The sequence below is a fragment of the Lactuca serriola genome, chromosome 5, assembly GCF_051521515.1.
Source record: "Lactuca serriola cultivar US96UC23 chromosome 5, Lser_US96UC23_V15, whole genome shotgun sequence".
NCBI classification, from domain to species: domain Eukaryota; kingdom Viridiplantae; phylum Streptophyta; class Magnoliopsida; order Asterales; family Asteraceae; genus Lactuca; species Lactuca serriola.
This window is the reverse complement of record NC_136412.1, coordinates 352592258-352664346: the sequence shown is the minus strand read 5'-3', so window position 1 is coordinate 352664346 and position 72089 is coordinate 352592258. Positions and strand designations below refer to the sequence as shown.

General features: G+C 36.0%; 3 protein-coding genes across 3 annotated transcripts; 1 reads left to right on the top strand and 2 right to left on the bottom strand.

The window, feature by feature from the left end:
- Positions 1-34039: 34039 nt before the first annotated feature.
- Positions 34040-35853, bottom strand: LOC145055599 (3-ketoacyl-CoA synthase 11-like). The gene is made up of 2 exons (XM_079003950.1): positions 35183-35853; positions 34040-34895 (listed from the first exon to the last, which is right to left on the bottom strand). Exons 1-2 carry the CDS (start codon positions 35783-35785, stop codon positions 34092-34094), a joined length of 1407 nt encoding a protein of 468 aa, XP_078860076.1. The 5' UTR covers positions 35786-35853; the 3' UTR covers positions 34040-34091.
- A 5116-nt stretch (positions 35854-40969) lies between these two features.
- Positions 40970-45559, top strand: LOC145055598 (Guanylate-binding family protein). Its single transcript, XM_079003949.1, has 17 exons — positions 40970-41460; positions 41812-41914; positions 42089-42158; positions 42247-42285; positions 42552-42669; positions 42755-42812; positions 42925-42989; positions 43109-43115; positions 43211-43271; positions 43349-43408; positions 43548-43567; positions 43676-43741; positions 43826-43993; positions 44069-44326; positions 44444-44656; positions 44744-45015; positions 45138-45559. The coding sequence occupies exons 1-17, from the start codon at positions 41369-41371 to the stop codon at positions 45277-45279; spliced, it is 1812 nt and encodes a 603-aa protein (XP_078860075.1). The 5' UTR covers positions 40970-41368; the 3' UTR covers positions 45280-45559.
- A 6737-nt stretch (positions 45560-52296) lies between these two features.
- On the bottom strand, positions 52297-54471 carry LOC145055597 (tryptophan synthase alpha chain-like). Its single transcript, XM_079003948.1, has 9 exons — positions 54217-54471; positions 53841-53987; positions 53676-53741; positions 53365-53473; positions 53197-53273; positions 53016-53093; positions 52828-52905; positions 52667-52726; positions 52297-52579 (listed from the first exon to the last, which is right to left on the bottom strand). Exons 1-9 carry the CDS (start codon positions 54412-54414, stop codon positions 52445-52447), a joined length of 948 nt encoding a protein of 315 aa, XP_078860074.1. The 5' UTR covers positions 54415-54471; the 3' UTR covers positions 52297-52444.
- Positions 54472-72089: the final 17618 nt, after the last annotated feature.

The following is a 72089-nucleotide window of genomic DNA, read 5'->3' as shown; positions in this document are numbered from 1 at the left end:
AAAAAAAACCTGGAAAAAATCACACAGGTGTTACACCTTAAGAGGAAACCCACAAAAAGTCCTCACTCGATTCTATTTCTATAATAGTATATATAAAATAATTATAATTCGTTAGTCGAATCGAGAGTAAGCCTCATTCATGAAGTTTTGCGATAAGAGAGGTATAAGGAAAGGACCTATAAAATGACCGTTGAATGAGTATCATTTTCACTTCTTTTTGTTGGTGGATTGTCATTAGCTAAAAGGGTTCTAATAGGACGTAAATATCGTTAAAAGTATAACATAAAGTACTATAGCACAAAAAAATTTCACTCTAGTTACTTAGGAAAAATGAAAAGTTGTATGTTAATCCATGAAAACACACATCATTTCTTTGTAAGTCGTTGGTGGAGTGTGTGTGGTTAATCAACACACCAATTTGGGACTACAAAGTGAAAATAATGAGAAAAATCGCGTTTATGATTGTTGATGAAGCATGTGAATCTAAGAACATAAATCCATCACTTGATTAATTAGTGACTACTAACTATTATTTTGAAGTGTGGTTACCTACCTGATTAGTTAGTGAAGACTAACTATTATTCTGATCTCTAGCTTGCTTCCCAATCCATCACTTGTCTAAACCTATTAATCATAGTGATCAATTACCCGATCACTAATGTAACGCCCGTGTTTCTTGGCTAGGCATTAATGTTGATATAATAGTCTAGGTTAACCTTTGTAACTCATTTTGAAATAATAAGAATGTATTATTTGAGTATTATGTGTTTTATGCTTAATTGTGTAGCTTAAATGAATTAAGAATAAAAATAAGCGATAAAGTAAAATATTAGATAAACCTGATATCTATGAAGGATGTGGTAGTGGTCATGACGAGGTTTCCGAATATATAAAGAATGCTGAAATCCGAGTTATAACGAAGAAGTTATGACCTGTCGAAGTTTCTTGACAGAACCGGTACGACACAGCGTGACGTAAATAGTGAATTTACGATAGAGCGATATTTATCCTTAGTGATCTAAACGAAAGTCGTAAAATACATTAAACTAAGAGCGTCCATAAAAAGACCGTCTAAATCTGACTTCGTATGAGGAAGTTATGATTTTTCTAAGTTTCGACTTGGCAGTATGCAACCTGAAACTCGAATTTTAGATCGAGTGATTGTTAGCCGAAACAATGTAAACGAGAATCGAATATATCGTTGATAGTAGTCCAACAGTGAAAAGATAGATGAAAACGGACGTCAGATGAAGAAGTTATGAATTTCTAACAAAGTTTTCCTATCCCGGCCTACTAAAAATAATATAATAAAAATAAAGTCAAAATTAGCCAACGGAGTCCAAATGAAAGTTGTAGAGCATAGTCTCACCTACGTGTGGATATAAAGAACGTCAAAAACAGAGCTCATATGCAAAAGATACGAATTTTTGAAGTTTGAGAAATGGGAGTACGCCTAGCGTACCCGTATGCATGAACTGAAATGGGTCACGTCGACCTGACCCAATACTCGAGTGCATGAGTCCGTAAGCCATGATGCATTAGGCCTGATCCGATGTACGCCCAGCGTACTGCTTGTAGACGGAGTACACCCAGCGTACTCCGAAGTTACGCCCAGTGTAATCGCAGGGATCAGCCCCTATAAATAGATGTCGTGGGTTGCCGAGTTTTAGTGCTCAAATTCTTCTCTCTCACTCGTTATTGCCTCGTTTTGCATGAAAGTTATACCCCGAAGCCCCGATATCATTCCCGAGACCCGAAGCAAGTCTCGAAGCCCCGAGGATCCCGGGAAGTAAAGTTTCCGAGCCGAAACTCTGCCCGCAAGAAGCCCGGTTTTCAAGAAAACATCTCGGTTTCACCGAAGAATACTACTATTAGAGTCGTAGTGCTATCCGATCATCCTCTGATCAGGTGAGTGTATATTCCCTTCTAACACATAGATATGAAGTATCTACTTTAGAATACGTGTTACGTGTGTATAAATATACGTGTATATATATGTTATCTGTTTATTTGGAATGAGTATTGAATGAGCATTTTATCAGTTTTTAAGTTGCATATGAATGCATATGTATGTTGTTATCTAAAAAAATGTTGGGTAGAACTTGGGTAGATGGTTGATGTGTGATAAACTGACGAGAGGCCTCGATGTGACTGTGATCTAGTCATTCAGCAGAATATGGATGACGACCACAGACTTTTCTAGACAGTTCTGTGGAATGTTGTCAGACTCATAACCTGTAGGTGTTGGTGAACTTGGGTGTTCATTTGTTGTATTCTATCCCCCTCATGGTTGCCTTAGGACATTCATTGTTGAGGAAATCCCTCTGCAGTAGTGTCTGTCCCGATGAAAATCCTAGATTAGGTCTCTTGTAATAGTTGTTGTCATAGGGACGTAAAGTGAGGATAACGGGAATGGGTAATCGGGTTATTGTTGGTTGGTGAAATTAAATACTCCCTCCGTCCCAATATTATTGTCCACAGACAAAAAACACATAGATTAAGAAAAACATTAATTACCACTAACTTTATATAATAAAATGACAGTTTTGCCCTTACTTTGCATTTGATCTTGCATTAAATGCTTAGTTGGTTAAGTAATAATGAGGGGTATTTTGGTAAAATTGTTATTTATTTTTAGAAGTGGACTATTATTTTGGGACAAACCAAAAAGGAAAGATGGACTATAATTTTGGGACGGAGGGAGTATAATTATTTATTGTGGGTTGAAAACCCTATATACTCACCAGGCTCCCAAGCCTGAACCACTCAGTTTCTTTGTATTACAGGTAATTGCGTGAGAGCGTAACTTGGAGAACTTGTGAAGATGTTTTTGTTTATAGACCAGTGGTTGTATATAACTATGTAAGGTCTATGTTTTATTGTTTACGCTTTTGTGTCTGTATCGGAACATGACATCCCGAGTTTTGATATATAATGAAAATACATTTCTTTAAGAAATTCTTTGATAAATATTATTTTATCATGTAATGTTTTGGGGACAAATTCCGCAACTCTTTTAAATCAATGGATTTACTCTGAAATTATTTTAAAAACATAAATGAAACTGGTCTTTTCTGGCTGTGATTTTGGGGATGTCACAACTAACTAGACTTGGTAACTATTTATTACCAAACTAGTCAAAATTTTAAATACAATTACCTAACTACTTAACCCCATAATCCATTAACCAAATTAACAAATCTTGGTAAATTAGGGCATATAATCCTTACCGACCAGATTAACATTTAACTAATCATCGGGTTCGTAATAGCAGTGTATTATGGAATCTGAAAGAACCCCTTTCATAATTAACATCATTACTCCAAACATGTTACATGCACATTCATAAACATATTTTACATATATGGTTTTGTTACAAAAGACCGGATACAAACTGACTAACGAGGTTTTTACAAAGTTTTATATATGTATTACATAATTTCCCAGGAATTTATACACAAAATATAGAAGTTATAATATTATCTATTCTACATCTTCTAATAGTATTTAACTATATTGGATGTTTATCACCTGCAATAATTAAACACTTAGAGGGGTAAGCGGTGACGCTTAGTGAGTTCAATAATTGATACAATATAACGTTATGTCATATATATACCAATATGACAGAAGAAAAGAGGAACAAAGAACAACAAAGGCATATATGAATCATGTGACAATCTTTCCATATCAACAAATGATCTGATTATTTAGAATCAATGAAATACAACGATTTCAACTTGATATACATCAATAAGACTTCAGCCCAAATGGCAAAGAAGACATACAATTTCTGATTATCATTTTCGGTAGATTTTGTAGGCTTTTAGCCCTATCTGACCTTGTGCCAATGCCATAGTGGTAGAAGTCGTTTTCTTACGAGACATGCTCTACACGGCCAGAGGCTACATACCAATACCACTGTGATACTTGGAGTACGTTGGGCGTACGAGGCATGGCACTTGCTCGATTGTCGGGTCTCAGACATGCCATCCATGCGAGATACGTGTCTAAATTGCGAAGAAGGGAGCGACATGGCCAACTTCTGACCTAGTCTGAGTACGCTGGGCGTATGGCTTCAGATAAGTCTCGAATTTTTTATTTAAAAACTTCAAAATTTCATATCTTTTGTACATGATCTCCGTTTTTGACGTTCTTTATATCCACGCATAGGTGGAATTATGCTCTACAACTTTCATTTAGACTCCATCGACTAATTTTGACTTTATTTTTAATGTTATATTTTTAACGGGCCGGGACAGGAAAAGTTTGTTAAAAATTCATAACTCCTTCATCCGACGTCCGTTTCCGTCTATCTTCTTACCGTTGTATTACTATTGATGAGATCTTCGATTCTCGTTTAGGTTGTGTCGGCTAAAAATCACTCGATCTTTATTTCGAGTTTTTAGGTGTATATTGTTATACTGAATCTTAGAAAAATCATAACTTCCTCATGCGAAGTCAGATTTGAACGTTCTTTTTATGAAAATTCTCGGTTTAAAGAATACTAAGACTTTTATTTTGGATCACTAAAGCTAAAAAGTAGTTTATCGAAAACTCATTTTTTACGTCATATGGCGTCGTGCCGGTTCTGTCGCGAAACTTCAATAAGTCATAACTTCTTTGTTATAACTCGGATTTCGATGAGGTTTTCGCCTAAGCATTTCTAACGAGATAATTTATAACTTTCAGTAACATTATTTCTACTTATTTCCAACTTAAATTTTTACATTTTCGTTAAATTCAATATTTGACTTTTGATTGGAATCTCATAAGACTTCCAATACTTTTCTGAATGATTCTAAATATAGTTTTACTTCAATTCTCATAAAACTATCTTGTTAGAACTCAATGCTCAAAACCATATATTACTTAATAATATTCATTTTAAAATTAACAAAACATGATAACTGAACGTGTATGTTACAAATACCTCCTCCTTTTGAGGATTTCGTCTCCGAAATCACAATGATTTAAACAAATAGGGAGATTTCGTTCTCATATCATTCTTATTTTCCCAAGTATAATTTGGTCCTCTATGGTGTTTCCACTTGACAAGCACCAATTCCACTTCTTTATTACGTAATTTGGTCGCTCTCTCGTTTATGATCTCTTCAGGCTCTTCTATATATCTTAATTTATTATCCGGTTTTCACTTTGGATAACGAGACCGTTTCATCATATATGCTTAAACATTTATGCATATTACTTACATGAAACACATTATGAATATCTGCCAAGTCTTCCAACAATTCCAAACGGTATGCTTGCTTACCAATTCTCTGGATGATTTTGAAAGGTCCAACAAATTTAGGACTCAATTTTCCTTTCTTCTTGAATCGCATAATGTCTTTCCGTGGAGATACCTTCAGCATTACGAATTCACCCACCTGGAGCTCTATGGGTTGTCTTCTCTTTACTGCATAGGAATTTTGTCGATCCTGGGCCACTTTCATTCTTTCTCGTACAATTTGAATCTTGTCAATGGTGTCTTGAATCATTTCAGGACCACCAAGGACTTTCTGTCCTGCAACATGCCAACATAATGAAGTATGACATTTATGCCCATAAAGTGCTTCATATACCTTCAGTATATTTTCTACTGTTTGGATTGTTCTCTCCGTCTGACCATCTGTTTGGGGATAATAAGTTGTGCTGATAGTGACACGAGATCTCAATTCACATTGCATACTTGTCCAAGAATGAGAAGTGTAGCTACTATCACGATCGGAAATAATCTTTAGCGGCACACCATGTCTCGCAACAGTTTCATCCAAGTATACTTGTGCATATTTCTCCATTAGAACTATTTCACGCATGGCAAGAAAATGTGCACTCTTAGTTAGTCGGTCGACAATTACCCAAATGCTACCATTCTGTCTAGCAGTCATTGGCAATTGGAGCAGCACATAGGCATAAAGTCAATTTAGAATTTTATTTGCCTATTCGGGGGAAGTCCAGGCAAATCATCAGGATATTTGGGAACATCATTTATAGTTTTCTTCTCCTCTTTTGAGATATCAACTATATAGGCTAGATAAGTAGAATACCCCTTTGATATAAGTTTATGAGTTTTTAGGAAAGTGATTATTTTTAAGATTTTAAGTCTTTGTTTACTGTAGACATAAATAGGATTCTTCCCTTCGATAGGGATGTGTACCATCTTTTCGTAACACAAGAGTTCTGTGCGGTTCTTTGATAACCAATTCATGCCAAGAATAATTTCAAAGTTGGGCAAAGAGATCGGAATCAGGTTAGCAAGAAAACTATAACCTTCAATTTGTATGACACAATCTTTATAGACTTTATCAGCAAGTAATGATATACTTCCCACAGTGTCTACATGAAATGATTGGGCGAATATATAACAAGAAATTTGAAAGGAATATGCGAATTCATGAGAGACAACAGAATCTGAGGCACCAGAATCAAATAATATATGAGCAAGTCTAGAGTTGACGAAAAATGAACCTGTCACAACATTCGGGTCCTCGTGTGCCTCCTCTATGGTAATCTGAAATATACGTCCTTTAACTAAATGATTGTCAAACTCTTCAAACTTCTTAATTGATGGCGGTACTCAAATCTGCACTCGCTCTTCATTCTCTATTGGGCCTTCAGTCCTAATCTTTGAGTTAAAGAAAAATCAATTCTCATTGCAGACTCTTACTCCTTCATGAATTTGGGTTACAAACTCAACCAAAGATAAGGTCTTCACTTTGCTATAACAACAAATCGAATGGTTATATTCTAATGACCTTTGATTTCATAACGCAAAAGACATACAATGAATCATACTCTTATTTCTATTAGCCAAACACTATCATAGAAGAAACCTTACTTCATGTTCTAATGTGATATAATATCTTCATAACTAGTAGCATTTCTAGCTAATAGTTGCTTAATCTTTTAATGAAGGTTGTTATACTTTTATCGACTACCTCGACCATCTCCTTCTTCAATCTTCCGACTGAAGTTCCGTCGTTACACATGACATGGTTCTCTGAACCAATCAACTCACTTTGCAGATTTATATTAGTCGGACTCGATTCTTTATAACCACTAAGGTCTGAACGAAAATCATCTTCTTAGTCATCACCGAAATGAAGGTAATGACATACTCGAACAAAAATGGAATCAATTTCTAGCTTCTTGGTAACCTTGTGACTTTTCCTGATCCAAGTGTGAGTCATGTGCTTCCAGTAGTATAGGCATCTACTACTATTCACAACTACTTATACTCGTCCCAAGTATTGTCTCGCAGTTTCCAAGTCAACATACAAAAGTTTTCACAAAACAACTTTTCACACCTGAGCGTGTTCAAACAGGTACATACAACAATTTCTCCTAGACTCAACTAGGGATTTCATGTTTCTATCAAACATATCTTGGATTTCTTAAATTCATCTTCTAGAATTCTTTTATGCATAAGCTCGATCTAGTATATCCTAATATTTTTCCTAGGTCGATAGTAATTTCACTTCCAAATTCTTCATATAAACTCTTTCTCGAGTAGTGTCTACTCTGCAAGCCACACTATACCAGAATTTACTCTAGTAGTGTGGAGACAAACGGTCTCCAACTATCTGTATCATTTAGTAACTCATGCAAGTCACCATGCACATTTATTCCTTTCATGACATCATCATTCCTTTATATGAGAAAATTTTCTTCTCATGGGTGTATCTTTTAAATCTACCTCATAGGAATCTATCATAGGAAGTCTACATTTTAATTACATCTCGGCATGTTCTACTAGCTTCAACTTGGTTCTCTGTCATTCCTAACAACAACATTGCTTCTCATACAATACTATGAGTGTATATCTTCTTTAACTATATACTCTACCTTATTCTGACTAGTAAGTCATTCAGTCTAACAAAATGACTCATTTCACCATTCTAATCAAGTATCTTTAAGTCGGTTTAACACACTATGGAACTTTTATAAGGATATGATAGAAGTCAATTGCTACTCGGTATTATTAAATACTAAGTATGAGCATCTTGTATAGGGTTACATATCATCTCTTACCATACTACTCGAACTGCATACTACGTCACAATGTTAGGCAAGGTCTTGGCCTATTGAGTCTGAAAACTTTGTTAGCTTATCCTTTGATCTTCATTGAATTCTTTTAAATCTTGCACAACATCAATTTCGATATCATCGAAGTATTTATTACCATTTTCAGCTATTCTAACTTTATAAGCAATCACTGCTTCAATCTGGTCAGTGGTGGAACAACTTCATGGATTGCCCAAAACATTCATCTTGTTTGAATGTACTTTGAACACACAACATTCCTCCAAAGGTGTTATTATTTCATCAAACATAATTTGAATGTACAACACCACTCTATAGGTATTAATACATTATTTACGGTATCTCTTGATAGATTTTATTTTACGATATCCTTTGATTATTTATCGATGTCAACTATCATAAGTTTCCTTATCACCTTGAAAAGCTTCATGCCGATGGAATAGAAGAAACAGAAACAGTTCTACTGACACGTGGATGCTTCGAAAGAGTGACAACACGTATCTCCAAGTCGTGCTCGCGCTTTCGGATATTTTATTTATCTTTTAACACATATTAGCATATAATGCATCTCTCACTATAGCAAGTGAGGTATTCAACCTAAAGTACACTAGGCACACATCGTACTATCATTACTTAGCAATTCAAATTTAAGCCTAAAATTCTTACAATTCATAGTTCACTTAAACTAATGCTCTAAAAATTTTGAAGTAGCTTAATACTTTAAAATATTAAGATTTATCATTATCCAATACTCCCCTTATTTCTTTTCTATGGTTTGTATCCATATACTCCTAATGAATCCGTTCATATATTGAACTTCCGACGGTTTAAGTCGAAATATCAATCCATGGTATTTAGTTCACTTAAACTACTGCTCTGATACCATGACTGAAAGAACCCCTTTCATAATTAACATCATTACTCCAAACATGCTACATGCACATTCATAAACATATTTTACATATATGGTTTTGTTACAAAAGACTGGATATAAACCGAGTAACGAGGTTTTTACAAAGTTTTATATATGTATTACATAATTTCCCAGGAATTTATACACAAAATACAGAAGCTATAATATTATATATTCTACATCTTCTAAATAGTATTTAACTATACTAGATGCTTATCATCTGCAATAATTAAACACTGAGAGGGGTAAGCGGTGACGCTTAGTGAGTTCAATATTAGATACAATATAACTTTATGTCATATATATATACCAATATGACAGAAGCAAAGAAGAACAAAGAACAACAAAGGCATATGTGAATCATGTGACAAGCTTTCCATATCAACAAATGATCTTATTCAAATATTTACAATCAATGAGATACAACAATTTCAACTCGATATACATCAATAAGACTTCATCCCAAATGGCACAGAAGACATACAATTTCTGATTATCATTTTTGGTAGATTTTGTAGGCTTTTAGCCCTATCTAACCATCTATCAATGCCATAGTCGTAGAAGTCATTCTCTTACGAGACATGCTCTACACGGCCAGAGGCTACATACCAATACTACTGTGATACTAATCCTTTCACTGATCACATGGTCAAAGGTATAGTTTTGCTACCATAATAGCACGGAAAAATAACACGGGATAATAACACGGAAAAAGCACATAGCACATATAACACATAACATACAATTGTTCCTATATATTAAACTCACTGTGAAATAAAAGAATGATAAAATGTTGATTTGGGCAGCACTTCGCCTCTAAAAATGACTTTCTTTGACGAACCGGGGATTTTAGTTGAAAATCGGGCTTTACGCGGGCAGAGTTTCGACTGATAAAATTATTTTCTCAGGAACTTCGGGGCTTCGGGACTTGCTTCAGGTGTCAGGGATGTTTCCTAGGCTTCGGGGAGGTTTAGATAGGCTAAAAATAGAATATAGAGTGAAAGAGATTCCAAAATTGTAAAACAAATCCGGAGACCTCGCACCCCTTTTATAGGTAGTCGAAGCCTTGGATTACACTGGGCGTACGAGGCGTGGCACCTGCTCGATTTTCGGGTCTCAGACATGCCATCCATGCGAGATACGTGTCTAACTTGCGAAGAAAGGAGCGACGTGGCCAACTTCTGACCTAGTGTCCGAGTACGATGGGCGTACGGCTTCGGATAAGTCTCGAATTTTTTATTTAAAAACTTCAAAAATTCATATATTTTTCACATGAACTCCGTTTTTTGACGTTCTTTATATCCATGCATAGGTGGAATTATGCTCTACAACTTTCGTTTAGACTCCGTCGGCTAATTTTGACTTTATTTTTAATATTATATTTTTAATTGGCCTAAACAGGAAAAGTCCGTTAAAAATTCATAACTCCTTCATCCGACGTCCGGTTTCGTCTGTTTTCTTACCGTTGTATTACTATTGACGAGATCTTCGATTCTTGTTTAGGTTGTGTCAGCTAAAAATCACTCGATCTTTATTTCGAGTTTTTAGGTGTATATTGTTATACTGAATCTTATAAAAATCATAACTTACTCATACGAAGTCAGATTTGAACGTTCTTTTTATGAAAATTCTCGGTTTAAAGAATACTACGACTATCATTTGGATCACTAAAGCTAAAAAGTAGTTTATCGAAAACTCACTTTTTACGTCATATGGCGTCGTACCGGTTCTATTGCTAAACTTCAGTAAGTCATAACTTCTTCGTTATAACTCGGATTTCGATGAGGTTTTCGCCTAAGCGTTTCTAACGAGATAATTTATAACTTTCAGTAACATTATTTCTACTTATTTCCAACTTAAATTTTTACATTTTCGTTAAATTCAATATTTGACTTTTGATTAGAATCTCATAAGACTTCCAATACTTTTCTGAATGATTCTAAATATAGTTTTTACTTCAATTGTCATAAAACTATCTTGTTAGAACTCAATGCTCAAAACCATATATTACTTAATAATATTCATTTTAAAATTAACAAAACACGATAACTGAACGTGTATGTTACAGAATCCCTTAACACTCGGGTCTAACAACCCTCTACAAAATACTTACGTAAACATAATTACATAATAACAAGATAAAAATACCTTGATTCGTCTCGTAACTTGATCCTCATACCCCGCATGCTAGTACACCTCTGCGGTAATAAGTCTCCAAAACACCTCCCAAGCCTATCTCCCAATTGCGTGTGCCAAAAATCTTCAAATGACACAACACACACATATTTATACCATCTCGAAAACATGCCACAACACCCTCCTCACCGCATTGTGGTGTTTTGTTTTCCCAAAAACCCGCCAAGTGTAGTGCCTAATTGCCACGTGTCTCGACCGTTTGACGTGTGTCACTTCTTACTTGCCATTAAACCACATTAATGAGTTGACTTCGTTGACTTTTCTCAAAGTAGCAACACACTTTTATCTCAACTTCGAACGGCCTTAACTTTCTCATACGGACTTCGTTCACATAAGTAGTTGTGATGAAAAACAAGTGTTAAAATATAATCCGACAATCATAAAATGTTAGTTGTAAAATACAATAAACACACTTCTTTCTCGTTTTATTTACGTAAAATGATTGTATATATATATATATATATATATATATATATATATATATATATATATATATATATATATATATATAAACAACCATCGTTCATGTTCGTTCGATTTGTTACGACCTTATGTATGATCATCATTATATTATTGCATGAATAATTTAAATATGTAATGCGCCAACACCAAGTAAATATATTTCAATAAAATGTTATGTTTTGAGGATTAGGGTTTAATGTTTAGGTTTAGTGTTTATGCATAATGGTTTATGGTTTAGGAACTAAGTTTTATGCGTTAGAGTTTAAAACTTACGGGGTTTGAGATATAGCTTTCAAGTGCAAGGATATAATCTCTTTTCTTTAATAATTACAAAGATTAATTTAACAAACATTTGGTTGACGATGATATTGATTTTAATGTTTTTTAATCAGTTTCACTTAATCTTGTAATCAAATAAATTAATCTTGTAATCAAATAAATGATTACATATTCAAATAAATATAAAGAGTTACTTGATTATTTATATTTTATTTGCCAAATTAAATGGAATAGTATTGAATGTTTATATGTCTGTTATTTATTTGTTTTTTAAAATATGATGATACAAAACTTAATGGAGCTATATTTGAAAAATATAAAAAGATAACTAATTTTTATTGATTATATTTAGCATATTTACAATACTTTTTAAAAGATAGTGAAAGTAATCATAATTTTTGAATTTTGTTGGTTGCTATAGTCGAAGAGGTTTTAAAGTTGTTTTCCTTTCAAAAAAAATCCTAATAATTTTAAATAGAAATTAAAATATTATTCATAATCTTCAAAATCTTTAAAATTTTAATTAGAAATTATAATACAAATATTAATATGTTCTTTTGGCATTAGTTTGCTATGATATCACCAAATACATATAAATAACATTAACGTTCTAAAAATTTCTTAAAATTTACACCTAAACACTCTCCATAATACAATTAATAATGTATAAAACACTATCCATAATAAAATTTTAATTAAAAGGTATAATACAAACACTACTACTCGTTTAATTACATAGTATGTAAAATGTACAAAAAAATAAAACAAACAAACTAAGAAACAAAACAAATGTACAAACTAAGCAAAAAAAACATCACCAAAGCCAATAATGGCAACCATGTAACTCTGTAACACCACTTATAGCAACCTACTTATAGGCACCCAAAGCAGCATCTGGAGATTGATGAACACCAAAATCGATTTTCTTGCCAATTTTCCTTTTTTGGGGAAAGTATGCAGAAAATCTAATTTTAATAAAGTCAAAAATTATTTTCTCAGAAGACTTTTTAAAGTTGTATTGGTAATCTTAATTTTTGGAAAATTGCTAAAAATCCAATTTTTTGAAAGTGTCATATTCCATTTTCGGCATGTTTTGCTTAATGTTGTTTTTGTTAGTTTACATTTTTTTTCTAGAACTACAATCTTGCATTAAAAATGTTGATTTTTTTAGTGTTTTTTAGTTTTGGACAATTTTACCCTTGATGTTGGGAGGTAGTGAATATTGAAGATATTGTTGGAGTTTGCTATGGAGACTTTTAGAAAGCCCTTGTTGACGATTTTGCCCCTGCTTTTGAGTTTTGACTTCCCCTTTATGTTGGAAATTTCTTTTTCGCTTCATGTTGTTGCCTAAATGCTCTAGAGATGAAAAACCAATTGTCAAAATTCAAGTTGTGGAATTCAAGGCTAAAAGTGTTGTAACATCCAAAATTTCAAAACGATTAAAACTTTTCAAAATCACCCATTTTATTAACATGGTTGCAAAAAGGTTTTCAATACATTATTAAACAGAGTAATTTCCCAGGTTCATATCATAAAACACCAACGCGTGGAACGGTACGATCACGCCTTTGCCTTGCCACAGACTCTTGAGAACCTGAAACATAAAACCACAACTGTAAGCCCGAAAGCTTAATGAGATACCCCCAGAATACCAACCACATATACGCCTTTCCAGGCCCTGACCTTCCGGTCCATGTGTCTCAGGGGACTTCCGTCCCTGCTGGGTAAACCTTCCGGTCATACCCACGCCGACCTTCCGGTCCATCACACAACATAATCGCCTTCCGGCCCATAACATATTGCCTTCCGGCCCATAACATATATTGCCTTCCGGCCCATAAGCATAAAATGCATATACAACATAACGAATAATCATATAGCAGTTCATAGACAACAATCGATCAACAGATTACATATCATAGCATTACTCTAACAAGATACCGGTCTAGCCGGTCACTATCATAACATTACCCTATGAATCAGTCAACATACTAAATGCATACATACGCCTTTCCAGGCCATGACCTTCCGGTCCACATAGTAATGCCTTCCGGCCTGTAACATATAATGACAACTACCCGGATTTCCATCCGGTAAAAAGGGTCGGCCTTGGTGCCATAAACCCTAGCGATATAGTGAGGATAACTCACCTCGAAACTGCCGACTGAACAGATAGCTCAAGCTGCTCCGATCACTGATACGATCTCCACCTCTGGACAGTCACCAATGCACTGAACTCAAACAATAACACAATTACCAAAATACCCCTGGAACCACTGGTAAATCCTTGGTCAAAGACAAGGTCAAAGTCAACCCCTGACTAACCCTACTCGCCGAGTCAACCTTATGACTCGCCCAGTCCCCATACTCAGAACTTCACTCAACCCGCGATCTAACTCGCCGAGTCACCCCAAGACTCGCCGAGTTCAACGACTCTGAGTCCACTCGCCCTTAACTCACCGATTCCTTAAGACACCCTTTCTACACGTCGAGTATCCCCTTTTTACTCGACGAGTTCCTCCTGGAAGAATCGCGGGGCCACCCCGACTCAACTCGCCGAGTCTGAAGGACAACTCGACGAGTCCCAGTAAATCTTCAAGCTACTCGCCGAGTCTGTTCATCGGACTCGGCGAGTCCATGCCATGCAACCGCTCAAACTGCTTTCTAATGGCAGAACTGCTCCGACCATTCATAGGCCTGGCCTTCCTAGACTGGTCCATCACGTAAGGTCCTCATTTTGGTGCTCATGATACACCCCATGATTCATAACATACATATTGACCTAAGGCATAAGGATTCCAATCCAAAACCTTCATCAATTCCCGAAATGTACAGGCATGGGACATTCTGGACCTCCAAAGGTCCCAATACAGAGTCACAATCGTTTGGGGGACTAGGGTAGCATTCATTCTAATCACAAAAAGGGTTCCATAAACCCTAATTCCATAATCACATCAAAATAGCAGAGCATAACTCGAATTCTTACCTGAATAATGTGCCCTCTGTTTCCCCAAATCCTCAGAACGTGACTCCCTTGCTGTTCCTTTAGCCAAGCCCTTCTCTTCCTTGCACAACAACTCTTCCAAGATCAACAATGGCCCTTAAACTTTGCTCCAGATACACCCAATCAATTTAGGGTTCTTCTCAGAAGGCTAAAATGAACAATGACAGCCAATAAGTGCCTCTTATACGTCCCAAACCTGAACGGTTAGGGTTTTCGCTAAACAGCGCAGACTCGCCGAGTCCATATCTGGACTCGTCGAGTCCAGTCGCGAACCCGCAACCCGGTCTGCGATCCTACTCGGCAAGTCTAGGCTCCAACTCGCCGAGTCCCCTCTTAAAACACCCCAGAAACATAATTATTACAATACTTGAAATTCCGGGCTGTTACAATTCTCCCCCACTAGGATTAGACTTCGCCCTCGAAGTCTCACTCTGAAAATAGTTCCGGATGCTGCTCCCGCATCTCACGTTCCGGCTCCCAAGTCATTTCCGATCCCTTCCGATGTTGCCACTGAACCAATACCAGGGGTACCTCCTTGTTCCTCAGAACCTTGATCTTCCGATCCCTGATGGCCACTGGTCTCTCAGCATAATTCAGGCTCGCATCCACCTGAATATCCTCTAATGGAACCACTGCCGACTCATCGGCTAAGCACTTCCTCTATTGCGACACATGAAAGGTGTCGTGGATCTGTCCCAACTCCGCTGGCAACTCCAACCGATAGGCTACCCGGCCTATCCTTGCAATCACCCGAAATGGCCCAATGTACCGGGGCCCCAACTTGCCTCTCTTCCTGAAGCGAATCACTCCTTTCCAAGGAGAGGCCTTCAGGAGTACGAGGTCGCCGACCTGAAACTAAAGCTCGGACCGGCGTCTGTCTGCATAACTTTCCCTGTCGGCTCTGTCGAATCTGCTCTGTCGACTGAAGCACGATCTCTGTACTGCACATCACTCTCTGTAACCGAAAATTACCCAAGATGCAACTCTGCTCTAAATCTCAACGATCACTCGACCCATAAGGGTTAGGAAACCATGAACCACCGGATCCCCGATCCAAAGCCCACTTTGTCCATTCCGGACCGACTGAGAGATCCATTCTCACTCTCAGAGCAACTCTCACAAGTTCTCCTCTTGCCATCACATACACATACTGAACTAGTCCCAACACCGGCAGGTTGGAGGACCCGATACACTGATGATATCCTCGAACATCTCCCAAGATGAACCACTACATCCACCCTACACTCTGATCAGAATCACACTGAGAATTTAAGATTCTCTCTCTCCCTGCATCCCTTCTGAGCCTCAACAGACATCCCAAACCGGATGGGTTCCTACTTCGCTGCCGCGAACACGATGCTCGAAGGCATACTCGAAATACTCTAACCATAACTCTGCTCTGCAGCTTTCATTCTCGTGAACTTGCACTCCCATTCGGAGTTACACACCTTTCTCTCTTCCTTCCAAGGGACCCTCTTGGCCATAATGCCACTCCAACCGGTGCTACGGTGCTTGCCCCAAGCGACACCACCCTTTTTGCGTAACCGCTATTCACATATTCTGGTTCTCATTGCAGGGGCTCTCAATCCCATGCACTCTCTCCACTCATCAAAATCACTGCCTCAGCTAAACAAGATCACTAACCCGGGGCCAGACCTTCCAATGCAATCACACTGCAACATACACGATCCGCAATCTCAAACTGATCCAGCAATACCAACAGAGTCTCCAGCATGACTGGACCGACTCTCATAACACATACTAGCCACTCGAGGCTATATCTCTGTGGGTCCGTACACCCAAACTCTGCGAACCCTCAGGTTCTAACTCTGGGAACCTTCTGGTTCCAGCTCTAGAAACATGCACAACATAATCCCGTGGGATTAAGGCAGTACAACCCATCACGTACCTCAAACATACCAATACTTTGATCGCATAACCCCGGTTACTTACTCAAGCTTGATCTCGGCCTTCTCTCAGGCCTCCACAATCAAATGCCCTAGGTCTGTATCCCGCCCCGCATACCCGACACTCGCTCTCGTCGGCCTATACTCTGAGCTGACAAACACTGCTGAATCCCAACAACTAAGCACCCTCACATACTCATCGATCTCCCGGAGAATTCTCTAATTCTCCCCCACTAAAGCACTGACTAACTGCCACCGATCGTCATTAACAACCTTTCAGAACAATCCTGCACAAAGAGAACATTTACCCACTGACCGCTTCCCACAAGCATAAGCAACCCTCAGCAAAACACATCTCCTCCCTGATCAATCCACTCAAAAGAATCCGGTCTTTCAATTATCCACTCTACGACTGCAGATGCTACCCGACATTCAACCCAGTGCCGCATCTCCACTAACAACCCTCACGAACGATAACCAACAGAATTCCCAACAATAACCCGTAACCAAACCCACAACCCGCCAAAGGATGAATACCACATCGAAAACCGCACAAGGCTACCGGCACCAAAACACCAAACTATAACCATACCAAACCATCAGGGAACAACGAATGCCAAAGCGAAAACCTGAAGCACCAATCCATAACCATGCCCAACCCGCGAAACAACGAATACCGCATCGAAATCCACACAAGATACCAGCACAACCAATACGCCACAATCAATGCAAGACAATCCAGACATCAAGAAAGCATCATACCCGCAGCTGCCTCCGGCACTGCTCCGTCTCCCTCTGCCGCAAGCCGATAAGCACGACCCTGAGCCCTTGGGGCTCCGCTCCATCCTGTCCTCCTCCTGAACTCCTCAAGGTGGCCGGTGCTAGAGCCTGCACCGGTCCTGCAGAAAGATGTGGACAGTTGACCCTCAAATGTCCAACCTGCTGACACTGATAACAAATCCTCAAATCCCGAATTGGCACTGACTGCCGACAATCCCGTGCACCGTGCCCCTCCTTTCCGCACTTGCGGCATGCACCACCGGACCAGCAAGCTCCGGTGCAACCCCTCCCACGCTTCCCACAAGTGTGGCCGCTCCGATCCCCCATTCTAACATCTACGGTCCTGGACCGTTTTGGCGCCGATTGCGACTGCATCGGGGCCTGCCTCAGCTCACGCAACTGCAACTCAACCTCTAACTCACGCCACATGGCGGCCTCCTGCAACTCCAACAAGGTCTCACACCTCTGCGTAGACACGAACTGTCTGATATCCCTCTTGAGCATACTCAGATATCAGGACATCTGAGCCTGCTCCGAAACGCCCTCTCAATAAACATCCTGGTGATCTTAGTCACCGACTTCGAATCCTGCTTCAGCTCAAGGAACTCCCGAGCAAATCTCTCCCTCTCATCTCGCGGAACATAGCGAGTACTGAACATCTCTCTAACTGATCCCCTAAAACCGCAGCCCTCTGCGCGTCGGAATATGACCCCATGGTCAATCTCCACCAATAGGTCCAGAGCACACCTCGCCCTCTGATCAGCAGGGCATAAACTCGTGGAGAAACACCCCTCCACGTCTGATAACCATCTCATAGCAGCAATCGGGTCCTGAACTCCATCGAATGTGGAAGGCTTCGTATAATAGAAGTCCCGATACTAAAAACCCCGACTAGCTCCTCTCTTTGCCGTTGCTACAGCCGCTGTAACTGCCGCGGCAGCCGCCTCTGCGAGAGCCGCATATCGCTCATCAAACTACTCAACCATGGCGGTCCTGATCGACCCAAACAATTCTGGCGACTCAACCCGTAACAATGCAGCAACCTCATCACGCAGGATCTCGCGAATCCTCGCATCCCGCTCGCTCGTGCTCGTCCGATCGATAACCTCCGACGGCACCGATTCACCCGGAACTCGCTCCCCCGCTCCCGATCCTGATCCGGATCCACTATCATCATGCCTCGAAATCTCCATACTGAAGGCACCCTACCAATCTCAGACACTTCCCACACTCGTGGGATCCAACTCTCGCAACCCTACCCCAGAGACCATGGTTTCCCTGATACGCGTATGGGTCCTGTGCTTTCAGTAGTACGGGCCCATACTACCTTCCACACCTACCCATATTTGTATGAAGTACTACCACGATACCCTAGGGAACATGCATAACAACTATCAACCCTCACCACTAGAGGAACACTGAGAATATCCCATAAGGGACCCTAGGCTACAGGCATCACAAATCAGGCAACATTATCATGAATTCCTGAAGATCCCTAGCCTAACTCTAGCATGTTGTTCTATCAAGCTCAATAAAACAAATATCACGTATGGTATCTTGGGGTTACTTACTGGCTCCGGCTGATCGTACCTCCGCGTCCTCCTTTTACTAAATTTGAAAACCATTTTAATTTCTCTTTTTAAAATCCTCCTCGATTTGAGACTGGAGTCACACGAATGTTTCCCCAATTCACTCAAACCAAGGCTCTGATACCAACTTGTAACATCCAAAATTTTAAAACGATTAAAACTTTTCAAAATCACCCATTTTATTAACATGGTTGCAAAAAGGTTTTCAATACATTATTAAACAGAGTAATTTCCCAGGTTCATATCATAAAACACCAACGCGTGGAATGGTACGATCACGCCTTTGCCTTGCCACAGACTCTTGAGAACCTGAAACATAAAACCACAACTGTAAGCCCGAAAGCTTAGTGAGATACCCCCAGAATACCAACCACATATACGCCTTTCCAGGCCCTGACCTTCCGGTCCATGTGTCTCAGGGGACTTCCGTCCCTGCTGGGTAAACCTTCCGGTCCTACCCACGCCGACCTTCCGGTCCATCACACAACATAATCGCCTTCCGGCCCATAACATATTGCCTTCCGGCCCATAACATATTGCCTTCCGGCCCATAACATATATTGCCTTCCGGCCCATAAGCATAAAATGCATATACAACATAACGAATAATCATATAGCAGTTCATAGACAACAATCGATCAACAGATTACATATCATAGCATTACTCTAACAAGATACCGGTCTAGCCGGTCACTATCATAACATTACCCTATGAATCAGTCAACATACTAAATGCATACATACGCCTTTCCAGGCCATGACCTTCCGGTCCACATAGTAATGCCTTCCGGCCTGTAACATATAATGACAACTACCCGGATTTCCATCCGGTAAAAAGGGTCGGCCTTGGTGCCATAAACCCTAGCGATATAGTGAGGATAACTCACCTCGAAACTGCCAACTGAACAGATAGCTCAAGCTGCTCCGATCACTGATACGATCTCCACCTCTGGACAGTCACCAATGCACTGAACTCAAACAATAACACAATTACCAAAATACCCCTGGAACCACTGGTAAATCCTTGGTCAAAGACAAGGTCAAAGTCAACCCCTGACTAACCCTACTCGTCGAGTCAACCTTATGACTCGCCCAGTCCCCATACTCAGAACTTCACTCAACCCGCGATCTAACTCGCCGAGTCACCCCAAGACTCGCCGAGTTCAACGACTCTGAGTCCACTCGCCCTTAACTCACCGATTCCTTAAGACACCCTTTCTACACATCGAGTATCCCCTTTTTACTCGACGAGTTCCTCCTGGAAGAATCGCGGGGCCACCCCGACTCAACTCGCCGAGTCTGAAGGACAACTCGACGAGTCCCAGTAAATCTTCAAGCTACTCGCCGAGTCTGTTCATCGGACTCGGCGAGTCCATGCCATGCAACCGCTCAAACTGCTTTCTAATGGCAGAACTGCTCCGACCATTCATAGGCCTGGCCTTCCTAGACTGGTCCATCACGTAAGGTCCTCATTTTGGTGCTCATGATACACCCCATGATTCATAACATACATATTGACCTAAGGCATAAGGATTCCAATCCAAAACCTTCATCAATTCCCGAAATGTACAGGCATGGGACATTCTGGACCTCCAAAGGTCCCAATACAGAGTCACAATCGTTTGGGGGACTAGGGTAGCATTCATTCTAATCACAAAAAGGGTTCCATAAACCCTAATTCCATAATCACATCAAAATAGCAGAGCATAACTCGAATTCTTACCTGAATAATGTGCCCTCTATTTCCCCAAATCCTCAGAACATGACTCCCTTGCTGTTCCTTTAGCCAAGCCCTTCTCTTCCTTGCACAACAACTCTTCCAAGATCAACAATGGCCCTTAAACTTTGCTCCAGATGCACCCAATCGATTTAGGGTTCTTCTTAGAAGGCTAAAATGAACAATGACAACCAATAAGTGCCTCTTATACGTCCCAAACCTGAACGGTTAGGGTTTTCGCTAAACAGCGCAGACTCGCCGAGTCCATATCTGGACTCGTCGAGTCCAGTCGCGAACCCGCGACCCGGTCTGCGATCCTACTCGGCGAGTCTAGGCTCCAACTCGCCGAGTCCCCTCTTAAAACACCCCAGAAACATAATTATTACAATACTTGAAATTCCGGGCTGTTACAAGTGTGAAAATCATATTAAATACAATGCCATCATTTTCTTGTTAAAAATCCAAAAGAAAGTTGGTAAGTAATGTTATTTTTAGAAATGAATGCACACACCTGAATGCAAAAAGATAGGCAGCTAGACTCCATGTGTATACAAAAACCTGTGACAAATGGTTAACAAAATAGTCAATTAATTTGTGACAACCCAAATTTTATTCCATCGATATAACCCGTTTTCGTTAATAGAATATTCTATTTTATAAAAAGTTCCGTTAATTTGGGGTAGACAAATCCATGAATGTTTTATTTTATCTCATTTTATGTTATTAACGTCGTAATGAAATAAATAAAAACACGTGAATTACCCTTCCATTTAGTTGGAAAAAGTTTATTTTTAATTACGACCATTTAACCGGGTAAAACTTTAAACCTCGCTTAACATAAGTATCGGGTAGTTGTATACCGAGTACAACACTCAAGCCCTATATAACGGTGAGTGGACACTCTATTGGACTTTTTACCACACTAGACACACTCTCTCTCTCTCTCTACTCTCACTCCTCAAGTCCGATTTCATCCCAAAAACCGCAAGTTTCCGCCTCCAAAACGTAAGTTCCCTTACCCTAACTTGTTCTACAACCCATTGCATGTCATTATAGCTCAAAAATCATTCAAGAAGGCCAAAGATAAGGAGTTTACGGCCTAAGAACATCCTTAGGCCGTAAACCCCTAAAAAGTTGCCAAACATGCCCAATTTCTCCCTTTTAGGCTTAGAAACTAGTTTAGGGTTAAACCTCGAAGTGTTTGAGTCATAAATCATCAATTTTGGGGGCTTGAAAGAGGGTTTACGGCCCAAGAACATCCTTAGGCCGTAAACTCCCTCTAAACATGCAAATCAAGCCTCAAAACCCCTCCAAACCACATTTGGAGTTTAGATATGACTTAGGGACTTACAATTTCGGACTTGGAACACCTAAACCCTATCATTTGAAGGGTAAACAATAGTTTATGGCCCAATCACATGCTTAGACCGTAAACTCCCTTAAACCATGCCAAATGAGCCTTTAAACCCCTAACTAGCCTTATACCTTCACTTAGAAATTGTTAGGAATGAGCCAAGGACCTCAAAAACGAAGTAAGGGGTGTCCAAGAGTTTACTACCGTAAACCATGGGGTTTACGGCCGTAAACTCCCAAGGAGTGGTCCTAGGACCATAAACTCCAAGGGAGTACCCTCCTTTAACCCTAAACACCCCTTAAGCCCCGGATTAAGCCCTAGAACTACCCATAGTAGTGTATGAACCCTTTTAGCACTCAAACCCACTCCTTCCATGAGTTTACGGCCGTAAACTCGTGGAGGAAATGGTCCCCCATCCGTAAACTCACTCAAGGTGAGTTTTAGAAGAGTAAACTCCATGGTGAGGTCTTATACTATTTCCTTGCAACCCATTAGCCTTCTAGCACGCAACCATAGAGTTTTATTCACATTAGGATGTCTATATGTGTTTAATTAGAGTTTAAATCACTAATTACTCGTAAAAATATGTCTTCATATGTTACTAGGGTCATAAAGGGTGTACAAGTCTTTACTTGACGCCAAACGCTCATCCGATACTTCCACCCGATCTACTCATTGCAGGTGAGTTCATACCCCTTAATGAACATTTTCAAATGTTTTTACATGTTTTAGGGGGAGGGGGATACAAGTATAATGCTACAAGTTTTATTATCAAATCATATGTGATTCATAACTCACCATCAAAAAGGGATTTTTCTATACTTTTAGCTATTTATCAATAAAACAGTTTTAAATAATTATCAAATGCATTTTTAAGGTTAAATTGTTGTTAAACTATTTTCAATCTGTGTTTAAACTACTTTTCTTTTAAAATATATCTACACTAATATATTTGATAAGTTATAAACAAACTTAAAGATCGATTAGATCTTCTTAACAGGTAATGCAATGGATGTAAAAGCAGTAAATAACACAAGTATGGATCAATATGTGTCGAATGATTAGATCAAACAATCCTCAGTAGAGCTCGACTAAGAACTTCCGCTGTAGAGGATTTTAGGGTTACAAGAACGATAACAATAAACTTGCTAAAATAATTCTCTAATCGTTCTATATTATCGTTATGTTCTAGGTAGCATGCAAGCTCCTATATATACTAAACCCTACTAAACTCACGGATGGACAGGCCCATACCGGAGATACAAAATGGACTAACTAACGAGCCCAATAGACGCAATACTTAACACAAAACACGACCCAACAATATTTATATAAGTAAGATTTGAAGGACTTAGGATACGATAGCTCGCCTTATTTCCTGTTCTTGTTTGATGTGGTCTTAGGGTATCTGTTATCCGTCCGACTGTCGTTGATTTCTTAGTTATATATCATCTATGTTTGTGTTAGATATGAAAGTCTTCATCTTATTCAATACCTTTGTTATTCAAAGGCATGAAATCATACACTCTAGTTAACTATAATAGGTATAGTTAAGACTACTGCTCGTTACCTCTATTACTACTATACTCACTATAACTGCTATTACAAGTTAAGGTACATATAAGAGAACACTCTATATACTATACTAAAAGTCTACTACACTATAAAACAAGAGAATACACTAATACAGAGTATAACACATTATCCCTCTATAAGGCACTCTACCGCGCTTACGCCATGTGACCAGGGCTTCCCGGAAGGAAAGCAACACTACATGTATAGATCTATACAGGACGAACGCTATTACATCCCGACTGTTAACTACAGTCTGAGCCGACTAGGCCCAGGGGTGGCACTACCTCACTACACTACGTATGACTGGGAAGGTCATTGGGCTCTCTATTATCATTTAGTTGGTTACATGAGGGGTTACATCCATATCCAAATTAAAACACTAAGACTTAAAGTCTAAACTAATATCCCGAAGTAGATAAATATCTATTACTAATTGAAGTTTGCATCACTACTACAGTCAGCAGGCATAACTTTTCCTCATCCATGTTACTTAAATGACATTTATTACTTTATTTTTATAACTGAAGGTTTCAATAATAATACTTTTACACACTCAAAGGATTTAACTTACAAATGTACATTTCTGGAAATATAGGATTTTCTAGGGATTCCTACTACTCACAAACATAAATTTCAGTTTTTATATTACATGTTTGTAAACACTTTTACACAAACAATGACATTAAATTCTTATGAACTCACCAAATTTATGATGATACTCGTTTTCAAAATAACTTGTATCCTCAGGTCAAAGATAGACAGGTACTGGTGCAACTTTTGAGAAGATGGAGCATATACAAGACCCATCTTTTATTTTTGTTGTACTTTTGGTGTCTATTAAACTATACAGAACACTTTTGTAATTAAACTTACTATATAATTGCAATGGTTTTTGTCGCTTGTTTTTACTATTATGCAATTGTTATGATGCTGTAAATGACGTCCTCCACCCCATAACGTTTTCCGCCGTTCTCGGTTTTGGGTTATGACATAATTACTTCATATGAAACCACAAAAATTGTATTGGGAGTGATCACCTAAACTCCAACCGGTTCACGTTATGGTATTGCTTGTGCAAGATATCATGGGTTTCCAATTCCACCATTTCGATTTCATGATATCTGATATGAAGTCTAACACTACATCAAAAAAAATCAAGGAAACATCTAAAGCCAGAAAATGATTAAGAAAAAATGAATCTCACCCACAAACACAACCTAAAATGAAACCAACTGAATCTTTAACAACTCAAAAACCACTAAAAATTATAATGCCATAGTTAAATCCTAACCAAGCTATAAGTAGTACTATAAAACTCTGAATTGAAGAGTAATCCATAAACAGAAGAAGCAAAGTGCAAAGAAGCAAAACAAATAAGAGGTGTTCATAATTAAAAGTAACATTAGCTTAAAGTTTTCCACCTCACCAGTAGTCCAAGGTTTTTTTAGTATATTAGCCACAAGTAGATTGTTATTTCTGTAATCCCCAAGAACAGTCATCAACAACATAAGGCTAGGAAAGTTCATGTCAGAACAATGGCTGCTATCAAAACAAAAATAAAATGATCACAATTCAAATTCTTTGAAAATACTACTTTATTATACTAAAAATAAATCATGCCAAAAAGCCTTTTGTTCCAAAACGAAGTTTAAAGGAAATCAGGGAACTAAAAAGTAAAATGTGAAATCTTTACTCTTTCGCACCAAAAGAGTAAAGAAGAATCTGATCCACAGCTAAAGGTTCCAATTTTTTCCAACAATTGCATGATGTACACGACAAATGGGTATAAAGACATTACTTTCTTTTTATGAAAGACAAAACACTATTTCTTATGCTTTATAATCCAAATTTAGCTTCATCAGTATTCAATGGAAAGAGCTATGATTTGATTAACATAATAGTTATAATTAACAAAGTCTAAACTATTAACTATATGAATACAAGATTAAATAAAACGCAAAAATTTAGAAAGATAATGAAGTGGTGACCTGATGTGGACTCTATTAACTTCAATGCAGCTGCTGATCAAAATTCAGCATCTCTACAAAGTTTGGTTCTTCATTGTCTTGATATCATCCACCCTGCTATTCTTTGGATTTTTTCTCCTTATATAATTCTACCAAATGTTTTACTTTTCTTTTCTTCTTTATTTTGTCCCAACTTTCTGTTCGTTTGTGAATGCTTAAATCTTCTCCTTCATTAGCACTTTCTTTGAATGATGATGAAGAGAGCCACGTGAATAATGAAATCTTCAGCTTTTCCATTAATGATGTAACTACGAATACCACATCCTTTTTACCTTTCATGGTAGAATCAACCCTTCACACATCATACATTTCAAACCAGGGCAATTAAATAACAACTGTTTGTGGACTCTGCATCTTAGAGTGCATATGAAAAGTAGAATACAAAAAATCAAAGTTGGAAAATATACCCGTGTTCATCAAGCCCTAATAAAAAAATAAGAACAAATTAGTGCCCTTCCATAGGGAAGATACATAGGAAATGGATTGAGACGTCATATGAATCATAGTAAAAAAACCAAACCAAAATCCAATAAAATATAATTTAACGACACTATGTGATTATGATTGAAACATATATTAAAGAAAAGAAATATAAACATAAATATAAAAAACAAAAGAGAAAGAGAAGAGACATGACCAGGATAGTGGTCGAAGGAGGCAGTAGGGTTTAAAGAGTGATTTCAAAATTCAAATCAGGGGATTTGAGAGATTCGTCATCCGCCAAAGCCTTGTTCTTTCAAGCTTATGTCCTGTAATGAAATAAATGAAACAAATTAAAATACACATAAAGTGATTCGTCAATTGATGGGGATTTTCTTGACCACCATGAGACATACATGGGAGGAAGCGAGATTATAAATTGGATTTGGGGATGGGTGATTCGTTGAACCAACAACGGTGGTGGAGACAGCAACGATTTGGCAGTGGCAGAGACGACAGTTACAAGGAGGCTATCCTATGAATGGAAACACCGATGATTCATCTTTCACGTCTCATGTCTCGATAAGAGAAAATTAAACATGAAATCAATACCAAGATAACCTTGAAGAAACAAATTAAACACACAAAAACTACATAAATCAAAAATAGCGAATGGAAGTTGTGTTCGTCGACAATTGAGAAGACAGATAGTGATGTAACTACGAATACCACATCCTTTTTACCTTTCATGGTAGAATCAACCCTTCACACATCATACATTTCAAACCAGGGCAATTAAATAACAACTGTTTGTGGACTCTGCATCTTAGAGTGCATATGAAAAGTAGAATACAAAAAATCAAAGCTGGAAAATATACTCGTGTTCATCAAGCCCTAATAAAAAAATAAGAACAAATTAGTGCCCTTCCATAGGGAAGATACATAGGAAATGGATTGAGACGTCATATGAATCATAGTAAAAAAACCAAACCAAAATCCAATAAAATATAATTTAACGACACTGTGTGATTATGATTGAAACATATATTAAAGAAAAGAAATATAAACATAAATATAAAAAACAAAAGAGAAATAGAAGAGACATGACCAGGATAGTGGTCGAAGGAGGCAGTAGGGTTTAGAGAGTGATTTCAAAATTCAAATCAGGGGATTTGAGAGATTCGTCATCCGCCAAAGCCTTGTTCTTTCAAGCTTATGTCCTGTAATGAAATAAATGAAACAAATTAAAACACACATAAAGTGATTCGTCAATTGATGGGGATTTTCTTAACCACCATGAGACATACATGGGAGGAAGCGAGATTATAAATTGGATTTGGGGATGGGTGATTCGTTGAACCAACAACGGTGGTGGAGACAGCAACGATTTGGCAGTGGCAGAGACGACAGTTACAAGGAGGCTATCCTATGAATGGAAACACCGATGATTCATCTTTCACGTCTCATGTCTCGGTAAGAGAAAATTAAACATGAAATCAATACCAAGATAACCTTGAAGAAACAAATTAAACACACAAAAACTACATAAATCAAAAATAGTGAATGGAAGTTGTGTTCGTCGACAATTGAGAAGACAGATAGTCACAGAGAATGCAAAACGGGAACCGATGATGACAGCAAATCCATTTATAGGTTCTTGGTTCAGTTGTGGGAGGGGTAAACGGCGGCGGTGAGTCATGTTAGGGTTTCTTTACTGAGAAAGGAAGAACAGAGAGAAACGGGAAATGATTTCAACAAAGGAAACTAAGAGTGTATGATATAGAAGAAGATGGGCGAGAACTTAGAGCGTATGAAATAGAGTGTTTCCACTTAACCGAGTCAATTGGCATAACTTGAGGAATAGCGGTTCATCTTTGACTATTGACCGGTTCAATTTCAAGATCAGAGCCAGAGAACTTTTCAATACGTGCGTTTGACCGGATAAGATTTGTCTATTCTATAATGCATAAACCCATTGTAAATAAGGCAATAAGACTTGTACCTCTTAAAATTCAGCATTTTAGGCTAAATGCTTATTAAGTTATAAAGATATATATATATATATATATATATATATATATATATATATATATATATATATATATAGGGCTTAAAGAATATGTGGTTGTCATGTACCTAAGTTTATATATAGAACCCTTCAAACAATGTAGTTTTGATCCATTTATATCCAAACTAATCATGATATCTCTTTTACTATTCTTCCTTAATCATGTGACTTAGTAAATCGATCAAATTTATGTTCTTTTTCTTCATTGTGTCTAAGAACTTAAAGTATTAAAAGTCGTAACCATTTAATCAACCCTACTAAATTCTAAATGAAAACTAATAAAATAAAAGATAAAAGAAGAACATGTCATACCTTAATCAAGCTTTTCACTAAATCATTGGATATAGTTTTTCAATTGAAAGACAAAATATTTGTTTTTTTATATTCTCTATAAACTCCAATAATTATCTGCAATAAAAATACATAACTGATCATTTCAGTTCCATAATTGAACTTGATTCTATGGTATTCTATTAAAACAAAACTAAGAGAAAATGAAATTGGATTTGTTTTGTTTAAAACTACGTCGTTTAAAAGGATCTATATCTAAACTTAGGTACATCACAGCCACATATTCACTTTTCCCATATATATATATATATATATATATATATATATATATATATATATATATATATACACACACATACATACATACATGAGTGTGTATATGTGTATGTTTGTGTGTGTGAGGTGCAGTGCGATTTTGTAAAATTAGAAATCGCAAACCGCACTGCATAAACTCTAAACCACATTATGTTGTGCGATGTGTAACATTCTGCATTTCAAACCCATTTTTTTCATTTTTAATCAAAATCAATCATTCCAATTGGTTGTGAGACCTTACTATAAAGGTCTCCCCTGTCCGTTGGGAAAACTAAGTTGTCTTAATCACTCACCCTCTCACCATCACACCTCTCTCAAGTCGCTAACTTAACATTTATAGCGTTTTCATGAGATCCCCTCCTGAAGAATGGCTGACCGTGTGTTTTCTATTTTGACTCTGATCTTCACCGAATCAACCAATCTCATGTCTTCACCAAAGCAGCCAGAACCAGAAGTCGAACCGAAAATTTGAGTCACATCATTACGTCCTCCGCAAAACGATGATAATATACCCTAGTGGGGTATGAAATTAAGTTCATCAATACCATCCAATTGGCATGTCATGATAACCAATTAAATATGATACGACATTAATTTAATATATACAGACAATCTAGAAAAAAGTTAAATTAAGTTGACATTTTTGGTTCTAAGTCTTATGAAAATCTACCCTAGTAAATAAAAATGATTTTGTCACTTGTCATCTTCTAATGCATTATGCTATATGGTCTTTTCTTGTTATTTTTATTTTTTTCCACATGTCATTTTATAATTTATTCATTTTATTAAATTTCACATAATACTTAAATGTAATAATAAATATATATCAATTTCATTAATATACTTTCTTTCTAATTTCAAAATGACTAAATTAAAGTTTCATTAGTTTCTTTTGTTTATTTATCTAAATTAATTGTTTAAATTTAAAAGAGAAAAAATAATTTAATTTTAATAATTTAATTTTTTTTATTTTTTTATAATTTTAAACTTTTTAAATGTTTAGAATTTTTATTTTAAATAAATTCATGTAATACATGAGTGTCATAAAATTATGAAGTAGTTTATAAATAAATTAAAGTATATATACGTTGCCATTTTAAAAAGTAAGTTAACATTTTTTTACCGAAATTTACATACGTATTTGATACTCTTATTCCTTTTATGCCTATAATTATTCCTACCCATTAAAATTATGACAAATCACCATTCATTTTAATTTTATTTAATATATTCCTAATATAGTCTTAATGAGTTAGTTAAAAAAAATATGGAATGATGACACTTGTCATAATCTTATTGGATAGGAACATTTGTAAGCATAAAAATAAGAATCAATTTAATTTTTTATTCTATTATAATGATAAGACTATGTCCAACGAGACTATTGGGAAAATTAAGAATAATATTTTATTGATGGTAAATATTATAAGAAATCTTTAAATATTATTAAAAGAGAACCTTTAATTCTAAACTGAAAAAATCAGGACAATTGATTGCATTTCAATCATATATTTTCCACCTTTGGATTATTTGACGACATCATCTTTGTCAATCCATTTATTTTTGTCAATAGATTTTATAAAACGTATATTACGTTTTAAATTAGAATTTCATTAATGACACTTAAATCTCACCAAAAATAAAATGAATTAAATTTGAGAATTCTATTAATGACAATTAAATATCACCAAAAATAAAATGAATTAAATTAGGAATTCTATTAATGACAATTAAATCTCACAAAAAATAAAATGCAAAAATACCCCATCTCCCTCAATTCTTTATATAATATATCTAACCTAAGTTTTGTAGTGGAGAAGAAAATAGGGGAAAACAGGTTGTTTTGATTTTTACTTAATGATTTAGATTTGTAGTCGAACGACTGGAATTATAAATACATCAGATAAAGGTAAGAAAACAAGTAACTCAAATTCCACTTGACAATTTTTTAGTCATCTCATATATGCTTATTTCTTGATAACTAATATTTGTACTATTTATCGATATTTGTATTAAAGTTGTGGCAACATGAAAATGATTGTTACTCAAGTTGCTTGATTTTTTTTAGATTTCTTGTAGGTCGAAATTGGAGTTGACGAACAACAGAAATGGTTGAATTCATCTGGGTTCTTGTGAACGTAAGTAAAATATATTTTGATTTTTATGTTATGAGGGTGTCAAATTTTGGGGTTTGAAAATTAATTGTCACAGTTGTGTTATTTAGAAATTTGAATCAGATCATTCTATGGGATTCCCCATTTTTTTCATACTTTTGACGAATTGTTCAATAAATTGAGCAATCAAATTATAAACGATAGACTCGTACACAATGTATGTCATATCCTTTGCTTTTGGTTGTTAAAGTCACAGATTTGTTTTTTTTTTTTTCGTTTTTTTGGATGTGTTAGGATTTGAGACCTTGATTTGGATACTTGGAAATTTTGTTTGGTCTACCTGTCTACTACCTGTTCGATGAAATGCTTAAGGTAACAATATTGGGATAAACCTACGGCCCGGTTTAAATTACTTTAAAAATATATTGGTTTAAATTACTTAAAAAATATACTTGTCGATTTTTGTTATCCTTCACGGTTTAAATTTGTATGTTTCTCCTTAAAGTTTCATGTTTCATCCCTAATAGTTCTTTGTTTATGTTCTAGTTATAATGCCTTCTTTGACCGTTGATCATATTGGTTAGTTTCTCATACTAAGTTTTATTTGAAAATTATATTTAATTGCAAGTTATTACACTATCTAACATTCCAATAATCTCTAATATTTGTGTGTGTGTGTGTGTGTGTGTATATATATATATATATATATTATATTATATTATATTATATTATAATATAAGTTTTTAAATAAGACATAACGAGATTATCACCTTATAAAAATAAAAATAAGATAGCAACCAATTAACTGATTCTTTATTTCAATATTTCATTATTATCTTTAAACGATTAATTATGTTCTAAAGTTTTGTTATACGGAAATTTTGTCAGATATATAAAAATAATCATGTTTTAATTTTTCAAATTATAAAAGTAATCATGATTTATGTTTTTCATATATGAAAATCATATTACGAAAAAGAGTGTTAGCATCTACCCGTTTTAAAATAAACTTCACATATTATTTTAGTTTTTAAACAAATATTTTGACAAAATAACTATTTTTTTAGGATTAATGTATACTTATATATGAATAGGAGATGATACAAGAACAATATATTACGTGTTCTTTAAAGTATAACATGTTCCTGCTAAGAACATATGAAAATTTGCATTCATAAATAATCTCATTTTTTAACCAATTTGCTAATATTTATTGCAACACACCCTCCCTCTAAACCTTAAGCCCCTAAATAGTCGTCTGAAACTTATCATCAAAAGAAACTATTTGGTACCGTTGCATCACTAATAGTCAAAATAAACTATCTAGATATTTGGTCCAATGTTTCCTCTATGTCCGCATGAAGATGACATGTTACCATTCAAGCTGATAAGAAAACAATTTCTAATCAAATTATGTTTCGCGATGGCAATCAATAAAGCTTACGGAGAAACAATTCCAAATGTAGGTATTTATCTCCCAGAATCGGTTTCACACATGGCCAACTTTATGTGGCATTGTCTAGAGGGATATCGCGTGCCAATACAAAAGTATTAGTTAACTCTAACGAACAATTCAACGACAATGAAGTTTATACATCAAATATGGTCAACAAAGATGATATCATTGCTCTGTAGGTATTTATCTTTAAGAATCGTTTGGAGGCAAGACCATTTTATATGGAGACGACTTTAGACAAATTCTTCTAGCAATACAAAGAGGCAATTGTTCGGATACTGTGCATGCATCATATTCGTCCAAATTACGGTGTGATGTACAGTTTTACGTTTAACCGTAAATATAAGATTTATTTTGGTTGTCTAACTAAGATTTGGATGAGACAAAAGCATTTGATGAGTGGATTGTTAAAATTGGTTAAGGTAATATTGGTGGCCCTAATGATAGTGAAGCTGAAATTGAATTTCCAGAAGACGTTGTTGTTCGCTCTATAGGTGACCATATTCATTCAATTGTATCCACCATTTATCCATCCTTTGAAAACCATCTTGATGATCAATCATATTTTCAAGATAAAGCTATTTTGGTCCCTACAAATGAAGAATTTGATGCTACCAATGACTACATTTTAGGATTGATGAAAGATGAAGGGAAAACATATGAGTTCAAATTCTTTACGTGATACAGAGTTACCAGGTTTTTTTGAGGAATCAATTTACTCTTCAGTTGTGTTGAATGATTTTAAGGCATTTGGAATTTCCAACCGTAAACTTACACTAAAAATAGGTGTTCCGGTCATATTACTTTGTGATATCGACCAAACCAAAGGATTAGGCAATTGTACTAGATTATAGATTCTTAGGCTTGGAAGAAACGTCATTGAAGCCTGAATCATATATGATAGATTCTTTATGGAGACTACTTATATACCTTGCATGAATTTAATTCCGTCTAATGAAAGAATCTAATTCTGTTTTCAGCGGAGGCAATTCCCTATAGTAGTTTATTTGTTATGGCAATTAACAAAAGCCAATGATAATAATTATCAAATGTTGGATTATACTTGCATAAGCTTGTCTTCACTCATTTTCAGTTATATATTTTTTGTTTATTGCGTCACAAGTGAAAAGGGATTGAAGGTACTCACATATTACGAAGAAGGTTGTCAAACTAATAAAACAAAAAGTTATGTTTACAAATAGGTCCTTCAACTATTATAGATATTCAAATGTTTCTTTGTTTTTTTTTTCAAACATTTAAATGTTAGCAATAATGTTAAGTCTGTTTATGTTACTTTATTTTTTATAGTGCCAACTTTTTTATACATTTACATATACATTTTTATATGTTCCCCGCGTTTTACGCGGGTCATAATCTAGTTTATTAAAATTCCACCTTTAAATATATAAATATAAATTTATAACGTTAACAATAAAATTCATAGATATCATATCATATGCATATGAGAATTATAAAGTAGTATAACTGGACAATGATAATTACGTTTTATCAAACATTCCCATGAAACAACTTTATTATATTTAACTTAAACATCATACCATAATTTTATGATTCCTATTATTTTGAGCGTTCAAAAAATATGGGTAATGGTCCATCATCGCAATCTACATCGACTGGAAACTCATCAATCTCGTCCGTCCAAAGATTCATCTCATCATAATCAACGGTCCTCAATGCACGCCACACAACACTACTACACTTGAAGCCCGACCCAAATGCAATTTGCCATACCCGGTCCCCTTTTTTGAGCCGACCCTTTGCCTCTGCGTACGCCAGTTCGTACCAAATGGAGCTGCTAGAGGTGTTGCCGAACCTATACAGCGTCATTCTAGAAGATTCCATGGCGTTCTCATCAAACCCTAGGTTTTTCTGTAATTCGTCTAGCATAGGCTTCCCGCCAACATGCGGGAGGAAGAGTTCGACGGATTTGCTGTAATCTGGTATATAAGGTTGGATATCCGCCTTTGGCCGGAGTTTTCTGGCGATGTTATTTGTTAGGTACATGAGTTTTTCTGACACCGGAAGGATAAGCTTACCTAGCGCAGTTACGTTTGATTTGACGACGGTGGATGCGGCATTGAAGAGGTCTTTATTAACAGTGATGCCTCTTCTCCCGGCGTCGTCTTCTTCCTGAACGATGCAGTTGTACGACCTGTCGGAACTCGATTCGTTGGTGTGTACAGTGTGGAGGAGTTTGTATTTGCAATTGTTGTGATCAGAAGGACGATTTGAGAGGAGGATCGCCGCTCCGCCGACGCGGAACAGGCAGTTGGTAAGGAACTTGGAACGATCGTCTCCAAGGTAACAGTTCTCGGTAATGCTCTCTGTACTCATCACCAACGCATAGGAATCATGATGCACCTGTGAAATATCACATATCTTGTTAGGTTCTCTGCATTTTTCTCGTTGATATCAAATTATAGACCGTTAGAATTCCATTTTATTCATATTACACAATCAAACAATCTAACAAACCCACACATAAAATTTAAATCAGGATACTGGATAGGAATGTGACGATGATAGATCATAGACGCTAATTGACGTATTGAGGAACTTAGTATTAGCAGTGTTTACTGTTTAGCATGACAGATAGATAGCTAATAAGCAAATTAGGTGATCAGATTCTATGTTGCCAAAAGCTTAACCTGAAGTAGCTGTTCTGCAAGTCCTATCGCCATGAGTCCTGCACTGCATCCCATACCAACAACATTATAGCTGATGATGCTTTCTTTAAGCTTATATCTGTTCACTATCATGCTAGAAAGAGATGGCATAGTGTTATAAATACAACAATTCACAACCAGTATTCCAATGTCCTCACATCGTACCCCTGTTTTAGCCAATAACATGTCTATCGATCCAAAAACAGACAATTCCATTTCCCTTCTTGATTCTTTCATGCAGGGATCAGGAATATTTGCCAGGTATACCTCTGCTAAATAGGTCGAGTCACCAATTCCTGATTTGCCTAGAACCTTCCTCATGAAATACACAGTTTCTTCTGAGAAATATCCACTGTGCTTTGCTTTGTCGAGCATGAACTGTTTTGTGCACTTTTGAGCATCCGGGGGCTTGTAGCATGCGAAGTCTATTAAGTAAACTCCACATGAACTTCTCTTGATCATGTAGAAACCTAACAAAAGAAGACTCATGAGTAAGGTTATTAAGATAAGTTTTGGTGCAGTATTGAAGCTGGAGTACACATGGTCTTCTTGTAGATACTTCAAAGTGAAGTTGATAGTAGGCATAGTGTTTTGAACTTAATTAGACAACTAAGAAATCTTTTCAATCAACAATGTGTTTGTTTACTGATGAAGGCTTTCCAATGAAACTTTCATAAGCCTGGTTATCAAACTTATAATAAGTAGTGGTTGTAGACTTGTAGCAATATCACTTACTTTTTCCATGATGGTGATGCATAAAAAGATGCGTGAACACAAGCGGAAAAAAGCCTGTATGCAGTCTATTTTTGTAAACAGAAACACTATTACATTTACTTGTCATCTTCTTGCTTATACTTTTGACAAATATAAAATGGTGTGTAAGAGCATAATCTTTTTCTTCACATCGCCCCCCTTAAAAAATTACTTTCTTGTTATAGACATGTTAGCTTTTATTAGACATGACATTATGAGTTATTATATGCATGTGAATATGCAAACTGATTTGTGCAGAATCCCATCACCTTTTTTGTGATTATTAAAATCTTGAAACATATTGATGGAATGATTCTCCATGTGCAATTGCTGATATTGTCTTAAGTAGAGGAGTTTTAATCCTGTGGGCTAATGTTTTAAGTTATTGACATTGTGTTTTGTGGAAATATTAATAATAATGGTTGGACGTGTATAGTAAGTTGTTAGTTCATTGGCTTCCAAAATCTTTAATAGGGTTTCACTTGTGTATGAGTTGGGGACAATCTGTCAATTCCTTGTACTTTGTACTTGTTTAATCTGTTAATGTGTTGTTAAGTGCAAATGCCTAGGTCTAGTTCTTTTGTTTTTTTATTGGGTTTATCTTACTAAAGTATCATCATAGTTATTCCTGTGAGACTACAAAGAAAAGACATTATTGTTTGCAATAATGAGTGATTTTGGATAAATTGCGTGATTGTAAGTGCAAAAAAGAATCATTGTAAATGGCATTAACCCGAAATCACTAGTTATTGATTGGACTAATGTTTTCCTCTTCATTATTGCAAAAGCAAAAGTTTATTTACTGTTAAACATGGGTATGTGGATCGTATTCATTTGACGTATAAGGAAAATGGGAACTGGTGAAATCATTTGGCTTTATAATTGATACTTTTGTGTCGGGGTGGAACTGGGCTTGAGTTACAGTGGGCTGCACAACATTGGCTTATTGGGATAGGATTTGGGCCATTCCTGGGCCAAATGGCCTGGATCATATCTAAGCTGTCCTAAACCGGTCTCTGGCTAGGGCTAGGGGTGTTATTCGGTTGTTTAATCGGTTGTTTAACAATTCTAAATTAATCGTAACCAAATTGAATAAGATATAACTTAATCGGTTTTGATTTATTTGGTTTGGTTTACTGGTCAAACTGAATAAGGTTCTATATGTTTTAGGCAAAATATTTTTCATTCATAAACCAGGAAACTAGAATACTTTTTGTTTATTTTATGTTCTAGTATGTAATATAATAATATAGAAGATTAAAAGAGTTTCATTTAAAAATATGTATGATATTTTAGAAGGTTATAACCTAGAAGCATCTCAATTCATTTTGTAATACTTTTTCCAATATTTTTGCTACTTCAAAATTTTTAACTCTTCGACGTATTGCTAAATGTCACCTAGACCACATTTACATACCACCTCTCAACTATGAAGATATCACGTCATATTCATTGTACGAATGGTTAATGTCTGATTATGCAACAAGTACCTGCAGTTTGAGAAAAGTAAAGTTTGCTAAAAGCCTAAAACTTATTCGTATATTCATACTAAAAACTAAAACAAAACTGAAGATATTAATCAAGGTCTTATTTGGTTGGCCCAAATTAGAGGAAAATGAAACGAGTCCAAACTTGTATTGTATAACCTGAAAACTGAGAAAGCCAAAGTGTATTTTGTTTGGGTGGGTATTTGGTTTTGGTTTTTTATAACACTCTGAAAAACGTGTATATATATATATATATATATATATATATATATATATATATATATATATATATATATATATATATATATATATATATATATATATTTTGCAAAAACACGAAGATTGATATTTATGCAATTTATGAACAATTTAATTATAATGATTATACATTTAAAAGCGGTCTTGTTTTTAGGACTTTATTTTTGACATTCAATGTATCTCTTCGTTAGGTTGAAAAGTTCGACGAATGTATATGTATGGTATCATTTCTTTCGAAGTATTGTAGGTAGTTTTCTAGGTTGGGGGACGAAATAGGCTCTGAATTTGCTTATTTGGTTTAGGGTGTATTTGGCAAAAGTAGTCGGAAGCTGGTAGTGGATAGCAGGTAGCTAGAAGCTGTAATTTTTATTTGTTATATGAGTGTTTGATAAAAGTAGTTGGAAACTTTTAAAATATGTAAAATTATATAAAACAATAATTGTTTAAAATAAATAAATATATAAATATATATATTTTTAAGGGCAATTCTGAAATTTGATATAAAAGCTTAGTAGCGTTTTGTTAAACTTCAAATGAAATAGCTTTTAGATTTTAAAGCTTTTTGTTTAAACTAAAAGCTAAACATCCGTACTGTCAAACGAAGTTTTTTGTTTAAACTGAATGTTTTGTCAAATGCTCGTGTTCCCAAGTCAATATATATATATATATATATATATATATATATATATATATATATATATATATATATATATATATATATATATACTATTTTCAGATAATAAGTTATTAAATTCAAATCAAGTCATTATTTAGATAACATACAATATAAATTCTTAAATAAGCCTTTATCTATAATTAGAGATTTAATATTGACAATAGTAAACTTTTATATTTCTACTTTTTACTTTTAAATAATTTTGATATAAAAGTTTCCATCATTCATAATTTTAAAATAAAATTAAGTTGGTATTTTATAAGTTATGATTTAGATCCTTTATAATATTTTTAAAGTTATGTTTTTGGTCCTTATATAGCTTCTATTTTATAGCCTTCTTTTTTATTAATTCCTTAAGATACATTTTCAAGTTTTATTTTCGTTCATCTCCTTCATATATAAGTTTTTGGATCGAAACTTTATTTTTATACTTTTGTAATCTATTTGATATGATATAATCGTCATCGTGATATATGTGGATTGTTGACATTTGTAATTTACATTCTATATACGAATTGAAAAGGAGTTACTCCGCACATTAAAGTTATGTTTTCATCTCTTACGTAATTTCTTTTTATAGTTTGCGATATTGCATTGCGTTTTTCAATATAGGGAGTTTCCACAGCATCATACAGAGAATCCAAACCCTAGTTATTTATATAAATATGTTGATGTAGACTAGTCCAATTAAACATAGTCTTTGGTGGATCAAATTTAGGCCCAAACATGTCTTGAGTTTATTTAATTGGTTTAGAGACCCAAATAGTTTTCTAGACCGGTTTACAACACCGATGATGTTCGAGAAACATTTTGCAAATTTGTCATCCATGAAGTCATTCCATTCGACCACTTTGACAACCCTCGCCTTACGAGAATAATCAAAACTAAACTCCAACCATGATATAGCGTTTTAAATCATATTACTCTTAGACGTGATATTATTAGATTTTGGGCATAGGCAAAATCGAAGATAATTGTAGGGTTAAAGTACAATAATTCTTTTTCATTTGTTTATGACTTTTGGATCTCCCCCATGAAAATGCAAATTCTTACTTAGCCGTCACTACACATTGGTTTCATCATGAATCATCACTATTGATGAAACCGATCATTGAATTTAAATTATTTGTTTATCCATCTTCCAATGTAAATTTAAGAAAAAATTTACTAGATGTTATAATAAAATATAAATTAGAAGATAGTTTTTTTTTTTTTTTTTCTATTTCACTCGATAATGCTTCAAACAATGAAAATGTCATCAAAAGACTAAAACTACGACCAAAACCTTTTTTAGATGATACTTTTTTTTGACATGCTTACCACTATGAAACTCAAGTTTTCAAAATATTTTTGGAAAATGCCTTTGATTTTGTTGCTACCACAACGAACTTCGGCTCCTAATAGTGAATTGGACAATTATATGACACCAAACTTTTTAATCCACTTTTCCTTTGAGGATTTTCAAAACCTTAATATGTTTGCTTGATGGAAGGAAAAAAAAAAAAATTTCGATTCTAACCGCCCTGAGATATAGGAGATGTCCAAGCTTTCATGGTAGCTTCGGAATCAACTTTTTCTCTTAGTAGCAGGGTAATATAGGAACGAAAGGAACGAAACACAACCCACTCCGATGCAAACATGGGTAGAGCCACCTTAGGACCAGGGTAGGCCCAGGTCCACCCTCAATTTTTTTAATATAAATAAAATATCATTTAGGTACTATTTACTATTTAGGTACTTAAAAAATATATGTTATTTTCTTTTTCATGTTAAACTTACATATTCTTCTTCATTTAACTAGCTTTTAATTAGTTTATATATATATATATATATATATATATATATATATATATATATATATATATATATATATATGGAACACCCTGAAATTTTTTTTGGCTTCGCCCTGGATGCAAGTATGTGTTTGCTTACTTGGATGGTGTTGAGAGGATACAAAGTTTTGTTTCCCTCAAAGGGCCGCTTTTACCACTCGTTGAATACTACAATTATGCAGAAGAGCTTGTACAAGGTGTAACACCTTTAATGTCCGAAGTAGATAGGGGTGAACCAGAAGAAGGATTGGATGACGACGTCTAGTAGCTATTTCATGAAGACTACCACTTTGAAGGCTATAATTCATACCATTTTCATTTGACGTTTATGTTTTTATGTAATTATGCTTCTTTTCATGTATTTCTTTTCATGTATTTCTAAGTTTAAATTATGTCGGTTTATGTATTGCAAATATCTTATAGGTTATGATGTTTATGTATTGCAAGTATTTACTTGAAAGACCACTTTGCTATAATTATTATTATCTTCAATTTCGAGGTTTATGTTTTTATGTAATTGTTAGCTTAAATTAAACTTTGCATTTCTAAGCTCAAACAATGTATTACAAGTAATATCTTTGTATATGCTTAGATTTATCATACACAACCACGTTGTATGTACCATAATCATACAATTTTTATAATATCTAAACTTTGATATTTTTTAAAATTTAAATATTAGTTTGCACATCCGTACAAACATTTCATCTAATCAAAATCCAAAAAAGTCGGTAATATGGGTTTGGACTTTGGAAAAGCATGTGACCTCCTCGCCATTAGACAAGATTCACAAAATCACTCCCCTCAATTTCTTCCCCTTTGTCTTCCAGTCTGAATTCGAGTTTCAAAGAAAGGAAAGAAATAAAAACTTCGAAGTCCCTTTTTATTTATTTATTTATTTTTTTACAAATTCTTCCCCTTTTACTGCAATCCCATCATCATTTCCAAAAACCCAGATCTTACTTCACCCTAAACACGAAACCCTTTTGGCAATCTTTCACACAATTAGATTTTTGAGATCCCTTCTCCTATCTGTTTTCTCTCTTCATTACGTCCAGAACACGTTCTGTATATGTGTTATTGATTTGCCCTGTTGGGGGAACACTTTCGAGATTTATATATATGGCATTTGGAAGATAGCACGTTCATTTGGTTCAGATCAATGTCGAAGACTTTGTGGTGGATCGTTTCCTTTTTTATTTTCGTATGGCTATCCCCTCCTCGGGTGTTTGCAATTGATGATTTCAATCAAGCGTGAGTGGTCTCCAATCTATTGCGTCTTTATTATATGTTTTTTATAGAGTTTGAGAATCGAAAAGTGCATGAAAATATTGAGATGTGGGTCAATGCTTATGAGATTTACTTTTGACTTTGGATCTCCAATGAGTTACTTTAAGCTTCGTATTCTTATGGATTTTGAATTGTTCTTGATATAAATGATATCAGTATACAAAGCTATTGACATCAAAACCCTGCAAATCGGACATTGTTTTGAGTTTAATTAGCAATATATATTTCATGTCTACTTTGCATGTGAAAGCTCCAGCTAGGGTTGACACACAAAGTCAAAGTGCAAATTGTAATGACCATTCTTTTCTTTTACAGGTTTCCTATTGTAGAACCTGATCCTGGTCATACAAAACTTCGTCTTTCTACTGAAGGACTGGAGGCTATTAGAAGAATAACAAATCCTATTGCAGCAGTTGCTGTAAGCTTTATATTCAAAGCCATTGATGTTTTCTAGTTTCATATTTCATAAATCTCTATGAAAAATTCATTGGTGGCTGGCTTCTGACATTTTTTTTAGGGCTAATAAATGCAAAATGGTCATTCTTCCTCTTGTTAATCTTAACTACATATTCCTTTATCACTATCTTAATAGGTGATTGGTCCTTATCGATCTGGAAAATCTTTTCTGCTTAATCAGCTTCTATCACTTTCTTGTTATGAAGGTATAATCATCACTTTTGCAAGTTTATGCCACACATAATTTGATTTTGTTTGACAGAATTTTATGCCCTGAAGTTTGATACTTTGCAGGTTTTGGTGTTGGCCACATGCGTGACACTAAAACAAAAGGTATTCAATTACTTTACTATATAATAATCAAATACAACATATTTCTCTTTTGTATATACATTCTTTTTTCCAAATTTATGTATTTGTGAAAACAGATTGTGGACATTTTGGTATTTGATTATTAGTCATAGACTTTTTTAGTAAACTATATGCCAAATCAAATTATCAAACTGAAATAGTGAACTTCCACAATTATTGATTCAAGTGTAGTATTTATAAATTTTTGGTTCAAGTATAAATGTTGTCTTTCATTTATGGTTTATTAGGAATATGGGTATGGGGAACACCAGTTGAAATGGACATTGATGGAGTTAAAACCTCAGTCTTTTATCTGGATACAGAAGGATTTGAAAGTATAGGGAAATCAAACGTCTATGATGACAGGTGTTTGTCTTTTTCTTATTGTTTATAAATTATAAATTATAAATTATAATCAATGGATCTTCTTTTCTTATTCACATTTCTTCAGGATATTTGCTCTGGCAACGGTTTTAAGTTCAGTGCTTATCTACAATTTGCCTGAAACAGTTAGTTTCATCTTTAAAAACTGCTTCTTTTATTTATTTATTTATTTATTAGTTTCTTCAAACTAGAAATCTAAGTCTGTTGCTATTTTTTTTTTTTTTAAAAAAAATTCAGATACGTGAAGCTGATATATCTCGATTGTCATTTGCTGTTGAGCTTGCTGAAGAGTTCTATGGAAGGTTGGTTTTCATTTAAATTTGAAAATGATGATCTTATTGTTAAAAACTTAAAATCATATATCATGACCAAAACTGATTTTAGTTTTTTGTTTTTTTTTCTTTTGGTTGTGAATCTACAGAGTCAAGGTAAGTTTTGAACAACTTGGATATTTTCTTGTTTATATTACTAAAGATACTAAGTGTGGTCAAAGTTTTGGTTTGACTTTTTGATATAATTATAGGGGCAAGATGTGGCCTTTGAACCTGCAAAACTCCTGTGGCTTATACAACGTGACTTCTTACGTAAGTTATTACAACTCCATTTATATAAAAATTCATAATTTTTTGTTTTTTTACATATCTCAAATATTTTATAACAGAGGGGAAGTCTGTAAAAGAAATGGTGGATGAAGCTCTACAACATGTTCCTAACTCTGAGGGTTAGCTTTCTTCTTTTTTTCATATATGCTACTTGTAATATTTACTAAAGGGTAAAAAAGTAATTTTGGATTAAGTTCTTTTCAAACGGGAGAATGTTGTATTTGTTATGGAATCTTAGAAACACATCTTGTTTTGCAGGTGACAAGAATATTGCTCAGGTACAACTCTTGAGATGTTTTATTATTCAGATATGAATTATATAAAGTGTAAATTGTAAAACACTTATTTATGCTAAAAATTTATGTTGTGTTGAAAACTTAAAATAGGTGAACCAAATTCGAGACTCTCTAGCTATCATGGGTGATAATAGCACAGCTTTCAGCTTACCACAAGTAACTTCTTTACATACATTAATAAAAAAAAATCATTAATTTTGACATTTTGCTTATAATAATTTTATGTCACATTTCAATCAGCCACATCTTCAAAGGACAAAGCTTTGTGACTTGAAAGATGGGGAACTTGACCAAAATTATGTCAAAAGGAGAGAAGAATTAAAAGAAGTTGTTAAATCTGTTATTCGCCCAAAGATTGTTCAGGGAAAATCCCTTAATGGAAACGAGTTTGTATCTTTTCTAGAAAAGGTGCCTCCTTTTCATCTCTAAATTTTCTTTATATGATTTAGAAAATAAAACGTATGATTGTTTGTTTGGTTTCAGATTTTGGATGCTTTGAACAAGGGGGAGATTCCATCAACAGGGTCTCTTGTGGAGGTGTTCAACAAGAAAATCTTGGAGAAATGTTTGAAGTTATATGAAGATAATATGAGTAAAGTTTCTTTACCCATTTCTGAGGATTCCCTATTATCCATTCATGGAGCTTCAAGATCAGAAGCTTTGAAATCTTTTGATGAACAACATTTTGGTCGTCATCATGCAAAGAAATCTGTTGAACAGCTTGATGAAGACATTGAAAAGGTAATCATTTTATTTTTACATGAGTATATTATATATATATATATATATATATATATATATATATATATATATATATAGTTGTAAATTGTAATAATTTGATAACATTTGTTGGGGCAGATGTTTAAGAACTTTATGATGGCAAACCAATATCAATCATCAAAATTATGTGAAGCACTCTACACAACATGTGAAGACAAAATGGATCAACTTCAAGTCCTTAGACTCCCATCAATGGCCAAATTCAATGCAGGCTTTCTTCACTGCAACCAAAGCTTTGAAAAAGAATGTGTGGGGCCCTCAAAATCCATATACGAACAACGCATGGTCAAGGTTAGCATATAATATCTTTCAATAATTCCATGTTAATAATAATGTTTTCTTTAGTGTTTATAACTTAGATTTTAATGATAAAAACAGATGATGGGAAAGTCGAGATCTTTATTCATCAAGGAATATAACCACAGATTATTTAATTGGTTGGTGGCATTCTCCCTTGTGATGGTGATTGTAGGGAGATTTGTTATAAAATTTATATTGATAGAGATTGGGGCATGGGTTATGTTCATCTTCTTGGAGACTTACACACGAATGTTTTGGTCAGCTGAGTCTCTTTATTACAATCCTATGTGGCATGCCATTGTTGCAACTTGGGAGACACTTGTTTACAGCCCTGTTCTTGATTTAGACAGGTAAACAAATAATTTAACTATTTTGAAGATAGAATTATTATTATGATGTTGTTGTTATATAATAGAAAGAAATACTCAAGTATGTTGGTATTTGTTGGATTTAAAAAATTAAAAAATGACAGATGGGCGGTGCAACTTGGATTGGTGGCGGTGATATTGTTGGTGTACTGGCGGTGCCACGGGAGGATGAAACACAAACACGGGTCGAATTCGTTGTTACCGTTGTACACTGACGGATCAAAAGTTCGGGATAGATCAGAATAGAGCATCCTCAGGCGAAGAGCTTTTGGCTTCTTTTTTTTGAAAGCAAAAATGCAGGAAGAAGGGTGTGGTATGTGTGATGTGGGTTGATGATATATATAAAGGTGGTTGCCTTTTAATTAAAAATATAAATTTTATAGAACATGTAGGAGGAGAGGATTTGGTGAAGGAGAAGTGGGATGTATGTAACTTTAGCAATTCAAATTATTTGTATGATGATTGATTGATTGTACATTACACGCACCCATATTTCCTCTACTCACATAAGTATTATGTTCTTTTATGATTGTTGTGACCTTATTTTTCAAGATGTACTTTCAAATTTTTGTTTTTTTTCTTGAAACATGTCATTTAACCATGCAAAATTTTGAATGATAGTAATTTAATAATAATAATAATAATAATAAGACAAAATTATGTAAATGGTCCATGTATTTTCCAAATTTGCATGTTTCGTCTTTTTCTTGATAAAGATGGTCTCTTTGCTTTTAATTTTTTTATATGATTGGTTTTTGATCCGTATAAAATAAAATGACTTGTATATTGTAACGTCTAATTTTTTTTAACAAATAGTACACCCAAAATTGTCTATTTATAAAGCATGAATCAATACATATTCGGTGTATATATGTGTCACAAATTAACACAAAGTAGTTATCAAGAAGATCCTTTAATAATCTTTCACAACATATTCTTTTACAAGTATAGTATTATAACCACCAAGGTTACTATAAATTTACAATTCTTCAAATGATAATATTAAAACCACCAAGGCTATTATCAAAATATAATATTAACATACAAGCATTTATACATCTTCATAACCCCGTGGTGTTACAGTCACTAAGACCACCACTAATAACAATTACTCATACGTGGTGTTACAGTTACCAAGATCACCATAAATAACGGATCCTAATACCATGGTATTACATCACCAAGACCACCACTAATAACTATTTTCAATATTGTGGTGTTACAGTAAATCCAAACCACCATTAATATTAGTCTATGATATTACAGTCACTAAGACTATCATGACTAACATTATTTCATCACGGTGATATTTCCAGCACTAAACATACCACAATAACCATTATTTGCATCAGCGATACATACTGGTAATTGGAACACTAAGCATACTACTAACAACTAATTCTCACACGGTGGTAGTTACAGCACCAAGCATACCACCAATTTTTTCTAAATAGTCTACAAGTATAGCATACCACCAATTTTTTCTAAATAGTCTACAAGTATAGTGTTACAAATACTAAATCCACTATTGACTTTCATTCCTTGAATAATAAGATTACAATCACTCATACTACCATTAATTCCAATCATATAAACTTACAATACAATATCGTTCTTGTTATCATTCCATCGATGATATATATACAACCTTATTACATTACCTTACAGCCAACAAAACTACGTTAGTCTAGCACATATACATATACGTACACTACGGTACACCAGCATTCTGCTACCCAATAGACATACAATGTCACTAACCATGCTATCAAACATTCTACTTGCCCATAACGCAAAATAGACTTGTAGTCACGTTAGTTACTACTAATTTCTATAATCTCTCTTGATTGTAATTAATATTATATAAATTACTAATTCATCCCGTAATTGTATTATAGTGACCAAGACTACCATCACTCTTCTACAACAATCCTTCAAATATAGCACTACAGACACTGAGTTCGTTATAAATTTGCATTTCTATATTGATGATATTACAACCACCATCATAAACTAATAATTTTACTCGTTTCCATAACTATACTACTATAGAACTTCTAAATGCCCATTACCAATTCATATTCCTTAACAATATACAAGTATGGCGTTCAGACACTAAGTCCGCCACTAACTTACATTAACCGGTATCAATCTACAAGTATAGAGTTCATACATTAAGTCTGTCATTGACATGTAATTCTCCCATACCAAAATACAAGTATAACCATATGGGTTCTAATCCTAAAATAACAATATTAGTCATGTTGATATATTTGACTCAAGAACTTAGGAGGGTCTTACTCCAGGCATGATGAAAATTTTGGTATATAAAGGTCCTAAAAGAGATTACATTATTGTTAAGGCCCAATATTAAATTTCTAGATGGTTTTCCACAATTATGTATATTAGAATTCTACCAAAAATAAAAAAACCTTCTCAAGCTCTTTTGAATATACTAGGCATTCTCTCTTGAATGCCTAGGATATTCAAAAGAGCTTGACAAAGTTTTATATTTGTCATAAAATACTTAAAAAGGACTCCCGAAAGATCATTTGGATAAGAAAGGTTATGTAGATTGACAACATTTTAGTAATAGACTTAAGTCTTGTTTGATAGTTGCTGACTAAGAAAGTTATTGGTGATTTTAGTGTTACCATGTCATTTTATATAATTGGAACTAACATGTGAGCTAAGGGGCTTCATAATTTGTACTCTAATATATGTACGGTTTTGTGCGGAGTGCACGCATGTATAAGATCGAATTAGAAGCTGGTTCGATGACAAGTCGGGGGTCCAGTGGCAGCGCTCCTCCGTCCAGGGTTTCTAAAGGGGTAACGCCCCTTTGGCAATTTAGGGGCAGCGCCCCTAGCAGGGTGATTATGGTAAGACTAACGAAATTCGTTAGTGTTGGAAACTTAAATCCTCATTAAAATCCGGATTTTCCTGATTTGCTTCCAAAGCAACCCATGACGGCAACCCTAAGAGAAACCCTAATCTCGTTTATTATATAAACGACTCTTCTCTTTGAGAAGAGACACACGAAAATTACTACCTCTCTTTTTCTTCAAACAAAAAGAGAATCCTTCTAGCAATTTGGCTTACGGCATCTGTGCCTAGAATCGTAAGTGTCCTCTTGGATTATCCTAGGTCGAATTTCTTGCAACCCAGTCATATGGTAGAAACGTCGGTTCAGAAAGTGTTCACATGACCCAAGTGGTATCCAGATCTCCAACGTAAACCCTAATCCCTCCAACAAAAGTGTTGACTGGGAAATGTCTGTTTGGGTAAGAAATCGAGTAAGAAACCATATTGTTGTACAGTTTAGTGAATGTGAAGACTTATGAAAAATGACAATTTTATCTTGTTGCTTAATTGTGCATCTGATAAGACGGTTGATTTCAAACCAAACACATACAAAAAAATGAGATAGCAGCAACAAAGGTCCAACATACATAATATATACTTATCTATAATATATAACAACAATATTGTTCTTCTTATTTACAAGATAAATAATGCATCTCATTAATATAAGGTAATGAAGAAGGACAAAAGAGTTCTTGATATATATATATATATATATATATATATATATATATATATATATGTGTGTGTGTGTGTGTGTGTGTGTATGTGTCCAAACAAATGCTAAAAGAGGAATAAATTGACTTGCTATAAGCACAATAAAACCACTAAAACCAAGTGAGAATAGGGATCAAGAAACAAACAACATCATTATCTATGTCAAGTATCATATTACATTGAGAAATTTACAGGGGGAAAGAGCAAAGATGATATACAAAGAAGGACTATGCTATAGATGTATACAACAAAAGAAAAATATGAAAATCAGAATGAAAAATAAGAGAATCAGATTACCCTTGCAAACTCCACTGGATCCCACACAATGAAGCCTACACCATTATAGGTTTAATCCCGCGTCATCCACCAAATCATAGGTTTTTGATAAAAATGGCGAAATCGGTGTCCTTATTAAACAATCAAGGGGTTGGGGGAGATGATGAACATCCCCTTCATCAATCTCTACGACAATATTTTATGTGGTCAATTTTCAATAAAAAGTGATTAGACAACAATATATCAATAAAAAAATCAAAATATGATATGGAAATTTTCAACTATGTACATAAAAATACCAGAAAACACAGAGTAACTTCATTGAGAAATTTTTAGAATTTAATGAAGAACAACGTAACGCCATAAGAAAAATGACCAACAACTCAAACATATTACAGTTTATATACTAATTTATACAAAGAAGAATAATCAATTAGAAAAATCAGAAATCAAAACCCATATATAATCGAAAAATTGGAATTGATGAGAAGAGGAAAAATGAAGAAACGTACCTCATGAGAAAAGGAAGGAGGCTTCAAAAAAATCGAAACTGGTGAGAAGAGGATCGTCGACAATTTCTGGTTGCGTGAGAAAAAAGTCGGCGTTGAAGGAGGAGAAGAAACGATGGAGGCGCTGATTTCTTCCTTTGGTAGGGCAATGGTACAATTAGAAACTTCTTCCTTTCTCACTCAATCGATTTCTTCCTTCTTACTCGATCGTACAATTCTTTCCGAGTCAGATGCCCAAATTTAGTTTATCAAACACCTTTAGCTGACCGAGTCAGCCAAAAATTTCTAACCTCACTCGATCAAATGCATATTAAACATATTAAACATGAACTTAAAGAACATGCATTGATTTAGATCATCTCACGAATGCATTAAATAATGAGAAACAATGAAATAATTGATAGAGTGGCAAATGATTAATTTAAGAAAGAAATGGATCATTATAAACAAGTACCTAAAACTTTTTGGGAGCGGTTGATAGTTGATATGTTGGAAGAGTTTGACCAAATTATGAAAGATCGAAAGAGCATGTTCGACGTATAATAAAGAAAGACATCATGTATATATCTTGGACAAAAGAGCCAAAATGAGTTAATACTTTTACTAGCTCGTGAAATTAAACAGGACGTCATTAAAAAGATAAAGGAAGCAAATTATGACTTTGTTATACTTGATTATCCCTTATACAAGTCACCAAAAATAGATGTCTTTACGAGTGAGGTATATAAATTTCTCCTCTAATTTTACTATTTTGAATAATCATTTTTAGGTTTTTTGAATGTTATTGATATAGCCGATAAAGGGCTCTTTGGTTTGTATGGCACATGATTAATTAAAATCTATTAGTCTTGATATTTACGATATATGTTGGTATGATTATGACAATAGATCAAACATGGAAGGAAACATCAAGGGGTTCAAAAGAGATTTTTATATATAAATCCTAGAGGGTTTTATACTCCATGTGATTGTCATAATATTAATCTTGCATTACATGGCTAACAGTTGTGGTAAAGTTGGAGCATTGTTTGGAGTCATACAACGAGTCATACAACGTGTTTATACAATATCTTACAATTTTATAAAGAGGTGGAAATTTTTAAAAGACAAATTAAGGTCTGACTCCTAAGTCATTGTCTGCCAATCGTTTGGAGAGTCGTGTTAATAGTGTTAAGGCTATTAGACTACAATTTTTGGTTATAAAAGAAGATTTACTTGAAGTTGCAGAAATGATAATGATGCTAAAATTCAAAGTGAATCTAAATCACTAGCAAATAATAAGATATTCAAAATTGAGTTTCTGGTAACAATACTCCTTTGGTATCAAATATTATACACCATCAACAAAAATTTAGAATCAAAAGATATGTTTCTTGAGTTGCTATTAAAGAAGTGAAGATGTTGATTGAATACTTCAAGGAGTTTAGAGAAATATGGTTCTCTAAGATGGTTGATTATGCTAAGGAACTTTTCATTGAAATGAATATTGATATGCTTTTCCTTCAAAAGTGTCACGTTCGTAGAAAAAACTTTGATGAGAATTCAAGTGATCAAGATGTCGTATTTTTAGCCGAGGAGAATTTTAAAATTAATTATTTTTATATATTGTTGATCAGGCGAGTGTTTCTCTTATAACAAGATTTGAACAATACAAAGAATATGAAAATATATTTGGTTTTTTGTTTCCTAAAAAACTGACGAAATTTGATGGCAAATATTTTAAGTCATGTTGTAGCCGTCTTGAAACTGCCTTTAAGTATGTTAAATGGTTAGATATTGATGCCAACTAACTTTATATAAAGTTAAAGCTTCTTGACATGTTTTTACCAAGTGAAACTACCAACCATATCGGTGTTTTAAAATATATGAAAAAAAAGTCTATTGTTTTCCTAATGCAAATAGAGTATTATTGACTATTCAAAAATAAGTTTCTCAAAACTAGAGATGTTAAAGTCTCATAAGAAAAACTTAATGTAATGACTCTAATTTAAAGAGATAAATAGTTGTTTAAGGTAAATAATTGTTTATACTACTCTAGTTATCCTTATTTAAGGAGATAAATAATTGTTTAAGATCAATTGGCACTCTAACTGCATCGGTAATCCGTTCATGCATCATGTTTTTAAATTACCAAAATAACTCAATTGTAAATGGGATTTGTAAAATTACCATTAAAATGGTTCAATCTGAAAGACTTTTTTGATGATGAAAAATTTTAGTCGTTCAAACAAATAATGTTTTTAGCGGATGGTAGACTAATGGTGAAAACGAAATAAAGGGTTTGGGAGTTTATTGTTGGTCCCTTTGAATTGGGGGGGGGGGGGGGGGGGGGGGTGTATAAAAGTCATTTTGTATGGATCAGTCATGCAAGAAATTGAAACCACATGACCATTCAATCGAAAAAGTTAAAGATGATACTTGTGAATTTGGGAAGCCATTAGGACCATTTATGTAATATTGTATCAAAGGTGTTCGTCTAAACGTGTGCGACATGGGCGGCCGCACATGGCCCACATCACAAGGGGCCTAGTTTTTTTTACAATAAACGTATATGTATATATGTAATTGAACAAAAATATTTAGATGATTATATAACTCCAATTTTACAAGGATGACTTAGTGAATTAACAATGATAATTGTTAAGAACAATATAATGAAAAATATTGATTATGATTAGTTGATGACCAACTTTACTTTCAAAAATATAGTAGGGTTTTACAATTCATGACTGTAAGATTATATATCATATCATCATTCTTTTGTTTTTATTGTTTTATAACATTTATCCACTTATCGTTGTATTAACAAATTTTGATTGTATATTAAAAAAAGTTATACTTGAGGCCTATTTTTATTTTTATCACAGGACCTCAAAATCAACAAGACACCTATGTATTGTCTAATAATAACAATGCATTACTACTTAGTATTTATACCAAAATTTGTAATGCTGATGTCTGGATAAATTCAAACACAGAAATTGTACAAACCAAAATCCTCTCAAAAATCATCACAGGAATGAAGAAACACCCATCCACAGTTATCAAAGCAATGCGGATTTGAGAGATTTTGTGAACTTTTCTAGTTCTTTAAGTCCTTCCTCAGGGGATTTTGCATCACCTAATATCTTCACCATGGCACTACCCACTATCACACCATCAGCTCCCCATCCAGCCACCTGCAACAATTTTACCATTTTTCATGGAAATAATAAGTATTTTTAATGCATTTTTAATTTAATCATATTAATCAAACACATGCATACTTGTTTCACATGCTCAGGTGTTGAAATCCCAAATCCAACAGCCACAGGCTTGCTTGATTCCTGTCGATAAATAAATAATAAATAAAAAGTCAACTCAACCAGTCAATGGTTTTGGTTTCCATTATGTAATGTAATGATTGATGATGGATTTTGAAACAAACCGCTTTGATTTCCTGCAAGAGAGATTGAACCTTTGCACTTACTGAAGCACGAGCCCCTGTTACTCCAATAGAACTCACCTACATATATATTGAAGGGCATTTAAGACATTTTGTTGATAGCCAGATATTTGTCCTCAATGGTAAAAAAGTTGCATTTTTTATGTATAAATAAATACAAAGAACCTTACAAGGTACAGAAATCCCTCTGTGACTTCAACGATTGCTTTCATCCGATCTCTAGGAGTAGTGGGGGTTGTTAATAGTACCTTAAGTGAATAAAAATATTCAATAAGTAACAAATAAATAGTACTAGATATTTAGAGGGATTAAAAACAAACTTTTTTTAAACATAAATGGTCACAAACCTACCAACTCAATCTTATGCTTGGAAGCTTCTCGTCTTAAAATTGCGGTTTCCTCCAGAGGGACATCTGGCACAACGAGTCCTGAAAGTAATACAATTTTAAATCAGCAAGAAAGCATTGTCCATTAACTTTAAGAACTGAAATTAAGCATGACTTTTAACTTTTACTTTACCATGTACACCAACTTCTTTAACAGTAATCATGAACTCTTCCACTCCACGCTTAAGAATCGGGTTGTAATAAGTGAACAAAGCAATTGGACAGGATAACTTTGGCACCACCTGTTTGGAGTTCAGAACAAAAGATGAGCTATTAAATGGTGAAATCCGATTATAAATAGAAAAGAAACATATATACAGAATACGCAGAATTAATGAAAAAGGTAAAAATTTGGATAAATGAAAGATTTTTAGAACATATAAGGAGAAGTGGGAGTTTATTATGTTGTTCTTCAAATCACAATCAATCATAAGGTAAAGGTACCTCGTTCAACATTTTGAGAATTGAATCAAAATTGGTTCCTCTTGCCAGTGATCGAGTGGCTGCAGCCTGCATGAAGAATTTTTTTTTTAAAAGAAAAGAAGGATATGGAAACATTAAAGTATTTTAATAGTTAAAATATATGTGTGATAATTCACTCTGGATAACCTGGATAACTGGTCCATCGGCTAAGGGATCAGAGTATGGAACGCCCAATTCAATTATATCTGATCCACAAGAGTCGAGCACCTTCAATGCTTCTGCTGTTGTTGATAGGTCAGGATCACCGGCTGTTATATATGGTATGAATGCTACCTTTGGAGCAGAAAAGAGTTCGTAAGAACAATCATTTTACATAAAAGAAAGTAGAAACCCTACATTACATGATTACAATCACAAATCCATAACGAACAATCCGGTCATCATCTATCTAATCCAACTTATCAAGAGCACAAAAATCAACTCAACAACTAGAAATGAACATTTCTAATTAAAAAACCACGAGAATCAAGTAGAAGAGCGATAAAACCCTAAAATCACTTACTTTTCCTTCTCGTTTCAATTTGGTGAAGGTCTCAGACAGTCCGAGAGTCGACGAAGCGACGGAGAAAGTTGCCATTGGAGGACTGAAAGATGATTTAAGAGAAAAGGGAACAGAGCTTCGAGAATCGAAACGGAAGAGGGAATGGGGTTTGTTGTGTTGGAAGTGAACGAAGGTAGCTGATTTCGCTGTAATGGCCATGTACACCCTCTTCCTGTTGATTGGGGGGATTCGGAATTCTGCGGCCGGGTCGAAGGCCAAAAGGTTTTATATAAAGAAGTTCAATGGATTTCTGTTTACCCCCCTCGACTATTTTAAGAGTGTTATTTTTTCTTTTTTTTTCTTTTTTTTTTTTTTTTTGTGAATGAAGGTTAAGAATAAGGGTTTAGTTTTGGTCGCTTAATTTTTGGTTTTGTGTTTATTTGGTCACTTTAGTTTTTTTTTTTTTAATTTTAAAAGGTCATCATACTTTTGGTTTTGTGCTCATTTAGTCACTTAACTTTTGGTTTGGTCACATTTAGTCACCTAACTTTTAAAATTATGTTCATTTAGTAACTAAACTTTTTTAAATTTTTTCAAAAGTTTAGTGACTAAATGAGCACAGTTTTAAAAGTTAAGTAACTAAATGAGCACAAATCTAAAAGTTAAGTAATCAAACCAAAAATTAAGTAACTAAATGAGCACAAAGTCAAAAGTTTGATGACCTTTTAAAACTTAAAAAGAGTTAAGTGACCAAATGAGCACAAAACCAAAATTTAAGTGACCAAAAATGACCTAAACCCTTAGAATAAAACAAAAAGAAATCTTGACGAAATAAGATAAATAATAGGAAAATGATTCTAGATGGTAACAATCTATCGTTTTGTTCACATTAGTCACTTTTTCTGTAGACTATTCACCATTGAACTTGTTTCTTATGTTTACAAAAATCATTATGACCAGCTATAGTAGCGGATGCAAAGGTTGTAACTCCCTGTTCCGAATTGATTCCTAATTCGAGTATGTGGCCCGAAGATCGATCATCATAAGGATTATGGATTTTGAAAATGTGAGATCTAGACCCATTTGGGTGCAAGCGATGTATTTGAAGTGATTCGGGTGTTCGGTTCGTGTTTTGGAGCCTATAGGTATTTCGGTAAAGTGTCAATTCAGGCTTTTGTGGAAATTAGATTTTTGTTCGGAAGGTCTTAAGGATGGTATGAGTTGATAGAAGTGTATGGCTTCTCGTTACCTTTCCGTAGATATAAGGATCATCAGAAATGGGCTTATATGGACGAAGTTATGGCCTTCGGAAGTTTGGTGGTTATTAAGGTTTAGTCGGGTACGCGGGGCGTACACAGGTGTACGTTGTACTAGTAAAAAGGGTAGTACGCGAGGGGTACTTCGGCGTACGCTGGGCGTACTGGTCAGGATGGTTGCGGGTGCTCTACGGAGTACGCTTGGCATACTATAAGTACGTTGGGCATACTCTAGTCAGACTTTTAGGGTCTTGGACCCTATTTAAGCTCCTTATCTCATAACCTAACCCTAATATCTTCAGTCCCCATCCCTCTAAACCCTAGAAATCGACCCTTAGCCCCTATTTGAGTGATTTTTGAGCTTCATAGTGATTTATGTGTGTTTTTGGTGCTTGAGGAGGAAGAAAGAACTTCTTGAAGAGTCATTTCTTGCCTTGGAGCTTTTGGATCCAGGCTTTGTTCACCTAGATCAAACTTTTGAAGGTATAAAGTCTCAACCTTGACAAATCTTTCTTGTAGATCTAGCTAGGTGGCACTTTGTTATGATTTTGGTCCCTTTGTGGTGGTTCTTGTGAGTAAAAGTTACTCCATAACCTTTGAGCTTAATATTTGTCCTTTGTTGAGTTTATGGAGTCATAAAGTTTAGATCTTGATGAGTATAAATCTTCCATACATGATATGGTAGTCTTTTGGTGAAGCTTGGGACTTATGGTTTTGATTTGGGTCCCACTAAGTCATGCTAAGTCATAAAGTCAAAAACTTTATGACTTAAGAAGTCCATTTGAATCGGATCTGGAAGTTTAGACTAAGGTCTTAAGGCATTAAGAAGTTTTTAAGACATTTTGGAGTGATTTTGACCTTTGGAATTCATCTTTGGTGATTGGGCTTCATTAAACCATGAAAAGGTTTAAAGCCTTCGACTTTATGGATCAAGTCACTTATATTTAGCTATTATGAGGTTTTGGACATCTTGGCTTAAGGGATCAAGATGTTTTCTAGGTTGGTTATGGCAGGGTTAGTACGCGGGGCATACTGGGTTTCTTATGCGTATGCTTAGCGTACGCACTGAGTACGCGGGACGTACTTAGTCAAAAGGGATTTAATATATTGGGCTTCGGTTTGGGCCATCTTTTGGGATTAGCTGTCTTAGGCCCTGCTGGGCCATCAGGTTTTGGGTTAATAATTATTTTGAGAATGTCTATAATGGGTTTGGTCCCAATTTGGAAAATTGGGCCATGGATTGGGCCTTGGGTGGTTTTTGGTATTTGGGCCTTGTGGGTTATATGGTTTGGGCCTAAGTCTTGGTCCAAGCTAGGTGAGGGTAATTGGTCATTTACCTTAGTAATGGATTTATGAATATGGATTGGGACCCTAATGTTAACTGGGTGTCGTTTTGACTTTTTTTGATAGTTTGGGAATCGGTCAGCCAACAGCCAGAGGTTTATCCACGAGATTGAACAGTGCGAGGTAAGTTTTCTCACTATGTTTAGCGGGTCGAAGGAACCAATGACGGCCCATGGTTTACTATGTAGAGTGTTAGATGTTTACGTGACTCTTGCATGTGTATGTGTTTGTATGCTTACTGGGCAGGACCCGATGGTTATTTTGTATGCTAGTATCGGGTTATGCATATATGATTTGTATGTGGGAGGGGCCCGATGATTGTGAAGTATGCTAGTATCTTTGTGATCTTTGCATGTGTTTGAATGTTATATGATCATATGATTATATGATTTAGTGTGCGGAGCCCGTTATGTAAGTATGGGCGGGGCCCGTATCTCAGTGGACGCGACCCGTTATGCGAGTGTGGGCGGGGCCCGTATCTTTGTGGTCGGGGCCCGTTATGTGATAAGTCATGTATGGTATGTGGTATCTTGGGGAACTCACTAAGCTTTGTGCTTACGGTTTTCAGTTTATGTTTCAGGTACTTCGGTTTTCAAATGGAAGAGTTCGGGATGGTTATAGGTCACACACCACATGTTTTCTGGATTCTGTGATTTACTCTTATTCAATGATGTTTTGCTAAATCTTGATAACCATGGTTTTATGGAAATGATATGTATTAACGATTTATTTATTTGATAAACGGAAATTTTATGTCATTATTTTTGGGACGTTCCAAGTTGGTATGAGAGCCTTGGTTTGAGGGATTCGGGCACACTCTCGGGTGTGTCTGAACTCAAACTGAGGATTTGGTAAAGTTTTTCCAAAAGAAATATATTTTATAAAGGGATTTTCTAAAAGAAGAAAGGGTGTGGTGCATGCAATCAGCCGAGCTCAAGTAAGTTTTCCCAAATTACTCGTACATGTTTTTATTATGATTTGATATGTGAATCTATGAACCGTATGCTAGTTAGGGCTAAGGATCTGCTCGGGTTTTCCATGATAAAATGCTAGGAGAGATTTCTTTGTATGCATATTGTATGAGCTTGTAGACTTGCATGCTAGTTCTGATTAACCAGTGATAGGTTGGCCTGATATGTGATGCCTGATAACCTAGGAAGCATGGGATCCTGGATTGGGTATGATTTTTATGCGTAAGGCAATTAGTAGCAGGAGTAGGAGCTCCTATTATGGGTTGTAGTATGTGGGATTGGATGCTTTTGATTATTTTATGGATTGAAGTGTTGTTGCACGAATGTTGCTTGCTTTGTGCTTTGTGGAACACATAAGTGATGTGAGTTAGCTATTGAGTGAATATGTCTAGTCACATGTGGCAAGGGTTGGATAATCTCAGAGTGATGGATTTGACCCTATTGTGCAACTCTTGATTGAGTCTAATCGTTGTAGGGATGAGTCTATTACTCGAAAGATTATTTAAGCTTTGTTGCATGTGATTGTGTTCATGAGGTAGCTAACTGACATTATGAGGAGTTCTCCGGCAGCTGATGGCAGGGTGAGGTCGGGAACCTACGAAAGCCTATGGATTGATTTAGTGGGATTAGTTGCTCTGTTTAGCGAGTGTTTGTGTATGGGTTTGAGAAGGTAACATAGAGGATTTAGGAGGAGTCTCAAGGAAAGTATGGATAGGTGTGGAAGATAGTATTCGACCCATACTATTGGAAGCACAGGATCTATACTCGAATCGAGGAGAGTCTTGGAGAATCTAGGAAGCCTGTGGGATGAGGATTCTTAGGTATATTTAGATATTTTCCATGTTGTTTCGGTATAGTGTTGAGCACTTAGGAATGGGGTCCAGGTTCTGGTTCCGGCTTAGTAGCAGGTACTAAGCCGATCGATGCGCAGATGCGAGAGTTTCTCATCAGAGATTACCCATGGTATTTTGGAATGGACCTCGGTGGTCTTGGGTTTAGCCAAGTAAGGGATTTTGGAGTTCTTTGATAGTCATCTCAGGGCCTTTCGGGTCGGGATCGTGGTAGGGTAGTTGGGGGCTCATGTTTGTATATCTTATGTGGTTCGATATACTTAGTTCACTATAAACAATGTTCTGATACCAATCTGTCATACCCCCAAACCAGAAACGGCGGAATCGTTCGAGGGTGGATGACTTCATGTAGTATCATAACAGTTGAGTAAATAGTAAAGAAAGCAAACACAACCACCATAAATATAATTCAAAAAGTTACATTGTTGCTTGTAATACATGCTTCAAAATAAATTAGATTATGATGATATAATAAGTTTGAAAAAGTTAGCGTCCCTTCCCCAAAAGTTGTTGTTTACATGTATTACTGAATCCCTGAGAAATACAAGTAGTTTTGAAAAAGTGTCAACAATTAAGTTGGTGAGTTTCATAAGCGTTTTTGTATAAGAATTGTATGCCTTTTTGTATAAAGTAACTGATTTTGTTTCTAGAAAATCCAATATTTTCCATAAATGAATGATAGTTTTAAAAGTTCCAAAAACCGGAATGCATAAGTATTTTCCATACATAATATAGTGTAACTATATTTATATATGTTTATATAACCACTAAGGCGTTTGATAGCCCCGTAAACCAAAATGTTTTAATACTTCATGTGAGTTTTATAATCATACTATTGACCCAGACTGCCTGTAACAACGTTCTTCAGGCGTTGGAGTGTTATGACGTTTGTCACCCCAGACATGCCGGTCTAACTGTAGCTAGCAATTTAGGTGCGGGATTGTCAATCCTGTATAGATCTATACACAAGTATCACACTCTCCCTACAAGAGATTATGGTTTATAACACAGAACTTGAAATGCGTACTTGAAAGTACGTGAAGTCAAGTGTCTCACAAAAGTTAGTATCAAATAGATTTACGTATGAAAAGTTTATTTTTCTTGTAAATGTAAGTATTTCCTCTTTATAGTGTTTATAGTATGTAAAATATCATGAATTATCTCGTGAACTATACCTATTATAGTTTTTCAAAAGTGGGTTTCCTTTGAATGATAAACCTTGGTGTATTACCAATTTTGCATGTAATGTATAACATTTGTAATAATGTTATTTTACTTAATTAACATTTATACACAAAATGTAGATAAAGCATTAGAAACTGCTTGCATTTTAACATAAGTTTTTCTTACGTTTCACTTGTATTTCCCCCTAAAATATAGTAAAGACGTAAAAATATAGGGATATGAACTCACCTGGTAAGTGTGATGATTTGAAGAAAACGAGACTTTTCTCGGGAAGCACTTTGACCGGAAAGTGGAAAATTTCTCGGGAATTTCGGAGCTTCGGGCTTTCGTCGGAGTTTGGATACGTAACCGGGGTGTCGGGGTAGTCTCGAGGGGCTCGAAAGTGATAAAATATGGGAGAGAAGTTATAAATTGGCAAATAAGTTCGGAAGCCTCGCATCTTATTTATAGGGGTGGGGACTGCCCTCGTACGCTGGGCGTACGTCACGCAGGACGTCTTTGTCGGATAACGGACTTTGGATGGGATGGTCTAGAAGGCAATAGGGGAGATGTGTTCGATCCGAGGCCCTGCATTGAGTACGCTGGGCATACCCTCGTACGTCGTAGCCTACTCCCCCTTGGTTTGTGTGCCCCAATCTTCTAAAATGCATAACTTTCGCATACAAGCTCCGTTTTTGATGTTTTTTATATCCACGCGTAGGTGAGAATATAATCTACAACTTTCATTTACACTTTGTTGGGAAATTTTGACTTTATTTTTAATTATATATTTTTAATAGGCCGGGACAGGAAAACTCCGTTAAAAATTCATAACTTCTTCATCCGATGTCTGTTTTCGTCTTTCTTTTTACCGTTGTACTACTATTGTTGAGATATTCAATTCTCGTTTAGGTTGCGTCGGCTAAAAGTCGCTCGATCTCTATTTCGAGTTTTTAGTTGTCTACCGCTACTCCGAAACTTCGAAAAATCATAACTTCATCATACGAAGTCAGATTTGGACGTTCTTCTTATGTACATTCACACTTTAATGATATCTACGACTTTCATTTAGATACCTAAGGCTAAAAAGTATTTTATTGAATTTCACGTTTTACGCTTAACAGTGTTTTACCAGTTTTGTTGCGGAATTTTCGATTGGTCATAACTTCTTCGTTATAACTCGAATTTTTGTGTTCTTTACATTTCTAAAAACCTTGTTACGATATTTATTACTTTATGCAACCCAATTGAGACTTTTGAACATTTTATTTTTGACGTTATTTTTATTATATCAAAAGTAGATTACAATCCTTGACTTTTAGGTTATTACACTGATCTGAAGTATCGGGTTGTCACGGTTGGTCATTTATCTTGTTGATTAACGAAGTGATCTTTGCCTGGGATCTAACTGCATTTGTGTCGAAATATTTTTGACATCACAGAACCAAAGTTTTCTTATTTTGCTTCTTATCTTTTCCTTGGCACACATTACACTCATGAAATCCTTGAGGTTCTGAGTAATACCAACGCAGGCTGATGATTTCGAAAGTCTGGCACATGGCTTCGCTTTTAAACCCAAAAGTGAAAGAGCCTAACCTACATTCCGAAGGTTTCTGACAGTTCTTATCCTCTTGGTACCATCGAACAGACTGATGGATGTGACGTTCTGGTTACTACGTGGTTTTCAAGGAAAAAGTGATCATCACTTTTTCAGACGTGGCTATCTTTATGGCTTTAGCTCCATTTTTCTAGGTGACATGTGGCTTATCATTTAATGTGCAAACTGCTTGAAATTCAAAATTGGAGTACATATAAAAAGGGGTTTGGGGATTCTATTCCAAATTTACGCACACTTAATCTTTCCAAACGATTTGTGTTGTTCTCTCTCTACAAATCTTCAAGTTCTTCAAAACCCTAACAATGGCGGCCAAGGAATCTCAAACCACTAAATATGTTTCATCACAACCAATCATGAAGATCCAGAGTACTAACTACCAAGTTCTTGGAGACGATGCTTATCCAGAAGGATTACAAATGCTCATCGTTACTCTCCACAATTTCGTGCTATCAACTGCTATGTTCAATTCGTTTTCAGTACCACTCTCTTGGTTATCACTTGTTGGTTCCACGGCTACTTACAGAAAGACGATGAAGATCGTGACTTTTCAATTAGTGAATAACAAGAAATTCAGGTTATCCAAGAAACTTTTTGCTCAGACTCTAAACATCCCAAATGTTGAACCTTTCTACAAGGTCACGAATGGGCAAGTCATTCTTATGTTTAATGATATGGGTTATCAACCTATTCTTACCAAACTTAGTGATTTTAGGATATTTGGATTGCCCTGTATTTGGAACTTCTTTTTTGGAATATACCTTCATTATTTGACTGGTCGAAGTGTGGGGTTAGATAAAGCTCGTTTAGAAGTGTATGATATGGTAGCAGGGATCTACTGTGATTTATAGGTGGACTATGCCACTCAAATTTGGAATGAATTTGTCAATAGTATTGGCAATACAAGTGCTGAAGATGGGATTTCTTATGCTAGATACTGGAGTTTGATTTTACAACTTGTTTATGAGAAGGAAGGGATTATGTTTCTTGAAGGCAAAGAAACTGCAGAATTCTCAACTTATCATTATCCCAAAACTATCGAAGACAGTCCATATGTGTTTCCTTCCATTGCTCGTATCCCAGATGCGATGCTTAGTAAAGTTGATCCAACAAATCCGATTTTGGTAGCCTATTTGCAGACTATCAATCCATCCATTCAGACCGGTGTGTTGTTGAAAAAGTCTGAAGAAGGTCCTTCAAAGAAACGCAGAGGATCGAAGAAGGATGATCAACCTAGTCCTGTGAAACCAAGTCCTTCAAAAGCCAGTCCAATTGAAAAATTGGCTAAGTCTCCAAAGAAAGTTGTTGTATGAGAAAAACCTTTGAAGAAAAATTTAAAGCCTATAGTTGAAGAAACTGCCATTCCTTCTGATGGGATTAAAACAACTTTTAATCTATGAAGATCGATTAGATCTTGAACAAGTTTATGAGTGTAAAATAATAAGAACGCAATAATAAGAACAAAACAGCTTGAATCAAACGTGTCGAATGATTAAATAAAATCCTCAGAAGAGCTCGATTAAGAACATCAACTGTAGAGGATTAGAAGATTACAAGAACGATTAAAGAAAAATATTGTACTCTTGATGAATCGCTATGTCGATAATCTCAGCAATCTTGTTTACCTAATATGCATGCAAGCATTAACTTATATACAATACATAAAAGGCTCTCGGTTGGACAGGCCCAAACCGGAGAATACAAGGCTAAACTAACGAGCCCAAAAGACGCAACATCAAAACTATCTTCAGCTCAACAATCTCCCCCTTTGCGTCAATTTGGAGCGAGACCTTCACTTCTTACTTGGGCCGGCAGCTGAAGCTGGTACCTTCTTCTTCACGGTGCTAAACAGACACTTGGTTATGGAGAGAATGGTCTGTCTAAACCGGATGTACCAATTGATCATATCATTGAAGTACTTGATGTCATCAGCCGAATTCTCCTTACACCGCTTGATAATTGATAAGATGTGCTCCAATCAAGCTGTGGTGTAAAGGTGCTTGTCAGCTAAAGCGAACAAACATTTCTGTCCTTCGGCTCTAGTGAACATGACTGAGTTGCGCTTCGGATCAATCCTGCCCATCTGCATCTGATTGAGATCACTGGTTGATCCCACAGGAGCTATCTTCGGTTTCTTCTTGAAGACGGTGGCGACCTCCTGATCCATTAGGGCAACCTCCATGATATAGCAGGCCAACATCCTTTTGACATGGTCTATGATGGGACCATATTCGGTTTCATTTGTCAGCAGGATATTGTACAAGACTATCCAGTCATGAGGATTCAGATTCGGCAGATCAGCCAGGGAGATGAAGTGGGCAGTTCTTGCAGATCCTCGGATGAGCTTGAACTTTACGTTTGTGAATCTCCCCACGGCATAAGGCTTCAGTACCCGAACATTAACAATCTTCTGGGCGCTCCAGGTGAGGTATTGTGGGCGAGCGGCCTCCAGATAAAAGTCAATGAGCTCCCTGTCAAGCTCATCGTTCGGATGCGGGACTTCAAAAATGTTAGAGAAGGCGTGGAAGATGAACGCCTTTCGAGTCAGCGGCATGTCAAACTGCGAATCGATAGAGTTGTTGCAGTCGAATGATATCACCGGCTCGAGCCATAGTATGCTAGGAGTCTCTATGGCCTCTTTTATCAAACGATCCCTGGTCCAGGCAGGGAAGAGCAGCTTTCGGCTCTCAAGGAGATCGTGGGCTTCTTTTTGCTTTCGTTCGGCTTCTTCAGCCTCACGCGTTGGATTAATATGAAATCTCAGATAAAAAAAATGTAAAATTGGATTCCTTGGGAAGAAATTTTATGGTGTGTAACAATTTCATTGGAATCACGCAAAAGAAAAATTGAGATTCCTTGAGGGTACATTCGTCAATGCATCGGTGAAAACTTGATCAAATTAATTGGTCACCATCAATTCATTGGTGTTGACTTTTGGGTTTCACTCAGCTCGTAGTGACACGAAACTGAGATCATAAACACAGATGTTGTGTAACCATAAACCTCAGTGGTAATTTCTGAGAGTCTCAAGGGTTACGTTGATGAAATGAATGTAATGGAGAAGAGTAATGGGGATGGTGAAGAAAACATAGTACCTCTGCTGCGAAAATAAGGACCAAGCAGGAGACTCTTAACTCATGTGAGAAGAGAGTGAGGTAGCTCACGATTAGAATAAATGGATTAGCCTTATTGGGAAGACAAGGTTTGTGTATACCAGGTCATGAAGGCTATTATTCAAAATCTTATGAGGCTTGGGACACATACAGCAACATGCTTCTAGGGACACGTAAGAAGTCAACAAATATATCCCCATAAACAAATAAGCACACAAGAAAAATTAATTAAAATATTTTTGGAGTTTTTGAAAGTTATAAGAAAAATAAAAAAATAAAAAAAAATAAGACTAAAATAAACTTAAAAAAAACTTTGAGAGAGAGAAAAAAAATGAAAAACCGAACCCGAACGTTCGGTTGGTTTCGGTTGTAGAAAATTTTGAAAAACCGAACCCGAACCTTCGGTTGGTTTCGGTTCCACAAAATTTTGAAAAACCAAACCCGAACCTTCGGTTGGTTTCGGTTCCATAAAATTTTGAAAACCGAACCCGAACCTTCGGTAGGTTTCAGTTTTGGAAAATTTTGAGAAATAAAGGAATCTAGATATATAAGAAATAAATACATTTAACACAAAGAAAAACAAAATTGTACAAGAAATATACAACACAGAAAAACTACCTTTGAAGTAATGAGTGAGTCAGATGGTTGAACCGAACCCGAACGTTCGGTTGGTTTCGCTTCTTACGTTTGAGGTTGAGAGGTAGTGTGAGGTACTGACTCTGATTCCATCATACCTAGCCCTTGCAATATTTTGTTGAATGAAGCTTCAGGAAGAGCTTTGGTAAAGACGTTAGCCAGTTGATCAGTGGTTCTTACAAAGTGAACTTCGACATTTCCATCTTCCACATGATCTTTGATGAAGTGATACCTCAGTGCTATGTGTTTGGTTTTAGAGTGTTGCACTGGGTTATGACAGATCCTAATTGCACTTTCAGAGTCACAATATAGTGGGATCTTCTTCATATTGAGTCCATAGTCTCGAAGTTGACTCTGGATCCAAATCACTTGTGATGTGCAGGATGCAGCGGCAATGTATTCCGCTTCGGCAGTAGACAGCGACACACATGTTTGTTTCTTGGATTACCAGCTGACCAATTTCCCATCAAGAAATTGACAGCCACCAGTTGTGCTTTTACGGTCGAGTCCACATCCTCCAAGGTCAGCATCATAATAGGCTTGAACAAAGAAGCCGGAATTGGATGGATACCATAGACCTAAGGAGGTGGTTCGCTTGAGATAGCGTAAGATGTTCTTCACTGCAAGTATGTGAGGTTCGCGTGGGTTTGCCTGAAATCGAGCACAATAACACACAGAAAACATGATATCAGGCCTGCTAGCAGTTAGATACATCAGTGAGCCTATCATTTGACGATAGAGTGTGATATCGACAGCCGGTTTGTCTAGAGATGGGGTAAGCTTGGTGTCGAATGCCATTGGGACTTTGACTTTTGAGTCTCCCATCATGCCAAACTTCGCTAGGAGAGTCTTCGTGTAAGCTTCCTGATTAATAAAGATGCCTTCAGGTCCCTGTCTTATGTTTAAACCAAGGAAAAAGTTAATAGGACCCATTGAGCTCATTTCAAACTTAGTCTCCATCAGCTTTCTGAATTCAGCTGTTAAGCTGGGATTCGTGGAGCCAAAGATGATGTCATCGACATAAATTTGAACTATCATAAGGTGGTTACCTTCCTTTTTGCGAAAGAAGGTTGGGTCAACCGAACCTTGTTTAAATTTAGACATCTTTAAAAATTTTGTAAGCGTTTCATACCAGGCTCTCGGAGCTTGTTTAAGGCCGTACACAGCTTTATCCAGAATATAGCAATGATTTGGATACCTTTCGTTCACGAACCCAGGAGGTTGCTCCACATATACAGTTTCTTCGAGTTCTCCATTGAGAAATGCACACTTAACGTCCATTTGGAAAACCTCAAAGTTTTTGTGAGCAGCATAAGCCAGAAATATTCTAACGGATTCTAGCCTAGCTACGGGAGCGAAAGTCTCTTCATAGTCTATCCCTTCCTCCTGACAGTATCCCTTAACCACCAGACGAGCCTTGTTCCTTATGACATTACCTTCCTTGTCCATTTTGTTCCTAAAAACCCATTTGAGACCAACAACCGAAGCATCTGGAGGAGTTGGAATTAGGCGCCAGACTTTATTCCTTTCAAACTCGTTCAGTTCGTCTTGCATTGCTTGAACCCAATCAGAGTGATCGAGGGCAGTGTTCACTGTCTTCGGTTCAACTTTTGATACGAATGAGTTAAACATACAAAACTCAACCTTTGAAAATAAGGATGTCTGTTTTGCATTCAGTTGAGATCGGGTCAGAACCTTTTCAGATACATCACCAACTACTTGAGAGATAGGATGATCTCTGGTCCATTTGGTAAGAGGAGGGTAATTCGGATCGAAGGTTGGATCTAGTTCAGCGTTGATCATTTCTTCTGGTTCAGATTGGCTATCGTAATCAAGCGTCATATCATCATGCTCCCCCTCAAATGATGAGTCTTGAGAAACATGAGATTCAGGGGTTTCTTGTGGTGCAGGACTTTCAGGCGTTGAAGCACCTTCGGTTGGAGAGGCACCTTCGGTTGAAGTAGTAGAGCTTGGCTCCCCCTGGACTTGTGAGCTTGGCTCCCCCTCAACATGAGAACTTGGCTCCCCCTCGACTGAGGCATTGTTGGATGGAGATTCATCAGTGGGCGATTCTCCTTCATGCATTCTTCTTGCAGCATCTTCGACAATTTGCTTCATATGATCAACTTTGTTGTCAGCTGCACCGGCTTCTGAGAGAGAAGCTTTTTCCGGTTCATCAAAGAGTTCCAGGAATTTCTCGTATAAATTGGCGATCGAGACTGTGACTTGGCCAGTTTGAGGAAAGATTTCCCCGGCAGTGACTTCTATGGCCTGTAGCTTTTTGACATAGCTATCATCAAAAGTCACATAGTATGTCTCTTCAATCCTTCTTGAACGTTTGTTTAGGACCCTATACGCCTTGGATGTGAGTGAGTAACCCAGAAAGATTCCCTCGTCGGCTTTGACATCAAACTTGTTGCGGTGTTCTTTAGAGTTAAAGATGAAACACCTTGAGCCAAACACATGGAAAAATTTCACATTGGGTTTTCTGTTATTTATTATCTCATATGGTGTGAGCGTGAATCGCTTATTGAGATAGGACCTGTTCTGTGTATAACAAGCAGCAGAAATAGCGTCAGCCCAAAAATAAAGAGGTAAGGAAGCGAAACTTAGCATAGTTCGGGCAGCTTCACACAAAGATCGGTTTCGTCTTTCAACTATTCCGTTCTGTTGTGGTGTGTAGGGAGCTGAGAAATTGTGACTAATTCCCTTTCCTGCAAGAAACTCTTCAAACTCCCTGTTCTTGAATTCAAGACCATTGTCGCTCCTGATGTTGCGAACGACCTTCTTGAGCTGGACTTCAATTAGCTTGATAAACACTTTCAGCTTTTGAGTCGCTTCAGATTTGAGCTTTAGAAAGAAAACCCATGTAAATCGTGAAAATCATCAACGATAACAAGAATATACTTGCTACCACCGATGCTTTCGATAGATAAAGGACCACACAAATCGATATGAAGTAATTCGAGTGGTTCAACAACTTTTGTGTTGATTACAGATGGGTGACTTTGACGACTCTGCTTTCCCATTTCGCATGCGGCACACAAATGCTCTCTGTCGAACTTGAGCAATGGAAGACCTCTAACATGACCTCCAGTGACAAGTCGGTTGATATCTTTGAAATTGAGATGAGAGATTCTTCGGTGCCACAACCAGCTTTCGTCGGATTGAGCTTTTGATAACAGGCATATAGCTGGGTTTCCTTTGATGGGTTTCATGTTTAGAGGAAACATTTCACCCTTTCGCTCTGACTTGAGAATCACTTTCTTTGTCTTTTTCTCTATGATTTCAGAACCTTCATCATCGAATGAGACTTTGAGACCTGTACCTCCAACAAGCTGAGATACACTGATGAGGTTGTGTTGGAGTCCTTCCACATAAGCCACCTTCCTTATTGTAAAGTCACCATTCGTTATCATCCCGTATCCTTTTATGGTGCCGAAAGAATTATTTCCAAACTTAACGTTGCCACCATTTGCAAGAGATCTGTATTCCCTGAGCTCCTCTTTCCTCCCTGTCATGTGACGCGAGCAGCCACTGTCGATGTACCATTCTTCGTCAAACTGCTCGTCACTTATAATCTGCAAAAATTAAGCAGATTTAGGAACCCAAAAATTTCTTGGGTCCATGTGAGCTTTTCATGGGAACGGAAATAGTAAGAGAGATGTCAACTAGATATGTTCGTTTTATTAGAGTTGTTTCATCTTTCTTTTTAATGGCAAAGACTTTTATTTTATTGGCATTAGGTGTGTTCGTTTTGGACTCTGGTTTGGATTCATCGACCTTCTGCTTTCCCTTCTGTTCGGCTGATGAATGAGGTTTTTGAGAGCATGCGGGATTAGCTTTAGAGCAAGATGGAGATGAATTGGTGGAAGTAGAAGAATTAGAAGAACGAGAAGAGTTAGAATGAGAGGTTTTGGATGGAGAGGACTTCCTGGCTGATGACTCTAGGTGACCCTTTTGCTTTTGATCATTGGAGGGACTAACCTTCGAGTCTTGTTCTCTTTGGACTTTAGAGTCGAACCTCTGTGTTCGGTTGGAGTTGTTCTTGGAACCGAACCTTTGGTTTCGGTTGAAGTCCTTTTCAGAACCGAACCTTTGCCTTCGGTTGGTATTCTCTTGTGAACCGAACCTTGACCTTCGGTTGTTGGAACATTCAAGCTTTCTTACAGGATTGTTTTCATACTTCAGATTCTTGTCTTGGTGTGAGTAGTATGCATTCTGGGAGTGCCAGAATTGTTTCCTTTCAGAAAGGTTCTTCCTGTATCTTTGGTTCCTTTCAATCTTCCTATCCCTCATCTGCTTAGGTTGATGATGAACATTAGCTTTCGTTTTCGGTTTCTCCTTGGCTAGTTCCTTTGAAGTTTCACTTTGAGCCAAGGGAGCAGAGGGAATATCCGAAGAAGATCCAGTTTGCACTGAGGGAGTAGAAGGAATGTCTGAAGAGGTTTCACTTTGTGCTGTTGGAGTAGAGGGAATGTCTTCTTTTGCTGATCTCCCATCCTCCTGAGGAATATTTTTCGTACCACTGGTGCTTGGCTCACTGAAATTATCGGGCTTATTCAATGGTTCAGGTATGTATCTCCCTTTTCTCATCCAGGAGGTTCTTTCAGATAGCCCAACGGTTTCGTTTCCATTATCTATTGGAGCTTCCCAGAAGTACTCATCACAGCCATCAGCATTGTCTTCGTTTACAATATCTGTGAGCTCAGCTGTTTGATGTTCGGTTACTCCTATCACTTTGTATACTTGATTCGGAGTGGTCCTGACCTTTTGATACACAACAGCTTTTTCTACTAGTTTCGGGGACTTTTGTTTGGACAATCTAGCGAACTCCACAGAATTTTCAGAAATTAGATTTTTATGGTTTTCAGTTTCGCTTTTAACAAATTCTGAGCAGTCAACCGTATCCTCTACAGAAATTTCACTCATGTTTTCGTCCTCGTTAAGCTCGGATGCATTTTCAACATCAATTTTGTTTTCTGAGCTAACGTTGGCGTTTAGAGAGTCAAATTTTTGCATGGTTTCGGTTCTCAGTTTAAGTCTGTCATTTTCGTCCAAAAGATTTTTGAGCATGTCCTTGTGGTCTTTGGATTTAATGAAGGACTCAATTTTGTCCAGTCCATACATGTAGGTTGGATTGACATCATCAGACGATATCACACTTTCACAATTGTAGGCTTCGGAATCGATTTCATCCTCCTTAAATTCTAGGAAGGGCAAAATCATGCGATGGATCTTTTGGCCTATCTCACAATCCAAGTGAAGTTGAGTAATATTGGAATATAAACGTTTAGCTATTAAACAAAAAACATTTCGTTGTTTTAACAATTTTAAATTGTCTCTCTGCAAATAAATGTTTTCGTCTTTAACTTTAACTAATTCTGACTCTTTTAACTCAATCCACATTCACCGCTCTGCACTCTTCGACGCCACCCTGCTTAATTGATCAGTCAGGTTAGAATTGGTGACTCGAGTTTGAGTTAGGCTACTATCTAAATGAGAAATTCTTGTATTAACAGTTTTTAGTTCTTTCTCATATGAGGATGGTGGTACTTTAGATGAAATAAAAACAGATTGTACCTTCTTTATCAGTTCATCGAGCTCACTGAACTGCTAGCTGAGTGGTTTGGCCGTAAAGCACATATCCTCCTGTACCTTCGGTCCATCACTTCCTCTATCGGTGTTGTATCCCCTCATTTGAGATACGTCAGTCACCATGAAGCATTTTCCTCCACTGCTTTCCTCCTTAGCCACATAAGCCTTTCCATGAGTAGGCTTCCTTACTTCTTCGTCTTTTGAGTCAGTAGACCAAACTTCTGTGCTACCGAACTCATCGTCATTGACCAAACCCTGCACAATAAGAGCATTAATAGAAGGGTTAGCGGTAGACTTCTTCTTTCTCAACTCATCCAGTCTTTTTTGCAGCACGGCTTCCTCATCATTTCCATCGTCCTTTTCAGCCATCTTCTTAAGAACACAGTCCTTAGCGTAGTGGTTTTTGCCACCACAGTAGAAACAGCTTACTCCGGAATCGCCATCTGCCTTCGGTTCCTTCTTGGGCTCCTCAGCCTTCGGTTCATTGTTCACCTTTTCTGAGCTATAACTCCCCTGCCAGTTTCGGTTTTTGTTGCTGGGGAATCTCCTTTTTATGAACCTCTTAGGATTGGATACCATCATGGCATAATCCTCAGTCGTGAGGTCATATTCTTCCAAGTTGAGCTCTTCATCCTCCATCACAGCTTTACTTTTAGATAGGAGGGCCAACGAACCAAGACTAGAAACAACGTTCTTTTCTTGAACCACAATCTTCTCTTGGGACTTCAGAATACCCACCAGTTTTGCTAAAGAGTATGATTTAAACTGCTCATGAGCTTTGACTGTCGAAACCACTGCTCTCCATTCAGACCTCAATCCATTCAAGAAAGTAACCTTCTGTTCGATAAGCTTCCTTTCAATATCGTGTTTGATCATCTTGCTGAGAAGATGATTGAAGCGATCAAACGTCTGGGTCACAGTTTCTTCGGCCCCTTGCCTGAATTCTCCAAACTCAGATAGAAGCAAGGTTTGGATAGAATGTTCAAGATCCTCGTCTGTAGAGTACAGTTCACGAAGTCTATCCCAAACTTCCTTTGTCGTCGTACATGAGCTGACCAATCTGAACGTGTCGGACTGAAGGGCGAATCTGATCAACCTTAACGCCTTAATATTGCACTGAAATTTGTCCTTTTCATCTTGTGCAATATCCTTCACATCCTTAAGCAGATCGTTGTACTCTTTTTGTGTCTTAATGATTCTAGATGTTGCAGAATGAGAAAACGGTCCATTGATGATGGCTTCCCAAATGAGGTACCCATTATCCTCCGATCCAATCACGTAGTCTTCAAAATGATGCGCCCATACTTCATAGTCATGGGTGTATAAGATCGGAATCTTTGTCGTTG

Bases quoted from the DNA above. Each gene is read 5' to 3' on its own strand.
- LOC145055599 (XM_079003950.1), bottom strand. From the start codon at position 35,785: ATGCCTACTATCAACTTCACTTTGAAGTATCTACAAGAAGACCATGTG. The intron at 34,896-35,182 runs GTTAAGCTTTTG...GATATTTCACAG, and splicing joins TTGCAGAACAGCTACTTCAG to GTGCATCATGATTCCTATGC.
- LOC145055598 (XM_079003949.1), top strand. From the start codon at position 41,369: ATGTCGAAGACTTTGTGGTGGATCGTTTCCTTTTTTATTTTCGTATGG. The intron at 41,461-41,811 runs GTGAGTGGTCTC...TTTCTTTTACAG, and splicing joins ATTGATGATTTCAATCAAGC to GTTTCCTATTGTAGAACCTG. The intron at 42,813-42,924 runs GTTAGTTTCATC...AAAAAAATTCAG, and splicing joins TCTACAATTTGCCTGAAACA to ATACGTGAAGCTGATATATC.
- LOC145055597 (XM_079003948.1), bottom strand. From the start codon at position 54,414: ATGGCCATTACAGCGAAATCAGCTACCTTCGTTCACTTCCAACACAAC. The intron at 53,742-53,840 runs GTTATCCAGAGT...TTCTTCATGCAG, and splicing joins CCGATGGACCAGTTATCCAG to GCTGCAGCCACTCGATCACT. The intron at 53,474-53,675 runs GTACCTTTACCT...AACTCCAAACAG, and splicing joins TTCTCAAAATGTTGAACGAG to GTGGTGCCAAAGTTATCCTG.